Raw genomic sequence first — 60,948 nt, forward strand, 5'->3', positions numbered from 1 at the left:
AATCCCCAGTGGAAATACCAATTGAAACTGTACTTGGCCGGTTTCTTGATCAAAACCCACATGAAGCAAGGATAAGCAAACGTGACCGGAAGGGTGAGTCCACCGAGCAAACCAGCGAGACTAGACAGGAAAGGGAGTGCAACGCCGATGAAAAAGGAGACAAAGCCAAAAAAGACTCTAAAACCTGATCTGACCCAGATTGAACATGGCTTGTTGGTTCGGCTTGTGTAGCCAGCCTCAAAGCTGTCAAAGGCGGGCATAGAGTATATCTGAAAGCTGCTCAGGCAGCTGAAGACTACTAGGAGAAATGCCGTCGCCAATAAACCTCGAGGAATGTCGTGAATGTGGAATTCATAAAGAGCAGCGAGCATACCTCCAGAAGGCATCTGTAAGACCAAGAAAACTATAAATAAAGCTTATCCTTACGATAATTGTGCTGAAGAAATAAAAGCCAAACCAGTTTCAATATTTGATACACCAAAATGAAAACGATCCAAAACTGAATCTACATTAAAAAAAAAAAAAGAAAAGAAAAGAATCTAACACCAAACTAGAGAAGACTTATACCAAGGATATAATAGTAAATGGAACTTACAAGGTTCCCATAAGCCCAAAAACCTCCGATGGAGATTGGAAAGATACACAGAGCAATGAAGAAGTAAGAAACTTTGGCTCCTCTCCACATTGGTACATGAGCTGGATGCTTAAACGTCGATGGCATCGTCGACTACAAAGATTTTCACTACTTATAGTACAAGTCCAGTATTGCATTAAATATAAACAGAAACATTTTGCGTTTTCTTTACCTGAATTTCAAGAACCAAGTTGTGACCTCTGAAGGCAAAAGCTACAATACCAAGAGCATTCAACACAGAAAAAACCGAACCAGAAAGCGAAGGCATAGAAAGTGGCTCGTAGGAAATAGTGGCTGGTCTTGGTTGACTAACAGAGAGAACCCAAACCATTGTAGAGTAAGTTATCGCAGTCACTGCTCCTATTAAGGAGAGTCCCGCGATGGAATTGAGGTTTGGAAGTTGAGACAGAACGATGCATAGAGAAGTAAACACCAGATACCATTCAACTGTTGTTAAAGGGTTCGAGGCGCATAATGGACCACAGACTATTTGGAAGAAGAGTTTCATTGTCTCTCCACCGATCAAAATCAGAGCTGTCGCGGTTCCTGCTGATAAGTAAACCGTAGGAAACAATGCAAGCCAAACTCCCAATCTTTCTCCTGTTCCAAATCAAGAATCCCCCGATATCAGTAATTGGTGAGAGAAAAAGTTAGTATTGGCAAAAATGTAGATTTCAGTTACCAAACGCAGCTTGTGCAAGCTCAACATATCGATTATAACGTTTCCCCGGGACGGCTTCGTGTAACTGAACTAGAATCCACAGTGTGTAGAGTTGCCAAATATAGGCTATTGTCAGTGATAGAATTCCCCAACTCCTAAACAACATAAGTCGACAGAAAATGGTTTATTCCTAACTAGCCAAATATTCAATCTATAAGCATAACAAGTTATAAATGATTCAAATGTTTGAACTTGTAAAATTATAGTGTATCTTTTATTTTTCCATATAAAATTTATTTTATCTACAAACATAAATGTGAACAAATACTCAAAAAAAAACCCATCCTTTTCACAACAAATACATGTACTATTAAGAAAAACAAATATTTGCGGGATAACAAGAAACAAAATAGACGATAAAGATTCTGTCTTAATCTACATTAAAGCGAAAAGTATGTCCGAGAGTGGCCACATGTGTAATGATGGAAGCATGAGAATGAAAAAAAATACCTACGGCCAATTTGAACTGTTTTCAAAGTTCAAAAAGTAAATTAGTCACTAGTATATTATTATTTATTATTTCCAATGATGAAATTTTCTTTTAAAAAAAAAAAACTGAAAGTGGATCTGAACGATAGAGAGATTGGACACAAACATCTAGAAATTTTGAAACACAAGAAAAAGATGTTGGAAATGAAAAATGAATTGCGCACAACGCACCAGCCAAGAAACGCAAACGCGACGGGGAGAACGAGAGCTTGAAACCCAACACCAGCGTTTAGGTTATGAAACGCGGCATAGTGAGCGTTTCCGTTACGAGACTCAGTGATAGGAAGCCAAGCGTCTTGTGGGTTGAGCTTAGTGAGATGACCCACTTCCTCTAGATATCCTTTCATGTTGACAAGAAGACGTTTCATAGGAGTTCCAATGGGACTCAAGAACCTCGGCGATATGAAGGAAGTAGGAGTCCATGCCGCCGAGGAGGATTTAGTGGCGGGACGAGGAGATCTTTGACCGGACGGAGTTAGAATCTCTGGAGTGGAGACACGCGGCGTTGCAGGTATTGATATTAGCTCTGTCTCGGGTCTCTCGTCCATTGTTCTCTTTCTCTATCTGAGCAGGTGGACAAAGATGGTGTTTGTTTTGCCTTTTTCTCAGTATCACACTCTCTCTTTCACTCTAGTTTCTGGTCTCCATAGGGGTTGAGGATTTATTATGAGGTTTTTGTCCTTTTATTTTAATTACTTTTGTATTTTTAGAATTCCGACAGAAAAAGAATACAAATAGGGCTCCTTTATTGGTCTTGAAGAAACTTCTTATTTAATAAAGTAAATGACATATTAACTAACACAAGATTTCAACAAATGAATACAGAAGCTCAATCAAGAAAACATGGCATATTTCAAGCTTGTTTTACTTGTCCTTGCTACTAAGTACTAACATTGTGGCATGTTACATGATGTGAAAAACAACTTGCAAAAACATAACAACAGTGACTGGAGATATTTTTTGGGGGGGAATTTATAAGAAATACCAAGAGACATACATACTCGAAGTCTTGGAATCAAATTTTTTTTTTTTGACAACAATAACTAAACTATGATAAGAAACCTACCGGTTCGGAAAACCAAACCGGTGGGGTAAAATCAACATAAAACACAGCTGAAGAGGAACTCCGAGCACCTCGTGCAAGCTTGTCCGCCACTAGATTAGTTGCTCTTGGAATCAAGTTTTTAAAACCTGATACATTGCAAAGGTAATTAATGCGTATTATAAAAATTTATTCCTCATTATCGCCTAAACTACCAAAGAACCAACATGGAATCATTACTTGTACAAAGAAAGTATAGCAGACCTGATTGAACAACCTTTTATGGACTGAAAACATGAAGTGAGACAAACACAATCATGGAAGATTATATTTAATGGATTACTATGATCCGCCCACAAGAAATGCATTAAAAATCATTCACTTTTGGGTGTTCAATAAGAATGATTTTTATTCCTTGTTCAGTATTTTTGAGTCCAGACGCTCCAACAGGATATTTTGTAACCAATACAACAATTGACAATGTAAGCCCATGGTCAATAAAATAATATGAACGCCTCTCGATTTATTTATTTATCTTTTTTCACTGTTCTAAAAATTAATTGTAAGATAAAATTGATTAAAATTTATATTCAATTAATTTAATCTTAATATATACCAATAAATTAGAAAATTACTGGAAATGAAACTAAAGTTAAAAAAATCAACAAGAATGATTTAATCACTAATTTATGAAAGAATTATACTATATGATATTTTGTATTCTTAATCATGCTATTGATTGAGAACATGCTTATGTGGAAACGTTATAATTTCATTAGATGACTAGCTTGCTATTGTGATTCAACAAAATTTATGACTCACTATTAATTTTCTCTAAACTTGTTGACATGACTAATGCATGTTATATCATTCAAATTATCCTAATAAGTGACTTTACTGTTTCAAATAAAAGGTTCAATTGCATTACTTAAGGATCGTATCCACGAAGAACTAAGGCACACAATAGATCTAAAGCAGATGTGATTAAGCTAGGCAAATAATTTAAAAGCAATAAACAATGAAACAGAGTAAACAAGTAATTGTTTAGTTGATTAATTGAGGTTGTTAACAGTGAAGAGAAAGCAGATCAGGTTTTGTAGTGACTTTTTGAAGAAGACAACAAATGTCCAAGAGAAAGTAGATAGAAACATAGAGTATGAGAACAATTCTATCTTAGAAGGTCGTCCAATATCCATAGGCATAAGGACTCTCTTGCTGGGACCGCGTTTTGAGAGAAAGGCGATTTTGTGGCGATCTTGAGTGCGACTGTGACCTAGATTTCGACGATGGATTTGGCGAATCCGCCGGGGGTTCTAAACCCTCCGGAGGTACAATCGGTGGGTCTGGGTGAGGTAAAAAGTGATTCTACGGTGGCGAAGGCAAGGAGTTGGATTTCGGCGGTGAAGGATAAGAAAAGTCTGCAGAAGTATGAGGTTGAGGTACTAACGAAGGATGGGAAGAACAAGGTCGAGATTCCGAGTGAGATTCTTGTGGATTCTACGCTGTTGTGGGATGATTTTGTGGTGGGGAAGTTTCTCGATCTTGCTCCTCATTTGGCGAAGGTGCACATGGTGGTGAATAAGATCTGGAGCTACGGTGAGCTAGCTTCTAAGGTGGAGGTCTATGTGGTTAACGCAACGACGATGCGTTTCAGGATCTCAAATTCTAAAGCGCGTGATAAGGTTCTCAAGAGAGGGATGTGGAATATTGCTGGAGTTCCTATGGTGGTGACCAAATGGTCTCCACAAACAGAGGCGGAGAAACAGGAGGAGAGTGCTATACCAATGTGGGTTCATCTTAGGAGGGTTCCCTTACACATGTACTCTTGGGAGGGACTCAGCTTCATGACTAGCACAGTGGGTTCCCCTGATAGGTTACATCCAGAGACTCTGGCGTGTACTAATCTGGAGGAGGCAAAGGTGTTCGTTAATGTAGATGTCTCGAAGTCGCTACCAAAAGAAATTGAGTTCTCAAAAGAGGGTAAGGAGTTCACTGTTGAGTTACATTATCCTTGGCTGCCAGCAAGGTGCAATTTGTGTGAGAAATGGGGTCATACTGAACGAGTTTGTGTGAAGCGTGGTAAAGCCAAAAACAAGAGTGATGATCTGATCAGAAGCGGTGAGAAATCAAAGGAGGATGGTAAAGAACAAGAGTTGGGTTTGGAGGTTCCAAGTGAAGTTTTTGAAGGTAAGGGTATGGAGGAAAATCAAGCAGATAGTAATGGGATTCAGGAGAAGAGTTCAGTATCAAGTTGGAAGTTGGTTTCACCAGAGAAAGTAGGGAGATCGCCTGTGGGAAATGTCGCTGAAGTGCTGATCTCTGCATCTAAGTTTGCGGTGTTAAATATGGATGACGTAGAAGAGGTAGAGGAAGGAGAAATAGAGGAGGACAAGCTAGAGAGTTATTTGGAGGACAACTTGGAGGATATGGATAAATTAAGAGAGATAGAAGGAGATCTTTTAGAGGATGACATACTGGAGCAACAGAGTAGAGGCAAGGATAAAGCTGTGACAAAAAAAGGGTTGAAAAGGGGGCCAAAGGCGAAAGCTCAGGACGCGAATCCAGCTAAGAGCACAAGGCTTTCTCGGAAAAAAAACTAATATGTCGTGCTTCTTCTGGAATGTGAGAGGTTTCAACAAATATTTAAAGCATTCAGCAGTCAAGGAGTGGATAAGGGATAAAGAAATGAAGTTTGGTTGTGTTTTGGAAACAAGGGTGAAAGAGAGAAAGGTTGAAAGGATAATAAGGGAAAGTTTTAAGTGAGTGGTCAGTGATGACAAATTATGATTGTAGTCCTGGAGGAAGAATTTGGGTCTTTTGGAGGGAATCTGTTTGTGTTACCCCAGTGTACAAGTCTGATCAACTGATCACTTGTTCAGTGAGGTTAGAGGATGAGGGGGAGTTTCTCTGTACGTTTGTTTATGCAAAAAATCAGAGTGAGGAGAGGAAGGTGTTATGGGATGATCTCTGCCATCACCATGACTCAGCTATGTTCAAGAATAAAGAGTGGATTATTATCGGAGATTTTAACGAGATATTGGATGGGGAAGAAAACTCAAGATTCTCGAGTTTGGGAAGAGTTCCTGGTGGGATGAGAGATTTTCAGAGGGCGGTACTTCACTGTCGTCTGTCGGATTTGGGTTATCAAGGTCCTCTGTTTACTTGGAGCAACAAACAGGATGAAGGAATTATTTGCAAGAAGCTTGATAGGGTTTTGATGAATGATGCAGCTCTTCAACGGTTCTCAAGCGCTTACTCTGTATTTGAGGCAGGTGGATGCTCCGACCGTATGCGCTGTCGAATTCAGCTGAAGCCAGCTCAGGAGAAAATCAGAAGACCTTTCAAGTTTGTAAATGCTATTGGTACACTTCCAGGATTCCTCCCTATGATTCAGAATTATTGGGATAGTACTGGGATTCTTTTTCACTCTACTTCAGCTCTATATAGATTTTCAAAGAAGCTCAAGAATCTGAAGCCGTTGATAAGGGGTTGGGAAGAGAAGGTATTGGTAATCTTACTAAGCGAACAAAAGAAGCTCATGAGTTGTTGTGTGAAAAGCAGAAGCAAACGCTTCTACACCCGAATGAGATAGCAGCTCAGGAGGAAGCGGAAGCATATGAGAAATGGCTACACGTAGCCACTCTTGAAGAAAATTTCCTCAAGCAACGATCAAAATTGCACTGGTTAGATGTTGGTGATCAGAACAACAAAACCTTCTACAACGCCATCAGAACCCGGCAGGCTCATAATATGATTAGAGAGGTGCGAAAAGATGATGGTACTACTGTTACTGATCAGCAGGAGATCAAACGGGAGGCAGAAAGGTTCTTCTCGAATCTGTTGAATATTAGTCCAGAAGAGTATAGAGGAACTACTGTGGACGAGTTGAGTGATCTTATGGGATACAGATGTAGTTTGGATGAGTGCAGAGATCTTGAGGCTGAAGTAACAGAGGAGGAAATTCGGAAAGTTCTCTTTGCTATGAAAAGCAATAAGTCTCCGGGTCCGGATGGGTTCCCATGTGAGTTCTACAAGCTCACTTGGCCAGTGCTTGGGCGTGTTTTTGTTGTGGCCATTCAGTCGGTGTTTAAATTTGGGTTTCTTCCCAAAGGAGTGAACTCTACTATCTTGGCGCTAGTTCCTAAGAAGACTGATTCAATGGAAATGAAGGACTATAGGCCCATTGCGTGTTGTAATGTCCTATATAAGGTAGTGTCCAAGATTTTAGCAAACAGACTGAAGAAGCTTCTGCCAAATATCATCAGCGAAAATCAATCAGCATTTATTAAGGAACGGTTGCTTATGGAAAATGTCTTGCTAGCCTCTGAGATGGTGAAGGACTATCACAGAGAGTCTGTCTCTCCACGGTGTGTTATGAAGATAGACATCTCGAAGGCTTTTGACTCGGTTCAGTGGGAGTTTGTTCTGAGGGGGTTGGAAGTTATGGGGTTTCCAGAAAGATTTATACATTGGATCAGATTATGCATTACAAGTCCGTCCTTTTCTGTCCAAGTCAATGGAGAGCTTGCGGGTTATTTTCAGAGCTCGAGAGGTCTCCGCCAGGGTTGCTCTCTCTCTCCGTATCTATTTGTTCTTTGTATGGACATCCTGTCGAGGAAAATAGATAAAGCTGTGGTTGCGAAACAATTCAAACTTCACCCAGGTTGCAACTCTATTTCCCTCACTCATCTGTGCTTTGCAGATGATTTGATGGTGTTTGTAGAGGGCTCTAAGGTATCGATTGAGGGAGCTCTTGCAGTGTTTGATGAATTTGCAGTTTGGTCGGGTCTGAAGATAAGTATTGAGAAGTCTACAATATATATGGCAGGAGTATCTGCGGAAGAGAAGAGCAGAATTTTGTTGAACTTTCCCCTAGCGGAGGGTACACTTCCTGTTAGGTATCTGGGTCTTCCTTTGATGACCCAGGGGATGAAGAAGCAAGATTACCAGCCTCTAGTGGAGAAAATAAGATGCAGAATCAATACCTGGACGAGCAGATTCTTGTCTTATGCCGGAAGATTGCAATTGATCCAAGCGGTGGTAATGAGTATTGTTAACTTCTGGTCGGCTGCATTCCGTCTACCGAGTCAATGCACTAAAGAAGTTGAGCAATTATGCTCTGCGTTTCTCTGGTCCGGTCCTGTACTTAGGTCCACAGGCGCTAAGGTGGCTTGGAGAGATGTCTGCAGAGAAAAAGCTGAAGGTGGTCTTGGTATAAGGGTACTTAAAGAAGTGAACTTAGTATGTGGTTTGAAGCTCATATGGAGGTGGTTGGCAGGGAAATCTTTATGGAGTAAATGGATAAAGGCAAATCTGCTGAGAAAGAGAAGCTTTTGGGAAGTAAATATAAAAACTCAAACTGGTTCTTGGATGTGGAGGAAGATGTTAAAACTCAGAGAGATAGCAAAAAGTTTCTACAGGAAGGAAATAGGCAATGGGCGTCATACTTCTTTCTGGTTTGAGAAATGGAGTGATCGGGGAGTTATGTATGATCTGTTGGGCGCTAGGGGATTCATTGATCTGGGTTTACGCAAAGAAGCTACGGTGGAAGAAGCGGTCTTTAAGTTAAGGCGCAGAAGAAGACATCGTTTGGAGATTCTAAATGATATTGAAATGGAGCTGTCTAATTTGCGAACAACGCTCAGTGAGGAGTTAGAAGATGTGAGTTTGTGGAGAAGGGAGTCGGGATATCATTCTTTCTTCTTGACCTCTGAGACCTGGAAGCTTACACGGGCAATAAAGGAAAAATGTGTATGGTCCTGTGGAGTTTGGTTTCCTCACGCCACTCCGAAGTTTGCTTTCATTGTGTGGTTGGCAAGTTTGAATAGATTGGCCACGATGGACAGAATAGCCCGCTGGAATCCGGGAGTTGTTGAGACTTGTGTTCTCTATAACAATGCAGGAGAAAACAGAGACCACCTGTTTTTTGAATGTTCCTATTCAAGTCAGATTTGGGAGAGTCTTTTTAAAGGAATCATGGGGAATACTTTCTCAAAATCGTGGGTTGAGGTCATAAGGTTGATCACAGGGAGAAGCAATATGGGGAAGATGAAGCTATTCTGTCTCAAATATGCGTTTCATGCTGCGTTATATGCAACATGGCGTGAGAGGAACAGAGTTAAACATGGTGAGAAGCTGATTCCGGTAAATGTTTTGAAGAGACTGATTGATAAGGGAGTGAGGAATAAGCTCAGTCTGTTACAAATGAAGAGAGTAAAAGGAATGGATGGTGCTCTGCAGTTTTGGTTTGGCACTAGAGTAGTGTGAATATTGGGATAGTTTTTTTCCTTATGGGGTTTATTATAGAGTAAGAAGTAAAGGAATAGATCAAGGGATGCATACATTGTAAAAAGGTTTTTTTTGAGGAATAAAATTTAACATTCTTTCAAAAAAAAAAAAAGAAGAGAAAGCATTATATCTAGGGTTTCAGGTAATCAGGATTATATTGATATAAAATACTTAGGTTGTCAATTTAAGAACTCAAATTCTTATGCAAAAGTATTCCAGCTTCCACTGCGAATCAATCCTATTGACTAAGTCCAATATCTTAGTTTTCTCTTGTTGATATGGATCGAGCGTTGATTGATGCTATTGACTTAGCATCGATCGATGCTTTCTTAGGCAAGCGTCAGAGACTTATTCGACATGTTCACTAATCTTAACTAAATCAGCTATCGCATGTTTCTAGAAATCTTAGTTCAAGAGAATCTATTCTGGTGCAGAACCTACCGTCATAGTTGTCCACAATCCCAATATCAGGGTTCTAGTTAGCTAATCTAGAACACAAGCATTACAAGCAATTCTTTGAAGGATATTTATCACCTTAGCAAATCTATATTTGGGGTTATCCTTCATAAACCTAATTAAACCCTAAATCTAACAAGTGAATTACTCAAACATAGCAAAACGAGACATAGCAATAATCTGAATAAACTGTATAGAAAAGAATAAGGTAGAAAAATGGAGTTCCAATACAAAACTCTTCAGAGTTTTGGATCTTCTCTACAAACTACTAATAACCCTAAACTTTGTGGTATGAAAATATGAAAGTGTAGAAAAGTGTGTGGTACCCAAAATAATGACAAAGCACATAAATATTAGGTTAAAGTCTACCAGGGGTGGTTCTGTAAATATATGGAATCTTGGGCTTCAAGTCAGTCATGACATGCGGCCCGCTTCTCGCGCCTTGCTGTCAATCGACGAAAAGTGATGTTTGTAGATTGATGTTTGACTCTGAATGTCCTATGAGCAGCTACGAGTTTCTCCTATCTTTATCTCCAATATGCTCCAAAATTACAACTTTGTTCCAAAACATGTTTGAACCTGTAAATACTCTAAAAAAACTTCAAAACATAATTTATAAATCCTAAAACACTTATATAACATCGCTAAAAACTGGTGAAATCCATGGTATATCAACTCCCCAGACTTACCCTTTTGCTTGTCATCAAGCAAAACAAGAGGTCCTAATAAAAGATGGTTTGAAAACAGTAGGGACTCACATAATTTGAAATCACAACTCTCACTTCGGCAAATATGAATGGTGAGAATGAATCATTACTAACCGCAGAGATGATTCAATGTGCTACACTCTAGATTAGTCACCATACCATACATCACATAACTCCACTGACAGTGCCTGACATACCCATCTACTGACTTTATTTCTGTATAAAATAGATGTGTAGTCTACATCTTGGGAGTATCGATCAAGTGACACATGGAATCAAATGAAGCAAGTATCTGGACCTACATGTAAACATTTGGTTCTTTCCCTCTCTCTTCTCTGAATCTTTTTATTTTCTTTTCTTTTTCTTTTGTCGATCTTTTTTGGCAAAGTGTAGGCGAATAGTGGGGTCATCGGTAATGTACCTACCCCTTTCTTTCCAACAATGTGTGATCATTCTATTAGAGTAGAATAATGATGCAAGAAATCGCAAGAAATCATTTCAATCTTTCATAGTATATAGATGCTGAAGAGAGGTGACAGGGAAACCAGAGACACTAAGTCTAATATCTTCCAGACTCACAGGAGGACTCCACTCCAATGTATACCAAGCCTCAAAATAAGCGAGTAGAGTAAATTAAGGTTAGAAGTCCACTATGGTTTCTCCAGACATTCTCAGTAGGTGTGGATGTGAGTAACACGTGATACAATACAGTGTTTCCATCTAATACATCCTTCAATTAATAAATCTAGATGGTGCTAGAGAGTGGTTAGAGTAGTAACTAAATTGTAATAAGATCATTATCCCTTTTTTAAATCAATAAAATTTGGTAAAAGGTTAATAAATAAAACTCAAATGGAACACAATATCAGTAAACCTCCCCCCCCCAGACTTAAATTACATTGTCCTTAGTGTTATTCAGTCAAAGTTTGGTAGGTAAATAAATCAAAAGTACTCAATATAACAAGGAAGAACAATATACCTGCTTGTTGGATGTCAGTGTCGATCGACACAATTAAGTTGCAATCGGTCACTGTTGATGATGAACTGTCGATCGATACCGGCCGGTCCTATCGGTCGATGCTCAGTGTAATTGCTGATACTTTTTTGGAAACAAGTATCAACATCTTTTTTGCTCATCTTGAACCAAGTGCAAATGAAGATATTGATTGCTTCTTCACCTTTAGTTACTTCTAGTTGCTGCATGTGGATGCTCTTGTGTGCTAAGTCTACCTTCAACTTAAGTTCCTTCATCCGACTTTCTAATCCTGCAATAGGGTAAACAAAAGGAAAATAAACATCATCTATCTTTTCATAAAACTCATCAAACATTTTCCTCCTTGATATAGAGATGTCATTCAGGAGTTCTTCTATGTTGTCTTTGTTGTATGAACTAGGTGGCGGGTAGTGTATTGGGTGAAGAATTCTAGGCAGATGGAAACATCTTTCATATTGTGGTAGACTCAAATACTTCCCTCCTGCGCTATCTGCCATCTCCAGTATTGCTTATATATCCTCCTTAGAAACATTGATGATCCTTACATCCAGTGTATGTGCATTGCCATCCTCATCTATGTATACTCCATACTCATCATGCTGCAGTATGAGGATCGCTATATTTCTCACCGGGAAAGATCCAGGAATGGTGCCTATGAGGATCGCTATATTTATCATCACAAAGGGGTGTGAGAAGAGAGAGGAGCCCCAAAGATAATTTTCTTTATCGTGAAAGGAGCACGGCACGACGTTCTGATACTAGGAATGAGGGATCAGGGGAGGCCAGAGAATCTAAACCTACGGATCAGCAAGAGAAGGAGGTGCTGATGGTGGCGCATATAGCAGAGTTCTCTCAGAAAAAAGAGGATACCGTGGAGCTAGTGCAAGTCGATGAGGGCTTGGATCTGGCTAACGAGGTTCTAGAAGCTATGAATATCATCGAGGAAGAAGAAGATATGTGATCTGATATTGGGCTCATATATGAAGTTACGAGCATGGAAGACTTGGCCCATGATGTTAGTTAATATGTCCAGCCCATTTTTATCAAGTTACAAGCCAAAAAGATTCATAAACAAGTGGTTTCTTTGCTGTCCAAGAGGAATGACGAAAATTAGGTGATTAATTGCATTGAAGCTTTCTCTCTCTTGCATGCAAGAAATGCTTGTTTCAAGAACATTATCTCTCCTCCATGCACTAGTTTTATCATTTCCAATGTAATAAATATCTAGTTTTGTGGGCAAGTTTAGTTTCCTATAAAGAAGTTGTAATCTAAAATTTGAGAGATTATTTTTGGAACCTTGAGAGTGATTCTCACTTTTCTTTCAATGGTGTGTAATATCCATTGATGTTTTTGATCCGTCTTGGCGCGTCATATCCAAGGGATCAAACCGATTCATCCTGGTGCGTCATATCCAGGGAATCATCCTCATTGTTGTCTAGGTGTGTCATATCCTAGGGCATTGAGTTGGAATATCGGAGGCTTTCCGCATCCTTCGTGCGACCATTCAACCCACATCCCTTGTCTTTGAAGCTTTACAGTTTCATAGCAGCAAGGCTTATCCCCTTTACCAACTTAGAGTGCCGACTCCTAGAGAGGTTTTCATCAATATGGATATGGATGAGAACCTTGTGCCTGAGGTTGAGATAGGGAACGATAATGGTGTAGGTGAAGATTTTCAGGATCTTTCCGATGAGGAAAGTGAGGTCAAAGGTGAAATTTCTTATGATCCTGCTGCAGATGGAGATGCAGTAAGAGATGGGGAGAACAAGGAGGAAGGTGAGATTGCGAAAAGCGCTGTTGAGAGCGAGACGGTGAAGAAACGTGGAGCAAAGAAGAAACTTTTTAAGAACATGGGGATTGGAGCAGGGGGTACCACAAAGAAGAGATTGGTACAAGGCTTTGTATGTTCACGCAAGCGTACACATGCTAAGAATGGATCTCGCCAAGGAGAGGGTATCAAGCAGGTGGATGATAAGGGTTCCTTAAACCCCAAGTCAAGTACCCCCAAAGAACTAAGAGTATATGAATGATCAAGTACGACGAAGCTGAGTTGGGATCTTCATTGTTTGTTTCTGGTCTTTTTCATTTCTTTTTTCTAATAAGCTTGTTAAGCAGTCCACGGGTCAGTCTGGTTATGTTTGTTTGGTTTTTTTATTTGATTATCTCATTGTATCACTAGTAAAAATCTACCGCATAGCCACGAAAGTGCCACTACAAAACCGTGGCTGTATACAAAAAACCACGACCACACCACGTTACAGCCACGAAAGAAACATAGCCACGGAAAACGCGAAAACTGGCCACGAACTAGTCACGATATAGTTTTCGTGGCTAGAAAAGCCACGGTATAGCAACGAAATTTGCGTGGCCAAGCCATAGCCACGAATTTACCACTATATTTTTCGTGGCTACGTTTTGTTTTATTCTGCCGACATCAAAAAGCAAATAAATGTACGTAGCCACGCTTTTATCATGGCTAAACCGTGGCTACTATTAGCTTTTACAGTTCGAAGTAGAGAAAGGTTCGTGTGTCAGAGATATTTTTAACTAGCCACGAAGATGTCGTGGCTATAGCGTGGCTATTTGGTAAAATATATTCACTTCCCGTGAGACATTAATAACTTTTGTTCTTCAACCAAATTTTCTAAACAAAACTATGTCTTTCTACTTTGATTCAAGGGAATGGATGGATCAAAGGATTGATCCTGAGAGTAATTCTGTTTCAGAAGTGTTTCTTGGAGGCATTAACGCATTTCTTCAATTTGCGTGTAATCAAGCGGATTACATAGAGCGGCAAACGTTATTGTGTCCGTGTGCTCGATGCAAAAATGTGAAGCAACGAGATGCAAAAGTTGTTTCAAGACATCTATTCTTATATGGTTTTAAGGGAAATTACTACGTTTGGACAAGTCATGGAGAAAAATTCTACACCGTTGGTGAGAGTTCTGGAGCGAATCATTCAACGGGCGAAGAAGAAATGTGGGAGAATCCTACTTGGAATGCTCATGAAAATCACTACCAGAGTAATCCGGAAGTACCAGCGGAACCTATAGAAGAGACGGAGGTAGCAGAGCCATATCGTGATAGTGTTTTTGAAGCATTTGAAGCAGCCAGTCAACCTCTCTACGAAGGATGTGCAGACGGAATAACTCAGTTGTCTCTTGCTTCTCGGATGATGAAAGTGAAGACGGATTATAATTTGGCGGAAGCTTGTGTTGATGAGATTTCTGAAGTTTTTAAGAAAATGCTTCCGCAGCCGAATAATGCTCCAGCAACATATTACGAGACAAAGAAACTGACACGAGGGCTTGGGTTACCCCTACATAAGATTGATGTTTGCGTGAAGAATTGTATGCTATTTTGGAAGGAAGATGCGAATTTGGTTAGTTGTAAGTTTTGTAGAGAAGATCGCTACTATCCGAACAATGGAAAAGGAAAAAACAAGCCAAAGCAGAGAATGTTTTACTTGCCTATTGCAGATCGTCTGAAACGTCTGTACCAACTCGAGGCGACAGCTTCCAATATGCGGTGGCATAAGGAGCATGTGACTCCGGAAGGCGAAATGCATCACCCATCTGATGCCATAGCGTGGAAACACTTTAATGAGGTATATCCTGGATTTGCTGCTGAAAGCCGGAATATTTATCTATGTTTATCAACAGATGGGTTTAATCCGATTGGTATGAATGGAGAAGCACATTCCCTTTGGCCCGTTATTGTAACTCCATACAATTTGCCTCCGGGAATGTGTATGAAAAGAGAATTCCTTTACCTTTCGGTGCTAGTTCCGGGGCCCAAACATCCAAGAAAAAGCCTAGATATTTACCTTCAGCCATTGATTGAAGAATTACAGATGTTATGGGAGGATGGTGTGGAGGCATATGATATCTCAATGAAAGAAATATTCAAAATGCGAGCAGTTTTGATGTGGACGATAAGCGATTTTCCAGCTTATGGGATGCTTTCAGGTTGGACGACTCATGGTCGGTTGTCCTGCCCATATTGTCAAGATGAGACTGGTGCATTCTGGTTAACTAACGGAAGGAAACATAGTTGGTTTGATTGCCACAGAAGATTTTTAGATGCGGATCATCCTTACAGAAAAAACACTCAAGCATTTAGACGGGGAAAAACAGTTTTAGATCCTCCTCCTCCGTGGTTGACCGGAGAAGAAATATTCCGTGAAAGGATAAACAATATAGAAGGGTTATCAAAATCTGTTGATTGTGGAGGGAATGGACATGATAATCCATCCAAGAAAATATCCGGATATGGAGTTACTCACAATTGGGTAAAAAAGAGTATCTTCTGGGAGTTACCGTATTGGGAAAATCATCTACTTCGGCATAGCCTTGATTTCATGCATATTGAGAAAAACTTCTTCGATAACCTGACGAACACGGTGTTAAATGCTCCTGGAAAGACGAAAGACAATATCAAAAGCAGATTGGATCTTCCAGCATTATGCAAAAGGCGAGATTTAGAGATGAAAGAGGATGGAACGATGCCCATCCCAATATTCAGGCTGCCAAATGCGGGAAAAAGAGCATTCCTTCTATGGTTGAAAAATGACATAAAATTTCCCGATGGATACTCCTCCAAATTTAGTCGATGTATTGACGAAAGCAATTTAAAGCTACATGGACTGAAAAGTCACGATTGTCATGTCATAATGGAACGACTATATCCATTTGCGTTCGCTGAACTCCTTCCAAAACATGTTCACACAGCGATTAGAGGTATTTATTCATTTGTATCATTTTATAATTTACTATAATTTATGCTATAATTAATTTTATTTTTTTGTTTACAGATATTGCCCTCTTCTTCCGAGATATCTCTTCGAAGATTTTGAAAGAGTCAGATGTTGGCCTTTTAAAGGCAAATATCGGTGTGAAGCTATGTAACTTGGAAAAGATATTTCCTCCATCGTTCTTCGATGTTATGCAACATCTTCTTGTGCACCTTCCAGATGAGGTAGCCTTAGGTGGTCCCGTCCATTTTAGATGGATGTATGTATTTGAAAGATACATGTACCATTTGAAGAAGATGGTCAAAAATAAAGCACACATCGCTGGTTCGATAGTTGCACAATGGATAAACGAGGAGATTTCAAATGCTTCCTCTACCTTTTTTGGACATCCTGAAATCATGAGCATTCCAGAAGGTCCGAGTGATATTCGCTTTTCATACAATTATCCGGATATACCATCCTTGTTTTACCATGAAGGGCGAATCAGTGGTCAATGCTCAACTGGTTGGTTGAATGATGAAGATAACACTGTTCTCCAGACATTTATGATGCTCAACTGTGAAACGTTTGCTCCATATGAAAGGTAGTTCATTATTATACAAAATTTAATATAAATACATATTTATTCATATTTTTAGTTACATAATTAAGATTTAAATGTGTCCAGGATGTTTGAAGAATATATGACTCTAAGTGTTCCTGATATTACTCCGGCTGCAATGCAAAAAGCAAAAGACACCAAATTCGCTGAGTGGTGCAAAGACTATGTGAGTTATTGTTTTGTATTATTAAGTTCCAGAACTCATTTAATTAAATTTGTTATTTATAACAATGTTATTGTATTGCAGATTAATGATGCGACTCAGTTTTACACATTTCCTATGTGGATGTTGGATTTTGTACAAGGTCCTAGGCGTAGTTATAGGTCTTGGCCAATATATCACACACGTGGATACACTTTCCACACTCATAACCACGGTCAAAATAAGAAAACTCAACATTATGGTGTATGTGTACCTGGAACCAATGAGACAGACTACTATGGTCTCATACAAGAGATTATGATGGTGGAGTATCATGGTGATGTTGGCTTGAAAGTTATGGTTTTTAAATGTTCGTGGTTTGACCCGACGGAAAATCGCGGTATGAGAATACATCCATTTGGTCTTGTTGATGTCTCACCACGAAGACAATATGCAAAATATGATCCTTTCGTATTACCAGGTAAGTAAAAAAAAATTTATTTTTTTGAGATTTGATATTGATGAAAAGCCATGATTGGAAACTATGATATTTTGTAACAGGTAACTGTGATCAAGCATGTTTTATTCCTTATCCACGGGTACGTCGACAATCAGTCGATGACTGGTGGGCTTGTGCCAAAATTTTTCCCCGAGGAATCCGAGAAACGTCCGAAATTGCTTTAACGGCATGGCAAGATGATAGACGTGATCAGGTTGCTGAAAGTTCATTGTTACGGGTGGAAACACATGTTGTTGATGATGTGTCCGATTATGATATTACTCCAGTGAATCCTCCGGACGATGAATATGTATCAGATGGTGATGTAGAAGCAGACCGTGATTCAGACGATGGTTCAGAATAGACAAAAATATATTCTAAGAGTGTAAAATATGTAAAATATGTTGTAAGGTTGAATGTATTAAGAAAACAAGTTGTGAGGATGAGAAATAAGTTATAAGATTGTAAAATATATGGTAAGGATGAAAAATAATTTGTAAGGTTGTAAAATATATTGTAAGGATGAAAAATAATTTGGTAGGTTGTATAATATTTTTGTAAGATTATGGAATATGTTGTTGAGATATGTTGTTGTTGTAGGAGGAGAGGTTGATGGGTAAGAGTTTTGGGGTTATAGTTTAGGGGTTAGAGGTTTGGTGTTTTGCGAAGTGATTTAAACAAGGCCACGCTAACTTTCGTGGCTACACAGTGGCTATGATAAATCCAATCGGTTTGGCTCCAATTTATTTGGTTTTGGCTCCACAATTGTTTTTAATTTCGCGGTTGATATTAAACCAAAGCCACTGTAATTTCGTGGGCTTTTCGTGGCTATGACGAAATTTGGCAAAACCATTCGGTTTGGCTCTAATTTTTTTGGTTTTGCCTCCAATTGTTTTACAATTCGCGGGTATTATTAAAACCGAGCCACGGTTTACTACGGTTTGATCGTGGCTATGCTGAAAGGGTTTTAATCCTTTCCTCTTTCTTCTAAACACTTAGAAAAAAATATACTCTCTCCCGAGTCGCCCCCGACGAAAGCAAGTGTCCTCTCCGATTCGAAGACTCGTCGTCTCTGATTCCAACCCGCGACGTCTCTCGTTCCAAGCCGCGACGTCTTTCGTTCCCTTCTACTCTCAAGGTAGCCCTCTATTTCTTCTTCGAGAATCGTCTCGATCTAGGGTCGTCGTCTCTGATTCAGTCTCTGTCACTTGAATGTTCTTGTTGCATGTTTGGTTTTTGTTTCTGATTTAGGGTTTCAGTTTTTTTCTGTTGTTACTGTCGATTTGTTTCTTAGGGTTTTGCTTTCTCTCGATTGTCTCTGTCTTAGAATTGTCTCTGTTTCTTAGAGTTTCAGTTTCTTTCGGTTTTGTCTCTGTCGATAGAGTTGTTCGATTAAGCGATTAAGGTTTGTTTCTGTGATAGAGTTGTTCGTTGTCTCTGATTCAGTCTCTGTCTCTTAATTTTGTTGGACACTCTTATGTGTCTTTATTGTTTTAATTTCTCTTTGTCTCTGTGGGTTTTTGATTAAACTTTTTCTTCTGTTAACTGCAGATGGCCTCAAGAAGAGGACAAGGGACATCTCCTCCTATGCCTCCTGGTGCCACGGGAGTGGCTGCAACCGGACAAGCTTCATCCTCCCGTTCAAATAGCTATCCGCAAATGTCTCTCAATGCCATGTTCAATGCTCCTGCTAGGATATCCCAGCCACACCTCCATCCTGATAAGATCAATGGAGCGTTATGGTAAGCTTTCTCTCTTAGTGTTTAACTGTCATTAGATTGTTTAGGCTACTCTCTGATGTCTCTGATGTTTGTGGTCTTTTTAGGTTTTCTATTGACCCATCAGTGAATGCTTTCATCCGTGCAACATGGCAAGCATACTACATGGGACCTTGGAAGAGTTGGAGGTCTGTCCCTGACGAAAGGAGGGATTCATGGTGGCAGACGTTTGTGGTAAGTGATTTACCAACTTAAATTAACCTGTAAATTTATTCTTTGATAACACTAACTGTATTGTGTTTCAAAAAAAAAAAATTACACTAACTGTATTGTTTTTCTTTTGTAGCAAAATTTCTACTGGGAGCAACAGTTTAATGACTTGGTCTATGCTCTCTGGAAGAAGGAAACATGGACTTCGATTGGTGAACGGATTAGCACCAAGAAGAGGAAAAACAAGCAGCCAAAGTACATCAATGAGAATGACTGGACGACCCTTATGGAGTATTGGGCGACAGAACCAGCCAAGAAGAAGAGCAAGAAAGCTGCTAAAAGCCGCAAGTCTGATCCTCTGGGTAAAGGGGTATACAAGCACAATGCAGGACCGGTTGGTTTTGCAAGAATTGAATACAACATGGTAATTTCCCTTGTCTTTATTTCTTACACTTTTGCCTAAATAATTTTTTTTTCCTTTTTTTTGGCAGACTGTGGAGACTGGTGAACCTCCATCCTACACAGACCTTGTCAGGAGGACACACACGAAAAAGGATGGGACGTTTGTGGACTATCGTGCAGAAGAACTGGTAACTCAAGCTGAGATGGAAGCTACTCAGGTCTCTAACACTAACAGTGATGGATCACCTCAAAGTCCATCAGCAACCTCAGCTCCTTCTCGCATCCTGTTAAACCAAGCTTATCTGAAGGTATGTTTTCAGACTCTTGTCATGTGTTTTGGAGTTGGAGTTGCAATTATGATTTTTGCTGTCTGTTGAGTTGGAATTAGGAGTTTTGTTGTCTGTGGAGTTGGAATTAGGTGTTGTCTGAGTCTGGTTCCTCTATAGACTCATCTTGTTATATGTGGAGTTGTTTTTGACTGTATATGCTTTGTGTTTGCTCTCAGAATGCTAAAGGTAAGAGGGGGCATATCTACGGACTTGGCAGTGCCCAGTATAGGGAACATGCGCCATCTGCAAGAGTCCCTGCTTCTCTGGCCCGCAACTTGGAGCTGGAGTTGCGAGTGAGTGGACTAGAGACAAGCTTCCAAAGTGTGATTGATGATGTAAGTGCAGTGAAGGCTGATGTAGGTGCTGTGAAGGAGGATGTGGCAACAATGAAGGAGGACTTCGCAGCAACAAGGGCTGCAATCGCTGAGCTCATCCAATCACTTCGACCCCAAGCTAACCCTCAGCAACAACCCCCTTCTACTCAGTCTCAAGACCCTTCGACTCAGGCTTAGAGGCATGTTTAGCATCTTTCTATCTAATCTTAAAACTCTCTTTTGGCTTTTAGATGCATGTGTAGCATCTTTTGATCTCTTATGTACTATCCTTTTGTTCTTAAGACTCAATGCACTTGTTTAATATCTAATCTTCTTATGTTTAGCTTTTGTAAACCAACTTTCTTATGATTATAATTTCATGTTTAATTTCAATTGTGTTTTATGGTTAAAATTAGAAATAGAAATTGAAATAGAAATTGAAATAGAAATTCAAATAGAAATTGAATTAGAACCAGAATTATAAAAAAAAACACGGTTAACCTTAGCCACGACAAAGCCGTGGGTACATAACCACGATACTAACAAGAAAAATTCGTGGCTAAGATTTCCCACGAAAACATAGTGGCAAATTCGTGGCTAAGATTTCCCACGAAAATATAGTGACAAATTCGTGGCTAATATTTCCCACGAAAACATAGTGGCAAATTCGTGGCTAAAATTTCCCACGAAAAGATAGTGGTAATCTTCGTGGCTAGACGTAGCCACGTTCCAGACAGGGTAGAACAGTGGTTATAAAAGCCACGAAACAATCGTGGTGAAACCGTGGCTAATAAGCCACGCTAAGCCACGGTTTTTCGTAGTCACGAAGCTATAGCCACGGTAGTTTCTCGACATAGAATCGTGGCTGGTAATGAGATAGCCACGGTTTTTGGCTTATGTACCCACGATTTGTTAGTGACCTTTTCGTGGCTATACGGTGTATTTTTACTAGTGTATGCTTATCTCTCTCGATATGAGACTTTATTGTGGATTAAAAATGGTTTCTATGGTTTCTCACGGTCTCGGCATGACTCTGTTTTACTAGAGTATATACCAAGAATCTTGTTATCGTGGTTATGGACGACGTTAATTATGCTTTTACAGGGACTCATTCATCATTTGGCATTGGTATTAGATGGCATTATGAGGAGAGATTTTGGTCAATGTCTTAACATGAATTCTTCACACCTTTTGAAGATATTGGATTCTCTTAATTGTCGAAGAATGATTCATTAAGAATTGCAAGATACGACTGGTATAGAAAAGAAAATAAATATTGTGGTATTGTTAGGAATGCCAATTGTGGAAGGTAGCATCACTTATGGCTTTGTATAAAGTATCATTCATCAGGTCAACAACTTTTCATCATGCACAGTTTTGGAGAGTTCCTTTTACGTGGTTTTCGAAAAGAAATTATGTATAGAAGTCTCAAGCAAATAATATGGTTTATTTTTGCTGTGGAAATTGGTAAGACAATATGGAACATATATACAAAAGTTGGGTGCAACAACATGGGCTTAATTCTTGTTCGGGAAGGAAGGGATATGACACGTTTATGGAGTTTGCATGATGGTAAATTAAGTGAGAAAAGAGGCATGTTAGGAACAAAATGTTCTGATATTTGTCTCCGGAATTGGGCTGGTGGCGGTGGTAGCATGGTACCAGATGCCGAGGTATATGGTTAATGATTCGAATTTTTCAAAAGCTTTAATCATACCGAAGTTAAAAGTTGGAATTGAAATCATACCGAAGTTAACAGTTGAAGTTAAAATCATAGATCTGATTTTATGAGAGTCCTCAGCTGGAATTGTAGAGGTATGTGTAGCCAATGGACCATCATTTACCTTAGGGAAATATGGTATAAGCATAAGCCGGACATTTTATTTTTATCGGACACGAAAAAAGATTTTGATTTCGTTCAAGGGTTCCAATCTCATTTTGGATATGACAAGTTGATTACATTGGACCCAATTGGGAGGAGCTGAGGTTTAGCTCTCTATTACAATATTGACTACCAAGTCAATATTTTATACACGAGTATTCAAATGATTGATGTGGAAGCAGTGATTTTGGGAAAAAAGATTTTCATGACCTTTGTCTATGGAGAACCAGTACAAAAATTACAGGAGCAGGTTTTGGAAAGGTTAACATGGTACGGAATTTTGATGTCTGAGCCATGGTTTATTATTGGCGCTTTAAATGAGATCACGGGGAATCATGAGAAGCAAGGGGGTGCCCTTCGACATGCGGAATCTTTCTTGATTTTTAATAATATGATCAGGAATTGTGGGTTATTGTAATTCCCAGCACGGGGGAATCAAATGTCTTGGCAAGGAAGAAGAGGAAAAGGAAAAGGAAAAGGACAGGTAACAATACGATGCCGGTTAGACCAGGCTCTGAGGAATGAAGATTGGCATACATTATTCCCCTGCTCGTACACAGAATACCTTGGAATGGTGGGATCTGACCACCGTCCCATTGTAGCGTTTCTTGAGGAAAGGATGCCTAAAAGGCGAGGACAATTTAGGTTTGATAAAAGATGGATAGGCCAGGAAGGTTTAATGGATTCTATTGGTAAATGATGGGAGGAAACAAGTGGGAACAACCATTTGGATTTTTTCACAAAGATAACTAACTGCCGACACGAAATTGCAAGGTGGAGGAAGAATAACCCTCCATATGGGAAGGAAAAGATTAGTGAACTTCAAAGAGCTTTGGAAGAATTTCAATCAGATGATACTAAAACTCAGGAGGACATAGTCGATGTTTCAAGGAAATTACAAAAAGCGTATAAAGATGAAGATGATTATTGGCAGCAGAAGAGTCAGAATATGTGGCATACTTCAGAGAACATTAATACCAAATTTTATCATGCCTTAACAAAACAAAGGAGAACTAGGAACAGAATAGTGGGTCTACACGACGAAGACGGACAATGGATAATAGAGGAAACATGTGTCGAGAAAGTTGCAGTGAATTATTTTAATAACTTATTTAGCTCCACCTCACCATCAGATTTTGAAGGTTTCCTGGATGAGATACAATCAAGCATTCCCATCAAATGAATCAATGGTTGCTTAGACCTGCGACAGACAATGAGGTTAGGATTGCCCTTTTTATAATGCATCCAGAGAAAGCACCGGGACCAGATGGGATGACAGCATTATTTTTCCAACACTCTTGGTCCATCATTAAAAAAGAAGTTTTAGATTTGGTAAATATTTTTTTACAAACAGGGAAACTGAATGCTAGGCTAAACATTACCAACATTTGTTTGATCCCAAAAACAGAAAGACATACAAGAATGACTGAGCTGAAGTCGATACAAGTCATTGCAATGTAGGATACAAAATCATTTCCAAGGTTCTATGTCAGCTACTCAAAGGATGTCTTCCTTCTCTTATTTAGGAAATTCAATCGGCTTTTGTACCAGGACGTTAGATATCAGATACTTTCTTATTGCTCAAGAATTGTTCCATGGATTGAGAACCAATAAATCTTGCCAGAGCAAATTTATGGCAATTAAGACGGATATGAGTAAAGCGTATGATAGGATGGAGTGGGCCTTTATTCAAGCACTGCTCAAGAAGATGGGTTTTGATACTAAATGGATTAAATTGATGGTGGAATGTATATCTTCGGTACAGTACAAAGTCTTATTGAACGGTCATCTAAGGGGACTCATATGCCACAAAGAGGACTACACCAGAGTGACCCACTTTCTCCTTATTTATTCATCATGTGTACGGAAGCTTTAATAGCGAATATTAAGAAAGCGGAAATGGCGAAGCAACTAACATGCCTAAAGGTTGCAAGGGCATGCCCGTCAATTTCTCATATTCTTTTCGCGGACGATAGTCTTTTTCTGTAAGGCACAAAATGAAGAGTGTCAAAAAATCTTCAAAATTTTAAAGGATTACGAGGTAGTTTCTTGTCAGCTGATAAATTTCCAAAAATCTTCTCTGCAGTTTGGGCATAAAGTGGAGGAATCCACTAGACAGGAACTAAAGGACATACTAGGGATACAAAATATGGGAGGCATGGGAACATATTTGGGAATGCCAGAGGGTATGGGAGGGTCAAAGACCCAAACATAATAGGATTATTTGGATGGACTTTTAAATTTTTCATGAAGGGAGGAAAAGAGGTAATTATAAAATTGGTGGTTACGGCTTTTCAAACCATGTCATGTCTTGTTACCGGATACCAAAATCGGTGAGAAAAAATTGAAAAGTGCGGTGGCAAGATTTTGGTGGAGTTCAGGAAGAAATAGTAGAGGCATGCATTGGCAATTTTGGGATAAATTGTACAGGACAAGGATGATGGAGGTCTGAGGTTTAAGGATTTGACAGACTTTAACACGGAAATGTTAGGAAAACAACTCTGGCGTTTAATAGAGAAACCACATTCATTATTTTCTTGAATTTTCAAATGATGGTATTTCAGGAATGCATCACCCATGGAGCCTATTAGATCGTACTCACCATCTTATGGCTGGCGAATTATAATATCAGCTAGATCTCTGTTTAGCAAAGGACTAATTAAACGGGTGGGAACATGATCATACATTTCAGTATGGAATCACCCCTAGATCCCAACCACTCGCCCGAGACCAGCAAATAGTAATCAACAAATTCTTAATCCTCATCTTACAGTGGACTCTCTCATCAATACCACTTCACATAAATGGAACTCTCAAGTGATTCGGGATTTGGTGGTCTCGGAGGATGCACAAAATTATAAAAAGTATACCTTTGAGTCATCATAATACCATCGATAGAGACGGTTGGCACTTCCCCAAAAATTAGAAATATACGGTTAAATCTGGTTCTCATGTGGAGAGAGTGTACCCAGATTTAGAGAAGACGCTTCCGATTTACGATACAGATGTGACTACTCTTAAGGCCTTTTGTTGGAAAATAAAGTGTCCACCTAAAATTAAACATTTTTTGTGGCAAATAGTATCATGATATATCTCAGTAAAGGACAATCTTCGGGATAGAGGGATTCAATGGGATACACAATGTTCACGATGTGGCGCAGAAGTAGAATCAATAAATCACGTATTCTTTGAATGCCCCCCCCCCCCGGCAGTCCAAGTTTGAGCTCTATCACAAATTCCATCGAAAATAACTGTTTTTCCTACACAATCGATTTTTGTGAATATGGAGCATCTGTTTTAGAGGGTGTCCCCGACAGAGGCTAGTCATCAGTTTGCTTGGATTCTATGGTACATTTGGAAAGATCGAAATAATATGGTTTTCAGCAATATCAATACTGATCCCAGAGATATCCTGCAATTCACAAAAACTGAATCAAGGATTTGGATAGAGGCTCAAACAACTCTTTCACAACGGGTAACCCAATACAGGAAAGGAAACTCAGATATTTTAGCTAACATTTCGGGTCGATGGTGATTTACGTATGGATCTTGGAAAGACAATTATCCTTTCTCAGGGAATGGGTTGTACAGTACTTTAGAAGGTTTCGACGGGCTGATGGGAGCAAGGAATACGAGAGCCAGTCTCTCTCCTCTTCATTCAGAGCTGGAAGCTCTTATCTGGGCAATAGAAAGTATGAAGAATTTAAGACAGTTTCATGTGACGTTTGCCACAGATTGTTCTCAATTGGTAAAGATGGTTTCGGAACCAGCAGAATGGCCTGCATTTGCAACTTACCTAGAAAATATTCAACATTTGAAGGAAAGTTTTAATCACTCGGAGATCATCCATATATCAAAAACGTATAATATAAGAGCGGACAATCTGACATGCAGTGCGAGGAAACAACCGTTTTTCGTCGTTCACATGGATTTTGAATTAACAGTGTGGTTTGCAGAGTCTTAATTGAGTCCGTTTGTTGATGATTAAAAAAAAACGGATATACACTAACCTTTTTATTTGTCAACGTGTATATACACCAATCTTAGGTGATCGCAACTTATGTGATGCTTTTTATTTGTCAACGGATATACACCAATCTGAAGTGATCGCAATTGATGTGAACAAAATCAGACTTACTGCGTAATTAAATAAAATTTATTTGGATGATAGAAAACAAAAGAAAAAACTAAAATTAATTTAATTATTAACAGTACTCGACAGTTATAACAAATGCCAAAGTATATTCAAATGTTTTGTCGACAAAAAAAAGAATCGAATGTTTTATAGTTGATTGTCGACCGATCATCAGTTAGACGGAATGATGTTTGAGATTGGCGTTTCACTTTTTGGTCTGCGAGACTACGACTATTGTGTTCGATTTGGAACAATAGTAGAAGTCTAGGCGGTGTTAAAATTCAATTGAATTTGAAAGAATTAAAATTATTAAAAAGTCTGGTGGTTTCTAATTATGTATTTCATCAGTTTTTCAAATACATTTATTACTCCCTCCGTTTTTAATATAAGTCGTTTTAAAGCTATGCACATAGATTAAAAAAATCATTAATTTTTTATATTTTCGAAACAAAAACATTATTAATTATTTACCTAACCACAATTCAACCAATAGAAAAATAGAAGATATATTATCATTGGTCAGACAACATTAATTATTAATAAATATTACTTAAAAAAACCGAAAACGACATATAATTTGGAACAAATTTTTTTTTCTAAAACGACTTATATTGAAAAACGGAGGGACTATTAGATTAAAGATTTTTAATCTTTCTTCTAAAATACATTAAATTTTACGCTATTTAATTTAGCAATTTTAAATGCTGTTAAACATTTTTGTTATTCAATTTTGATGCATTTTCTGATAATGATATTTTAATGAACATATAAAATGAAATAAGGTTGAACTTTGAAGATTATTCTTTATATTGTTTATTTTATTAGATATGTATTATTATCAATGTAATACGATCAATTTGGAATGTGATTTTTATTAGGGGAATTTGCCGAAAATGATCTTTGATTTTAAATGCAAAAATATATCCTAAATTCGGTCAAATGCAAAAGTAATCATTTTTACGATTATAATTCTAAGAATTTTTTGAGGTTAGTGAAGTCTTCTCTAGAAGTCTTCTCATGTATTTAATCTAAAAAATAATATAAAAAATATTTTGATGGAAAATAAATTGAAATGATAAACAATATTAGATGATAAAAATTTAGGAAAAATTGCCTAAACTACCACGTTCCTAATACCATTTTCATGTTTATCTTAACAACTTTTACCCTCGTTTTTAAAGAGGTAAAAAACAATTATAACACTCGAGTTTAGAGTAATCTAGATTTAGGTTTAGAGTTGAGGAGTATGGTAGGGTTTTGGAATGTAGAGTTTATGATTCTAATATATATATATATATATATATATATATATATAAAAATAAATAGTTAAAAATAATTTATAAAAAGAATTTCAAAATTTTTTTTGAAGAATATCAAAAAAAAAATTGTACAAAAAATATTTATAAAAAGTTCAAATTTAAAAGCGTATAATTTGAAAACTATAAAAAAGTATTGTTTATTATTTTTTAATTAAATAATTATTTATGTATTTATATAAAAAAATGGTATAAAAGTCTTTTGCTTCTTTAATTATGAAGGTATTTGTGAAAATATATTTTTAGTGAAGGTAAAGATGAATAATGGTACCAACAATACGGTAAACAACAATATATCGATGAGTAAATATAGGTTGTAAGTCATGATTTTCCTTGGTTTAGGGTTTGATAACATATGTTAAAATATTGTTTGTATTTTAGGGTTAGATTTTCGAATCCTTATTTTTTTTATAAAAATAAATATTTGAAATATATGTGTTTAGTTTTGTATATATTAAACATTTTAAAAGTTGATCTTATGTTTAATGAAGTGTTTGTCGGTACTTGGTTAGTTATTTGGTTTTACGTATGATGCATTACAAAACTTCTTGGACAAATAGGGTTTAGAAGGCTTCCCAAGAAATCTTTCGAACCAAATATATTTAACTTAATTAGATTTTTTGTTTCTTTATATAAATAAAAATTATATATTTTTACTCTTCCTCTTAAATGGCGGTAACAAAAATGTAATGTTTGTCACTCTATAAAACTTTCAAATCTCTCTCTAATTTCTTTGAACTTGAAAACATCAAACTTCATATATATTTCTCATTTGTGTCTCATGTCTTTCTCACTAATTTATCTTATTTTGCAGGTTTTTCATTTCATGATTTTCGTCTTTCACTCTTTTAAAAGTAAATCTATTAATTTGGATATGTATTTTATCTATTTTAAATGTTAGATTCGAAAAAAAGTTATAGATTTAACCTAATGGGAGTGTTTTATTTATTATTTAAACATAATTGTTTTCGAGACTTTCTCTATTTTGAAGCCATAATAACGTTTTTGGATATACTGGTTTTTCATATCTAAGTTAAACTTCATACTTCGTTAGCAACCAGTTTCAGAAGACTTCTCTAGAAGTCAAGATTTTGGAGAAATTTTCTTAGTGACTCTTCTGAAACGAATAGTAAATTTAGGGTTTAGAAAACTTTTCTAGTGCATCTTATGTTAGAAGATTTCCCACAAAACTCTTGTGAAACGAAAATATTTTACCTAATTGGAATTTTGTCTCCTTCTATAAAAAAATATTTACATATTCTCTCTCTCTTCCTCTCAAATGGCTGAAACAAAAGTGTAAAGTTTCTCATAGTAAAACTCTCTAACCTCTCTCTAATCTCTTTAAACTTGAAGACACCGAATTTTATATCAATTTTTCATATTTTCATCTCATGTGTTTCATACAACTTTATCTTGTTTTTGTAGGTTTTATATTTAATGGTTTTCACCATCCACTTTTTGAAAGGTAGATCTATAAATTTTGGATATGTATTTTGTGTTTTTATATTTTAGATTCAAAAAGCTATAGATTCAACCTAATGTGATTGTTTTATTTAATACTTAAGCTAAAAATATTTATTTTTGAAGTTTTCTATGTTTTAAAGACATTTTAACGTTTGGAATATGAAGGTTTTTCAGATCTAAGGACAATATCGGACTTCAGACTTTATTAGCAAACTTTTCCAGAAGACTTCAAATTTCATTCTTCTGGAAAATTCGGTTATGGAAACAAAAAAAAACTTGGTAAGATTTTATTTTCAGAAATTATTTTTTTTTGTCTTTTTGTATGCTAAATTTAAATAAAATTATAGATTTAACTTAATGTGATTATTTTCTTATTATTTTAGCTTAAAATTGTATTTTTGGTCTATATTTCTTTCAAAAAAGTAAGATATCTTTCTTTATGTTAATTGTTTCTTATTTAAGTTTAAAGTGTTATTTAAATAAAAAACTTTCTTTGGTTGTAATCATTTTTAACATTTTGAGATATGCATTTTTTTTTCAAATCTGAAGACTATATAGCAGACTTCTCGCCAGACTTCACGAGCAGCATTCTCACAAGACTTCCCAAGCAGCTTTCTCAAAAGACATTACGCGAATTAAGCGGAAAATTAAAATTTTAGCAGAAAAATTAAATTAAGTGAATTTTAACCTCGAATTAGAAGACCGTTAAAGAAGTCTTCTAATTAACCGTCAAATTTGACAAAAAGCATTGTAACTTATGTTGCAATTGATGGAATAACTCCACATATTGTATTCTATCCTGAATTTACTCTAAAGTAAGTAACCAAAATGATTTTTTGATTGAAAAATAGTTTTTTTAACAACGAAAGGTTATTTTATTACTTAAACTTGAGGTGATCTAGATAACCAGACATGAATAGAACAACCAATAAAGTAGAATTTCCATGAAAAGACCTTGCAGTTTTAGCTAAAGAATCAAAAATTCCTTTTTGCGCTCACGGAGTATAAGAGATATTGAAAGCCGAAAAGCATAGCTGGAGATTTTTAATCGCATCCAGTTCTGTTTCAAAACTTGGCCATGCATGAGGCTCTTTTATCCTTGTGATCAATTTTTTACAGTCCAAAAGTTCTGACTTGTCGAATGTTGGATCATACTCTCCATAGCCCATCGTTGCTTCTAATTATGTATGTAAAGCAGCCTATCGAAGTCTTAAGTTTCACATCTCCATAAGTTAAATCTTCCCCATGCTGTCCATCCAAACCCTAATTGAGCTGTAGAGATCTAAGAGCCATCCACCATACAGATGTTACCCAAGTTTAAGGCTTGTGGTTCTTCATTAAAATGTTCTTGTGGAAATGAATGCATCGTTTCATTTGCATTAAACTAAACTTGACATTTGCTTTCTGCATATTTGACTAGTTCCAGAGGATTTTTATCTACGCCCCTAAATATCTTATCTTTCCGAGCTTTCGTTGATATACTAGATTATTTAGGGATAAGGATTTCTGTAAAATTCTGGTACTTCATTGAATATAAATTATTTTAGCGTAGATGCTCGGGCCGAAAAATATTCGGGCTAAATGATGTTGCTGATAAAGATTATGTCTGTAAAATTGATGGACATTCGAAAATAGCATGAATAATAATTTCATCAGCTTCCACATCTTTGACAATAATTATCGCATCACATATGGCCGCATGTCAAGTTTTTTTGTTACCGCTAGGTGTCCTATTAACAGTTAGCAAATAAGATGATGTTTATTCTGAAAGACCTTTTCCAAGCTCGATACATTAAAATCATCATCCAACCTCAATATTCACCCTTGGTTTTTCTCCTCCCTCGTTATCATCTTCTACTTGTGATTCTTAAAAAAATAAAGAAAAAAAATTGAAACACACAAATTTAAGTCTCCGTTTTAAGAAAGAAAAAGAAAACATTCGGTCTGAGGTGGTTCACACAGTTAGTGCCGAGTCTCACTTCTCTGCACCGTTGCGCCTAATGGTTTTCTCTGGTAAGTTTTACATTCTCCAGAAATTTTTCTCTCTTATATATTCTTTTCCGCCAATACATTATCTGGTTAATGTAAATGTTCCGGTTTTGATTTTCTCAAAATTCATAGCGCCTTCTCCTTCTCGGAATAGTAGCAAGAGCAGTGCCGTGCCAATCCTCTCAAGGACCCGAGGCAAATACGATGACTTAGCATTAGATTTTCACTATAAAAATTATTTATAATCAAAATATGAATTATATTGTAATATAATATAAAATACTATAGAAAAATAAAATAAAATAACATTAAAATGATTATGGTATTTAAATGATTTCACTTTTCATTTTTTATAAAGCATTTTCTTTTTCTTTTTTTTAGATATGTTCAAATTATAAGGAAAAAAAAAACAAAAAGCATTCTAATTTATATATGTTAAAATAGGATAAAGTATGCTGACCATCAACATTCACACCACTAAATTTAACAAATAAATTATTTTAAATAGAAATACAATTTTTTGGTAGAAACAAATTTGAGAAAACAAAATTAACTAAAAAACTTGAACTTGAGCAAATAAAAGGTTATTTTCTTTTATATAATCTTAACAAAAAACTATTCTTTTGTAATTTTTGGTTTTGAGTTAAGTAGAAAACATAAGTTTAAACAATTTTTAAAGATTTTCTTAAAAAATTAGGGTCCTAATTTTTGTAAATTATGTGGGGGCCTAAGGCTAATGCCTTTTTGCTAACACTATAGGCACGCCTCTGAGCAAGAGCTTAGTATTTCTTTGCTCTCCTTAAAGCTCTGTTTTTCCTACAGATCGGGAACACTAAACCCTAGCAAAGACAGTACATCTATTTCTAAATTGACAGTGCAAAATGGGTCAGTTTTGTTTTGAAATAACTTTTCAAGATTAATACTACACTTTTCAAGATTTGCTTTTTTGGGGAATGAATGCAGTTTCAAACTTAGTGTTGTAGTTTTGATTAGATCTTATGCGGATAGAGAAAGTGTATGAATTAAGATTGAGAATTATATTGAGCTATTACTGTTTTAAGTATAAGTTTCATGATATACAACTGTTCATCTTAATTGGAGTCATTTGAGTTTTCTTTTGTTAGTAAGTTAAAAGTTAGTTGGAATGAGTTGTCGAAAGTTTGACGTGTCTCCTAAGCCCTTTACTAAATCTATCTGTATCATCTTCTCCTGTCTATTCTCCTTAATTTAATGCAAAACCACCAACATCTTTCGTCTTCATGATTGCAAGTACTGACATGATAGCAACTCTTTAAGAGCGCGGCTTTATATTATACCACTCATCTTTGCTCACTTTTCCTCTTTGATCTTGCATATTTGGAAAGTAGCATGGAAAATTTGGACTTGAAGGGTTTAACAACACTTTTTCTAGGCTACCAAATCTTTCTAGTATTACAAAACGTATCTTCAGAATGACCCAGTCATGTTTATATTAAGATGGAAAGATGTGACCACAGTCTTGTTTATTTAAATTTTAAAGGTGCATGCTCTATTATTATATTTATACTCAAGTCTTGTATAACTGATTTGAGCCGGCCAAAAGAGATCTGTGTTGACTTTTAAATGAGCTGTTGTTGTGTTTCAGCCAACTAGCAAAGATTATAAAAAAAGTTCTGTTTTTTTTTAATATCAGTCTCTTAAGTTCTGTTAAAAACAGAATTGTGGCACAGAGCTCTTTGCTTGTGCACCTTTCAGAAAATTTCATTGATTGATGCATACGTACAGGATAACCTCTACTGAGGCATCCAATGTTGAAGGGAGAGGCAGAGCCTAAGCAGAAGAGAGGTAACCATTTTCACTAAAAGTTTTGTCTGATTAATCAAAATGTTTTCTACTTCAGTTTTGTGTCCCCTTTTCTGTCTTAATATGACTCAGTTATTGAGTCTAATATCTGAACATGAATTGCTCAATGAGCAGGTTGGTCAGAGTCGCTGCTAGAGTTTCGGTCAGGGTGAGGGGAAAAGATGAAAACTGAGCCAAAGAAACGTTGGAAATCTCTTGCACCGCTTCATCTGAAAAGCAAATCAGTTGCGCGGTTTTGCTTCTTTTCGAAAATCAAGTTGAACAACTATGGTCCAGGCCGTGCACCAGTCTATCTCAATGTTTATGACTTGACTCCTATTAATGGATATATCTATTGGGCAGGGCTCGGTATATTTCACTCCGGTGTAGAAGGTAAGCTTTTGTGTTTTCTTGTTGATATTGTGGTCTTATAGTTACTGCTAGCTAACTCTGAAGATTTGATGTTGAATGCACAGTTCATGGAGTAGAATATGCTTTCGGTGCACATGATTATGCAAACAGTGGTGTTTTTGAGGTTGAACCAAGGCAATGCCCAGGCTTCAAATTTAAGAAGTCGATATTCATTGGAACCACGAACTTAAACCCGGGACAAGTTAGAGAGTTCATGGAGAACATGGCTTGCAGTTACTATGGGAACATGTATCACTTGATCGTTAAGAACTGCAACCACTTCTGCCAGGACGCTTGCTACAAGCTTACAGGCAAGAAGATCCCGAAATGGGTGAACCGGCTTGCGGAAATAGGTAAACAGAGGTCCGCTGCATTTGCAAATCGTTTGAAGAACTCTGTTAGATGATTGATTTGTCTTGAACACAAACTCTGCTTTTCCTGCAGGTTCTGTGTGTAGTTGCATACTTCCCGAGTCACTCAAGATTACAGCGGTTTGCCATGATCCAGACGAGCAAATTCCCGAAGAAGAAAACGAAAAGAGAAGTCTTACGAGCTCATTCAGTTGCTTGTCTTCCATCTCCATGAGACAAAAACAGCTTTCGACGTCATCCTTATTCCTACAGTCACCTCTCAGAGGCTGCTTACCTCCATTTCAACTAAAACGATCAAAATCTAACAGCAGTTCCTTAAAAGAAATGTAGACGACCACATTTGTCTTTGTAATGGTGTTCGAAAAAATGTTACTTTTAACAATTCTTCAATCTGTTTGTATCGCTTCCAAAGCTGGGAACCATTTCATCTTTCCATGTATTGATTGCCTCAACTCTGTTTATATATCTAAACTGGCTGTCTTAGTTGAGAACCCATTTCTACTTGAATTTGAAAGAGACATTGTATCAAAACATCAGTGTTGTAATAAGCAGACAAGAAAAAAAAATGAAACCTTTATTCAAGAACAAGAGTTAAAAGCATGTTTTTATTGCTTCCAAAGCTTGGAATTATTTCATCTTTACTGATTTAAATCATGTATTTCTTCAACTCTGTTTATATATCTGATAAACATTGAATTTGAGAGGAACACTGAAACAAAACATCAGTGATGTAATAAAGCAGACAAGAACCAAAAAATGAAACTATTTATTGAGTATATGGATTACGGAAACGAATGATCAACAAGAAACCCAGTTCTTGTGAGTACTGATAATGGCTGAGAACAAACCTGCTGAAGAAATCACACTCGGAGCTGATAACACTCCCTTACCATCCCTAAGATCTGCGATCGTCATCAACCCATCAGCAAGATCTTGCAAGATGGACAACACTTTCAATGTCTTCTTCTCCTTAAGCTTCTTCATCTTCTCCTCTTCTCCTCCATTAGACATCTCAATCTCGTCCTTGATCTTCCTCAAATCCCTAATCTTCAACGAAACGCTCCCGACATACCCCACGAGCTCCGCCCATGCGCTGATCTTCTGCAACCATTTCGCGTGTTTCGCATCGATCAATCCCGATTTCGCTAACCAGATGAACTGCTCGACGAAGTAGTACAACCCTTCGCCCCCGTACGCGATTACCAGAAGGAGGAGGTCGCGGCTCGAGTCACGTGGCGAGGCTCTGAGGGCGTTGATGTCTTGTACGAATTTTCCGAGACGGAAGGCTTTGCGGCTGACTCCGACGCTTGATTCAAAGCTCTTGAGGCGGTGAGTTAGGGAGCCCGATTCTGGGAGAAGGGATGATGCGAGGATGATCTTGGTTGTGTAACGAGAGATCTTCAGGAGCTTGTCTACGCCGTCTCTTTTGGCCAGGTATGTTTCGAGGTGGTTTAGGAAATCTCTGTTTTTAGGATCCATGGGGACGAGGTTTTGGCAAAGCGAAGAAGAAGGGGATGATTGATGTGAAAGGATCCCAAGGCTGAATTATTGGTTAGCGTGCCCGGCAAATGTGGAACCCAAGTCGTTTTTTTAAAGAAAATTTTACTTAAACAGCACACAAATTAAGTAATATTACCAAAAGTATATAATTTCTTTTTTTTTTAACTACAAAAATGTCACTACTTGTTAATAAATATCAGAAAAGAAATTTTGGCGCCAAACAAAAAAAATGCTGATATGTATTAATGAACTCAGTTGTAAAGCGTTACAACGGTTAGACGATTGAGTTAATATATATTGCGGTAGATTTGAACAACATGACTGATTTATACGTATAAATAAATCCAACAATACGGTTTGAGTTACAAGAACATGGCTGATTTATGAACTATAGGCTAACTTACGAACATAAACAAGCCTTAAGTGATGGATGATTTACATAAACCTTGCTAATTTTTGAGCTAACAGCTGACTTACGAACACAAGTCTTTTTTTAAGAAAACTTTTCTTAAACAACACACAAATTAAGCAATATTACCAGATGTATATAAAAAATTATGTTCTGACAAATAACTCAACTACAAAATCACTTGTTAATGCACATGAAATTTGCGTTTATGCTCAATAAACAACCCATCGTATATGTGGACTAGTATTTCAGTTGTAAGGAATTTATTGCTTTTGGGGACTAGACGAAAAATCCATTATAGATATGCAGTCAATGTTTGGGAGGATCCTTGGGTTCCCACCATAGCACTCAAGCCGACTTAACCTTTTGCCCCAATGTTGAATACAAAAATGCCAGCCAGCGATCTAATCAACAGTCAATCAAAAGAATGGGATGTAGATATGCAGTCAATGTTTGAGAGGATCCTTGGGTTCCCACCATAGCATTCATGTTGATTTGAACAACATGACTGAAGATATGTCATCTTATGTGGCAATTGGTAACATGAGATGTAGCAGTAACAAGAAATCTGACACGTCGACATATTTGATGCGATAATTATTGCCCTAGATGTGGGGAACCATAAGAAACTGTTACTCATGCCATCTTCAAATGCGCCCCAGCTTTACAAGTATGGTCTCTATCTGCAACACCAACTAACCCTAACATCTTCCCGTTATCAAGCATATACGCCAAATGGATTATCTGTTCTAGAGAAAGAATAACATTGCTGAACCAAAATTAGATATGGATCATTATCTTTGGATAATATGGCATATCTAAAAGGCTCTGAATGTAAACGTTTTAGGGGGATAGATAAGGAACAACTGGAGGTAGTCTGATATTGGGAAAATGAATGTCAAGCATGGTTTAGTGGTTGCGTTTGGGTTTGGAAGGATAGGTTTGGGAAAACTCAGCTGTTGGGGACATGGAATTTAAGTTGCCGAGAGACCGCTTTACATTCAGAAATGGGATATGGAGAGCATGCTTCAGTTTTCGACATGTAAGAGCTTTGGAACAAATTGCAAGGATTTGATTGCGATGATACATGACTCTCAAGCATGGTTGAGTTTTGCAACAAAATTGGAAGTGAGAAAGACGATGCATATCCGGATTTCAAGATCTCTCATATCACAAGAGCGCTGAATGGAATTTCAGATTCTTTAGCTAGGACTGCACAATCATTTTACAACAATCTTTATTTCATTGGTTATTCTATTCCGGTCTGGTTATCTGGACGATCTCAAGTTTGAGTAATAGAATAGCCGTTTGTTGTCATACAGAAATATCTGGCACCACAGGAATTTGTTGACGTGTTTTAGTGAACTCAGCCGTAAAGCGTTAAGACGGTATTGACAACTGAGTTAATATACATTTCGACTGATTAAACAACTTGGCTGATTTACACATATAAATAAGTCCAACGATATGGTTGATACAAAAACATGGCTGATTTATGAGCTCAAGCTGACTTACGAACATAAACAAGCCTTAAGTGACAGTTGATTTACAGAAACTTGCTGATTTTTGAGCTTACGAACACAAGTTACAATTGATTTATGCATCGGCTGGTTGATTTGTTGAAAAATTGCATGAGTTGTAGATTGGACACGAATGAGTTTTGTTTCTCCTGCTCATGTAATGATCATCGGCTGGCTGAGTTATAAAATTGATGGGTTAGTTATGGGAGATAGTTACGCATGATTTACGTATAACCAGCGTAAATCAGTTGTAATGAGATGGATTAACGGTAACTCCGCCTAATTATGTCTGATTTACTAGAAAAGATTAATTATTAAAATAGCATCATTTGACGGTTGATCTTTTTTACGATACAACTGACTTAATATTTACGTTTTCGTTTGGTGGCCTATTTTCGCACCCAATTTTTTGTTGTTTAATTATTAAAATAGTATTCACGTTGCGACTTGCTTACATTTGTACTTGATTGCTGATTTACGTGTTTGTTTGGTGTCTTACTTGTCATATAAGAAAAAAAAAATGACATCAGATCAGATTTACCATGTCATCAGCTACTATTTCATGTCATTATTTACATTACAGACAATCTCAAATTAATTAGGGTTTGTGTTGCGACACCTTATCTTCTTCTTCCTTCTTCTTCTACCTTCTTCATCTGATACCCATATACAACATTTCAAGGGTCTAGAGTTATGCATTTAAATAAGAAAAAAACACACGACGAATTTGCGAAGTCGATACTCGATGATTACGGAGTGAGTCGAGCCATCAGATTCAGCTGTGCTACTTGTTCTCGAATAAAGCTTTGAAAACTATGGTGCACAATACTATACCATTTTACGTCTCTAATACTCGACAATTGAAAAGTTTTCTAAGCCTATGGAAAATCGAACAATACGTCTTTGTGTGGAGATTACGGGAAAAGGATAGCGAAATTTGTCGGATTTACTAGTACGATGCAGCTGACTTAATAATCAGCTACATGCCCATCCTCAGCTTCATCCCCCTCCTCAGATTCATGCCCCTCTTTATCTTCATCCCTCACATCAGCTTCATCCCCCTCCTCACCTTAATCCCCCTCCTCAGCGTCATCCCTGTCATGTCCCCGATCCGAGATAGGATCGTTGGGACGCGCCATGGTGCGGGGAGACGCACCAGTCAGGTCATTAGACCGGTAGACAAGCGTATCATGGCTCAGACATAGGGTTAAGGGCATCAAAGTGTTGAGACTTAACCAGGGTGAAGAAAGAATGGGTTTAATGGAGCTGGACGGGACAGCGGCCGAGTTTGGGCAGCTCAGGGAAGCTCAATGGGAGCTCAGTTAGTCTGCATCAGCTCGTGGAGCTGGAAGGACTAGCTCACTAAGCTGGGACCAGCTAGCAATCAGCTCAACTCAGCTGGGCCGAGTGTTCATGTCCAGGACGGTTGGGGCGGTTACAAGGGCGGTTATGGTGGTTCGGTTAGATGGTGAGGCCACGGCATGGACGGTCAGTTAAAGGGCTTGGCCTTGGCATCAGGATAGAGAACGAAAGGGACAGGAGCAGTTGGAGGCAGTTGAGGACCGGTTGGGGGCAGTTATTGCCGAACGGTTGCAAGGGAGAGAGACACACCTTTTCGGTTACAACTCCCACCCCTTCGGCCCATGGCAGTTCCGACTCCCTCTCTCTATAAATACAGAGCCCTGGATCCAGATTTACACACAGAATTCTTGAGAGGAACCTTTGCCAAAATAGTGAGAGACAAACCCCAAAAGGAAAAGAGAGAACCGACGATCCAAGGAGTAAACCGGGGAGAGGCTTGGTTGTTCCAGGAGAGACCGGATCGTGGGAAGCAAGGCCTGAAGAGATGGATACCAGACAGAGAGGGACAAGGAGAAGGAGATGGCGCATGGGGAGAGAACGCCTAATGTTAGTGGTGTGGACGGCAAGCGATCGGCCCTAGTCGGCTGATGATCCGATCGGGCTTGTGGCCGGTTTGCTATGGGCCTACATCTACTCTCTCTATATCTTTAGAATTGCTTGTTCTATCAGATTATTGTGGTTGTTGCTCTGTTCATACAGGGAACACTGAACCAAGGCCTTGGCCGGTTCAGCATCCAAGTCCTTGGCCTTTAGCCGGACTGTTCTTGGTCGGATTTGGATATTCTAGTGTGTTGAGTGGAAATCTGTTAATGGGAATCTCTGAGTTGGGATTTATCAGGGATTATCAGGAATTTTAATTAGTTTTTGGGAATTTATTTGAGTATGTTGGTTTTGGACAGGTTATAGATTCTAAGTAACCGAACCATGCTTATGTAGACTTGATGTTAGGATATCGGCCTTATGAGTGTGTAATGTGTCTTGTGTGGTTTCAGGATCGGACATGGACCGTGGTAAGGGAAAAGCAACGTGAAGTCTCAGGCCATGGGAAGATGTGTGCTGAATGGGTTATTGTAGATAGATGTGAAGTATTGATAGCCTATTGTGTAACTTGTGAACTTATGTTAGATTAAGTGTGTATGACTTATTAGGACGAACCTAAGGATGATGTATGGATCTCAGTTTATATTTATACAATTGATTTGCCTCTTATGTTCTTGTTTGACTGATTGTCTTAAACCTCATTTGAATTGAACTTAGAAAGATAAGACTTAGAAATCAGATTACTCGGACTTAGATTGAATGGTTAAGGCCGCGGATCAGTTTGGGCTTAAGAGCCGGGATCGGGTCTTACAAGTTGGCATCAGAGCATGCTTGATTCTAGGATTGGTTTGGGTTATGTGTTCACCACACGTCCGGCCGTTGAGTCTCACGGGTTGTTGTGTTTGGGTTGATGTTGTTTTGCTTAGTTCTGACCATGAGATGAGGTTTATACGTTTGGACTAACACTAAGTGTTTTTGCGTAAGGGAACTAAGCGGACTAAGTCCCGGAAGCGGCTGGTGGTTCTGGACCGGTCGTAGGAGATGGGACCAACCCCACTTAAGTGTTACCAACCCAGACGGGGCTGGTTAATGAGGAGACCGGAGAACCCTTAGCGACGTTCCTGCCTACTGAGGTTCAGGTTGATAACCTGCGCGAGCAAAAAGAAGTGGGACGTGAGGAGGAAGGTGATTCCTCCCATGCAGGAGATGAGACCGGACCTGGAGATGGGGCGGAGGAGATGGCCGAGCCATCTACGCGCAAGGTGATGGACGTGGTTAAGGCCATGGGCACTCAGATGTTGGCTTTCACGCAGGCATTTACCCCTTTAGTGAGCTCATCGGTTGGCCAAATCACCCCAGCTCAGGCACAGCTCAAGCAACTCAGAGAGCAGCTAGGACAGCTAGGACAGCAGCTGGTGTAGCTCGTGCAGCTGCACAAGTAGCTCGAACAGCTGCCAGGACAGTCAAAGACCGAGCTACGGTCGAAGCTGATGTAATGGAGATCGATCCACCAGCTCGTCCAGTTAGGAGAGTGGATTACTTGAGCCTGCTAGCTCACATCTCCAAGCTGGGTACGAAGCAGTTTGCTGGTAGTTCTGATCCCATTGAGGCAGACGAGTGGAGGAGCAGATTGGCTCGGAATTTTAGCTCAACTCGTTGCCCAGAGGAGTACAAGAAGGACATTGCGGTTCACTTCCTGGAAGGTGACGCACATAACTGGTGGTTAGCTCTGGACAAACGCACCAATGGGACAATTGAGCGGTTCTCAGATTTCGAAGTGGAGTTCAACCACAAATACTTTCTAGCTGAAGCTTGGGACCGTCTGGAGTCTCAGTTCCAAGACTTGACTCAGGGACGCATGTCAGTACGTGAGTACGAAGAGAAGTTCAACCGGCTCAGATGATATGTGGGTAAGGAGCTGGAGGAGGAGACGGTACATATACGTATGTTTGTTCGAGGCCTAAGGGTCGAACTTCGAACCTATTGCTCCGTTGGTCACTTCCAGACAGTGTCTGAACTGGTGGAACGCATGGCTATGGTGGAGACTAACTTGGCCGAAGAGGCCAAGCTGAAGTCTAGGGGCCACACGGCTTCTAGTGGATCCGGAAGCGACCGGAAGAGAAAGAGGGACACAGCCGAAGGGGGCAAGGCCTCAAGTGATAGGCCAGAGTGTCCTTCATGCGGAAGGCATCACGGAGGAGAGTGCTGGAAGGCAAAGGGAGCATGCACCCGTTGTGGCAAGATGGGCCACTTTGCTCGGGACTGTCCTGGACGGTCAGAGAACCGTGGGCAGGGCTCGGGAAGTGACCCCAGAAGCTGTCATTACTGCGGCCAGACGGGACATCCACGCTGGGAATGTCCCATGATGCAAGCTGAGGCTAAAGGACGTGGGAAGGCCAGCAAGCCAAGCCAGAACCGAGGTCAGACCTCAGTACCACGTGTGTACGAACTGTTCAAGGACGCAGCCGAGGCTGGACCATTCCTAGCGATCACTGGTAACATTCTAAATCTATTCTTTTTCAATTCAGTAGAATGACATGGTACGGAACTTAGAATGAATTAGATGATTAGAAAAGGGGGGTCTTATGTAGGGACCTTATATATTGGTGGTGTGGAAACACACGTACTGTTTGATACTGGAGCTACACACAGCTTTGTGAGCCCAGACATGATCGGAAAAGGGTTGTTCCAGATGGGAACGTAGGATGATCCTTGCATAGTGAATGCGGCCGGTGGGCAAGTAATGCATTCATTAGGGTGAGTAAAGGACATCCCAATTGTGATCCAGGATAGAGTTATGCCTATGGATCTGGTTGTGGTCCGCTTTAAGAATCACAAGGTGATATTAGGCATGGATTGGCTTGGAAAGAACCGGGCCACTCTGGACTGTCACAGAGGAAGGGTGCAGTTTGAGAGTGGGTGTGGACCCCTGATCAGGTTCCAAGGTATTCGTCCGACCTCTGGATGCTTAGTGATATCAGCAGTCCAAGTGGAACGGATGCCTGAGAAGGGTTGTGAAGCCTTTTTGGTCACGATCGCCACTAAGGAGGTTGTAGGGGCTGGTGACCCGGACGGGATTTCGCTGGTTGAAGAGTTTGAGGATGTGTTTCGGGCACTACAGGACATCCCCCCTGATAGGGCTGACCCGTTCATAATAGAACTAGAACCAAGGACGGCCCCAATGTCCAAAAGTTCATACCGTATGGCTCCGGCCGAGATGGCCGAGCTAAAGAAGCAACTGGAAGAGTTTCTGGACAAAGGGTTCATACGACCAAGTGTCTCGCCTTGGGGAGCACTAGTTCTTTTTGTGAAGAAAAAGGATGGTAGCTTCAGGCTGTGTATTGATTACCGAGGGTTAAATAGGGTTACTGTGAAGAACAAGTACCCATTACCCAGAATTAATGAGCTGTTGGATCAGCTCAAGGGGGCCAAATGATTTTCCAAGATTGATTTAGCCTCAGGGTATCATCAGATCCCAATTGAGCCTAATGATATCAGGAAGACGGTGTTCCGGACCAGGTATGGCCACTATGAGTTTGTGGTCATGCCATTTGGTCTAACCAATGCACCAGCTGCATTCATGAAGATGATGAATGGTATCTTCCGAGATTTCTTGGATGAATTTGTAATCATCTTCATAGATGACATACTTGTATATTCGAGAACCAAGGAAGACCATGAAAGGCATTTCAGGGCCGTACTAGGACGGTTGAGGGAACATAAACTCTTTGCCAAACTAAGCAAGTGTAGTTTCTGGCAGAGGAGCATTGGGTTCCTCGGACACATTGTGTCTGATCAGGGCGTATCAGTAGATCCGGAGAAGGTTCAGACTATACGAGATTGGCCCGCAGCCTAGGAATGCTACTGAGGTTAGGAGTTTCCTAGGGCTGGCCGGCTACTACAGAAAATATGTAAAGGGGTTTGCAAGTTTGGCTCAACCCATGACACGGCTTACAGGCAAGGATGTGAAGTTTGCCTGGAGTAAAGGGTGTGAGAAGTGTTTCTCAGCCTTAAAGGATATGCTGACCAATGCACCAATATTGGTATTGCTGGAGGCATATCAACCTTATGTGGTCTGCGTTCATCACTGGGTTGGGGTGCGTCCTAACTCAACATGGGAAGGTGATTGCTTATGCTTTGAGACAGTTAAGAAATCATGAAGGGAATTATCCGACCCATGATCTAGAGATGGCGGCTGTGGTGTTTGCTTTGAAGATATGGAGATCGTATCTGTACAGAGCCAAAGTCCAGATCCTTACGGATCATAAGAGCTTGAAGTAAATTTTCACTCAGCCTGGGTTGAATTTGAGGCAAAGAAGATGGATGGAGTTTGTTGCTGATTATGATCTGGACATAGCATACCACCCAGGCAAAGCTAACCTGGTGGCTGATGCCTTAAGCTGGAGACGAGCAGAGGTCTCGGCCGAGAGAGAGGCGGATGAACTGGAGGGGATGGTTCGGTCACTGCGTTTAAACACCTTGGTTGGACGTGATGAGCCATTGGGATTAGAAGCAGCGGATCAGGCCGATCTACTTACCAGGATACATCAGGCCCAGAGTCTGGATGAAAACCTGCAGAAAGTGGCTCTTAACGACAAGACGGAATATCAGGTCACAAGCAACGGGACAATCTTGGTAAATGGCCGAGTAAGTGTTCCCAACAACAAAGAGCTTAAAGAGGAGATTATGAGTCAGGCTCATAAGTCAAAGTTCTCAGTCCACCCCGAGCTGAACAAGATGTACATGGATTTAAAGAGATACTACCACTGGGTAAGGATGAAAACGGATGTGGCCGAGTGGGTGGCGAGGTGTCCTACTTGCCAGCTTGTGAAGGCTGAACATCAAGTGCCCAGTGGAATGCTTCAGAACCTCCCTATACCAGAGTGGAAGTGGGATCACATCACCATGGATTTTGTGACCGGTTTTCCCACGACCAGGAATAGGAAGGATGCGGTTTGGGTGGTGGTTGACAGACTAACCAAGTCGGCCCACTTCTTACCAGTACAGAAAGGAGACGGGGTGGAACAGATCGTGTGGATTTACTTGGACGAGATAGTATGTCTGCATGGAGTGCCGGCTAATATTGTCTCGGACAGAGACCCTAGGTTCACCTCTTACTTCTGGCAGGCTTTTCAAAAAGCCTTAGGAACAAGAGTGAACATGAGCACAGCCTATCATCCTCAAACGGATGGGCAGTCAGAGAGGACGATCCAGACATTGGAGGACATGTTAAGGGCCGTGGTGTTGGATTGGGGCGATTCATGGGAAAAACATCTACCCTTGGTCGAGTTTGCCTACAACAACAGTTTCCATACTAGCATTGGTATGTCACCTTATGAAGCACTGTATGGGCGGCCTTGTAGGACACCATTATGCTGGACCCAAGTGGGGGAGAGGAGCATGGTGGGTCCTGAGATTGTGGAAGAAACCACTGAGAAGATAAGGTTCTTAAAGGAGAAAATGAAAGAGGCACAAGATCGTCAAAAGAGTTATGCAGATAGACAGAGGAAACATCTTGAGTTTGAAGTTGAAGACTTGGTCTATCTCAAGATGATCACGTTCAAAGGGAGGGCTAAAGTTTCTGGCAGAAGAAAACTAGACCCTAGGTACTTGGGTCCGTTCAGAATCATAGAAAGAGTTGGGGCTGTGGCTTATAAATTGGACCTGCCACCAGCCATGGATGCGTTCCACAACGTATTTCATGTGTCCCAACTCTGAAAATATTTGTCTGATCAGGACATAGTACTACCCGAGATCCCTACTGATTTGGGTAAGAATCTGACTCTAGAGACAAGGCCGGTTCGCATAGTGGATCGAACAGAAAAGACAACAAGGAAGAAGATCATTCCCATGATCAAGGTCGTGTGGGAATATAATGGCAAAGATGTAATCACTTGGGAAACAGAGGCAAGGATGAAGGCCGAGTATTCTGAGTGGTATGATCAGGTAGTCCGCGAGGAAACACATGATGAGGATTCGAGGACGAATCCATCCCAAGTGGGGGAGACTTGTCATGTCCCCGATCCGAGATAGCATTGTTGGGGCGGCCATGGTGCGGGGAGACGCACCAGTCAGGTCATTAGACCAGTAGACAAGCGTATCATGGCTCAGACATAAGGTTAAGGGCATCAAAGTGTTGAGACTTAACCAGGGTGAAGAAAGAATGGGTTTAATGGAGCTGGACGAGTGATGTGGGCGCTGGACGGGACAGCGGCCGAGTTTTGGCAGCTCAGGGAAGCTCAATGGGAGCTCAGTTAGTATGCATCAGCTCGTGGAGCTGGAAGGACTAGCTCACTCAGCTGGGACCAGCTAGCAATCAGCTCAACTCAGCTGGGCCGAGTGTTCATGTCGGGGACGGTTGGGGCGGTTACAAGGGCGGTTATGGTGGTTCGGTTAGATGGTGAGGCCACGGCATGGACGGTCAGTTAAAGGGCTTGGCCTTGGCATCAGGATAGAGAACCGACAGGGACAGGAGCAGTTGGAGGCAGTTGAGGACCGGTTGGGGGCAGTTATTGCCGAACGGTTGCAAGGGAGAGAGAGACACCTTTTCGGTTACAACTCACACCCCTTCGGCCCATGGCAGTTCTGACTCCCTCCCTCTATAAATACAGAGCCCTGGATCCAGATTTTCACACAGAATTCTTGAGGGGAACCTCTGCCAAAATCGTGAGAGACAAATCCCAAAAGGAAAAGAGAGAACAGACGATCCAAGGAGAGAACCGGCGAGAGGCTTTCCTGTTCCAGGAGAGACCGGATCGTGGGAAGCAAAGTCTGAAGAGATGGATACCAGACAGAGAGACAGAGAGAAGGACAAGGAGAAGGATATGACGCCTGGGGAGAGAACACCTAATGTTAGTGGTGTGGACGGCAAGCGATCGGCCCTAGTCTGCTGATGATCCGATCGGGCTTGTAGCCGGTTCGCAATGTGCCTACATCTACTCTCTCTATCTCTTTAGAATTGCTTGTTCTATCAGATTATTGTCTTGGTTGCTCTGTTCATACAGGGAACACTGAACCAAGGCCTTGTCCGGTTCAGCATCCAAGTCCTAGGCCTTTGGCGGGACTGTTCTTGGTCGGATTTGGATATTCTAGTGTGCTGAGTGGGAATCTGTTTATGGGAATCTCTTAGTTGGGATTAATCAGAGATTATCAGGAATTTTAATTAGTTTTTGGGAATTTATTTGAGTATGTTGGTTTTGGACAGGTTATATATTCTAAGTAACCGAACCATGCTTAGCTAGACTTGATGTTAGGATATCGGCCTTATGAGTGTGTAATGTGTCTTATGTGGTTTCAGGATCGGACATGGACCGTGGTAAGGGAAAAGCACCGTGAAGACTCAGGCCATGGGAAGATGTGTGGTGAATGGGTTATTGTAGATAGATGTGAAGTACTGATAGCCTATTGTGTAACTTGTGAACTTATTTTAGATTAAGTGTGTATGACTTATTAGGACGGACCTAAGGATGATGTATGGATCTCAGTTTATATTTATACAATTTATTTGCCCCTTATGTTTTTGTTAGACTGATTGTCTTAAACCTCATTTGAATTGAACTTAGAAAGATAAGACTTAGAAATCGGATTACTCGGACTTAGATTGAATGGTTAAGGCCGCGGATCAGTTTGGGCTTAAGAGCCGGGATCGGGTCTTACAATCCCATTCCTCAGCCTCATCTCCCACATGATCTTCATCCCTTTCCTCTGAAACCGTTCTCATCTTGCTAAAGCTTCATACACAAAGACGTACTTCATGCGTTTTAGTTATCTCGAGCAAGTTCCGAACTTGTCTATCAGTTGTAACATGAATAGGAGGAAGGTCTGGAGCCATCTGTTGTAATGAGTAGGTTAACTCCACAGACTATGTGTTAATGTCCAGGTTATAATCTTCTTGAGCCATTGCAACAAGATCAGCATGTGTCGAACCTTCACTCGAAAATAACATTCTCGCTCCTTTGAAATGATCAACCACAAAATTCCAACATCTATGTTTCAACAACCATTCTCCATACACTACATGTAACTGACGCATCATCTGAAAAAGTCAAAATAAAACACATTAGCAAACTTAGAACAAAGAAAACAAAAGTTTATTAAAGATCAAAGTGGACAACTTCAATCTAAGTCCTCCTGATGACTAAAATATACTTCATCTTGTCAACGTAGAGGTTATTTTTGCAATTGACTTTGAAATCTGTTATTTCAGACGACTGAAAAATAAGTTGTCTACTTTTGTTTGGTTAAAAAAAATCCAAAAAAGCTAGATGACTTACATTTCAGTCGTCATAGGTTAGTTTTGCATTTGACTCGATTATTTCAGAAGTTTGACTTTCCGGGACGACTTACATTTTAGTCGTCTCATGAAAATTAAAATAATAATATTTTTTTAAAACTAAACGACTTACAATTAAGTTGTCATAGGTTAGTTTTGCAACTGAAAAAAAATTTCAATATTTAATTATATATAGACGACTTACAATTCAGTCGTTCATCAAACGACTTACATGTAAGCCGTCCAGGATTTACGAGGTTTGACCAGAATCTCGGAATAAAATCCTGGACAACTTACAAGTAAGTCGTCGGGCGGATGACTGAATTGTAAGTCGTCTGGGTATAATTAAATATTGAAGTTTTTTTTTCAATTGCAAAACTTACCTATGACGACTTAATTGTAAGTCGTCTAGTGTTAATAAAATATTGATATTTCAATTTTCACCAGACGACTGAAATGTAAGTCGTCCGGGAAAGTCAAACTTCTGAAATAATCCAGTTAAATGCAAAACTCTTTGGAGATTTTTTTTGTAACCAAACAAAATCAGACGACTTAACTTTCAGTCGTCTCAGAAAACAGATTTCAAAGTCAATTGCAAAAATAACCTATGCGTTGACCAGACGACTTCCAGGTAAGTCGTCTACAGCCAGACGACTTCCCATGTAAGTCGTCTAACGAACATATCTGGAAAAAAAACTTGATTTCATACCTTAAATTGGTGAGATAACTTCCTTAGCACACATAAGGCTTCTCCAAGAACACAAAATCTAAAACTAAAGTGACCCACCCAGAATCGTTAGCTTCTATGACTCTATGAACCATAAAAAATGTGGAATCAAAATCTTGGGTTTTTAGCTCAATGTGGAGAGAAAATGAGAGATATGTTGTGTTTAGTTCACAAGAATGGAAAAAGAAGAAGGGTAATTCGATTTTGGGAGCATTAAAATCTTCAAATTAGTTGTTCATGGTGGTTGGGGTATTGATGACAATGGAAATCTTGTGAACTATATGAACTTCTGGGGTGAATAGGGCAAAACCAATTTCCCTATTGATGGCATTTTCGTGAATTATAAGATGATGAGGGTGAGAGAGTAAAAATGTCATTTTTGAAAAGAAAAAAATTGATGGCATTTTCGTGAATTATATGAACTTCTGGGGTGAATAGGGCAAAACCAATTTCCAAAAATAGGGGAGGTTAGTTTTGTTTTTGACTTTAAGTTGTAGGTTAATTTTGCAAGAAGCCCATAAATTTATGTGGATGATTTGATCAATTTGTGGGACAATGGTGAATCGATTCAGAGGTTTAAAAAGTATCTTGGTGACTGCTTTCATATGAAAAACTATATCATTGGAATACCATCTTTCATATGAATACCATCTACATTCATCCTCTGAATCAATACACATAATTAAGTTATTTATTTATCATATCTGAGAATTTACCTGAATCAAGCTAATTTCCAACTGTTAACAACCTCAAATCAAACAAATTGAGCAACTGCCTTGCTCACCAATTCATTTACTGCTTTAAAACCTATTAATCTAGCTTTATTTCGAAGACTATAAATCTATTGTGTAATACTAGAGTTTTTGTGGATTCGATCCTTAAGTACTATATTTGAACATCTTATTTGAGAGAGTAAATCACTCCTTAGGGTAATTTGAGTGATATCAGGCACCAATATAATTTTTGAATCTCTGAATATTAATCATGTAATTAGTTGGAGATAACTCTTACAGTTAAGTCGGTATAATAGGTATTAGTGTTATCGGCAATCTCTTGTAATGTATATATGAGTACGTTCATCCGCTGAATCAATACACATAAATATTCACCTAGACCTTGTTTACACATGCAATACACGAGAGATAAAAACAAATTGATAAGTCGAAACTAGTCAGATGTAACACTGGGCATAACGGGAAATGGATCCAAATCATAGTCGAAACTAGCTAAAAAAAGACATGTATGTGACCGACAGTGATAATCCGCCGGCCACCAAATTACGATGTGAAGTTTGGAGCTTCTAGTTACATGTTATAAAATTTAGAGAGAGAGAGAGAGAGAGAGAGAGACTTACAGCAACACTTACCAAAGTATGGTTCAATCAGTCGTATTGTTTTACTCATTGTTCATATTCTCACGAAATGAAATGGAGAGGGAAATGGATCCAAATCATAGTCGAAACTAGCTATAAAAAAAAAAGACATTATGTGACCGACGGTGATAATCTGCCGGCCACCAAATTACGATGTGAAGTTTGGAGCTTCTAGTTAAATGTTATAAAATTTAGAGAGAGAGAGAGAGAGAGAGAGAGAGAGAGAGAGAGAGAGAGAGAGAGAGAGAGAGAGAGAGAGAGAGCAACCGTTTTGTTACTTATTAAATTGTTTAATGCGAAAATTCATCCCTCGTATCATTTATTACATAAATACGAAAATTATTTTGCTCAAGTCCCTAAAAAACCCAAAAGCCTAACAACTACAAAGGAAATTAAACTCCAGCTAAAGCTAAACCTCATTTCCAACAACACCATTATTAATCTAAATAAGATTTAGCAATTTCTCCATCAGCTCCTTTAGGGTAAAATCCACCGGGGACACTCTCATTTCCACTTCCATACACAATCCGTAGAATTTCCTCCGGAGTGCGATCAAACGCAAGCGACATCTTATCACCAACCAATACATTCCCAGCCACATTTTCCTCAGCACCCATGGCTTTATGCACAACCAACCCCTCGTCTTTCACACCCCTTTTTCCCAATTTGTTCCTTAGATCAGATATCCTATCCGTGAAAGCTGCAACCGAGACACCATAAGGATGGACTATGTGTTTAGCCCTTGCATATAACATTGTTCTTATCACCGCGTCCTGGCCTGATTCTACTCCCAAAAGTCCGGCTACTAACTGTACAATGTTTGAGTAATTAACATTTAATATATACATATATATATATATATATATATATATATAATGCGAAAGTTTTCAAAATTTTCATCTGAAAATAATTGATAAAATAAAAAACTCATCACTACTTGTAACCATGGTGCTCATTTCTTTCCAATTGAAGATTTTGAATATATAAAATATTATAAAAAAAAAATCATTTCATGAGACTTTAGACATCAATGAAATTTTACGAGCTTTATGCTTTGTCAAAAAGACTTTACCAGCGTTATTATCTACACAAATTAATGAAATTCAAAACTATCTATATTGATGTGATGAAACGTAATGCATGATGTTAGAAACTGAAATTTCATCTTTTCGCAATAAAAAAAAATTTACATAGAAACCCTAAATTTCTGGTTAGAAGATGAGATTATATTTACCGCTAGAAGAGAGTAGTTTAGTTTTGTTACCTTCCTTGACGCGGGACAATGCAGTTTCGGGTTTGCGCCAACGTAGCCGGTGAGACCAACATAAGGGACCAAATATGAAGCAATGAGGTAATTGTAAGAATTGGCATAAGGATCAAATGGTGGCACAAATTTTCGTCCGAATGCATCATCCATAACTTTCGCAAATGATTTTTTACTTAAATCAAGAAGCGGCCTTGCAAATCCTTTCACCGTTTTCTTGATGGCCCTGTGATTTTTTAATTTTTACTTATATATATTATTAGAAGAAAAAAAAACATTTTACCTGCCTAATACCTATAATTAGTTAAATATTGATTGACAAGAATCACACATGATCACAACACCAAAGTCTATACACACTATGAAGCCAAATAAACATTTTACCTCAAGTGGCCAACCTCTTGCCAAGCAAATTGCAAAACAATATCTCTTGTCAAACGATCGAGATTAGCTATCTGAGCTCCAATAGGACTTGGCCCTCCCATCGTTAAACTTGGTGCGACCGTATCTAGACCAAACCCTAATGCTCCGAACAAGAAAAACTCAGCTTCAAGATACTCCAAATTCAACGGAAACTCTAATAATTTTCTGTCTTGATCTGTACAGTTCGTCGTTTGCATGGGGCAACTCATAACCTGAAGATGGCAAGTGTTGAAGAAGAACAACACCATCACTATTGGAACCAATAAGCTTCTTCTCTCTTCAATGATTCTCATTTCTATAAGAAAAAATCGTTTTCTTTTATTCGTTTCTGATTTATGTGTTTCTGGTTTGGATGTGATTTCTTTATTTATAGGGCTTAAGATATGACTGAAGAGCAGAAAAAGTCTACTGTTTTGGCGGTACTCCGGAGAGGATTTCGCTGATACTCCCCCGTTGCGTTTTATCTGCTGGAGGAGTGCCACGTGGAGTTTTGACATCTTCAGTTACTATTTTGAGGACACATGATGTCAAACAGGGTTTACCCGTATCGTGGCGAGTTACAGCGGACCTGTTCCCCGCAGACTACGGTTTTCAAAATGCCGGTCCAAACCCGTACCGCAAAATATATAGGTCTTCGCGGGCCATCCCAGGAGACGCCTCTTTATCAAACTGTCTGCTACAGCTTCTTTCATGAATGTTCAAGTAGAATAGTTGTATAAGAGAGTTGAAGAGACCTTATAAAGCTATATTAAATCCTTATCAAAATCAATGCCACAAAGCTCCGTTTGTTCTTACGTTCTTGAGTTAAAAACCTTCTTTTGTTATCAGCATAAGCTTTTGTTGAGTTTGAATCTGATTGAGTTGTTATCTTTGTAATAAATTGGCTTAAATGTTGTATTTCTTCATCAAATCATCTTTCTTTTTAATTATTTGGATTGCAAAAAAATTCGTGAATCACTTTGCCAAATTATATAACTGACGTGATATACAACTAACTTTTCTCCTACACAACACCACTGTAACCAAATTTATTTAAGAAAAACACTAATTCACAGTAATGAAAACAAAACCAATCAACTTAAACAAAAAATACTACATTGTAATAAAGCAATTCATAGTTGTGTATAATAAAAAATTAAAACCAAATTAAAACAACACCAGAGTTCGAATCGTCATCGCTGGAGCTGGAGTCGTCATCGCCGGAGCTCCAATCATCATCACCGGAGCTCGAATCATCATTGCGGAACTCCTTATGTTTTATGGGCGAAAAGTCACAAGAATCACTTTCTTCTCGCTATATTTCTCGTTTTTTCCTTTAAAATAAGAAATGGAAAAAAATGTGGGTCCATATAATTCCGCATGACCCGTTTCGGCCCATCCCGCAAAAGATCCAGTCCCGCAAAAACCCGTTCCACAAGGCCCGCAAATTTACAGACCTAGAAAACATTGTCCCAATACGGTACCGCGACAGTTCTTTACGGACCAGGTCCGCGGTCTAGATCCATGATTGCTATCTCCAAATACATATATGGAGAAGTTTTTGCCCTTTTGAGTTTAGATAAGGGTTAGGTTCATTTTTTTTTTTTTTTGGCAGAGAGAGTACCCGCCTCGCTACTCGCAACATATATAAAACATAATTTTCCAATTTTATTCTATAGATTGTTACTACATCGAAAGTTCTACTATAAATCCTTGATCTTTTAAGACTGATTTCACAATTTTATATTTGATTTACATTTTGATTTCACCACCTCAATTAAATGGGTTGACTGTGGGATAACGTAATAGATGGGGTGATGTCAGTACTCCCCCTGTGGGATAAAGTAATAGATGCCTTCACCATAGAATCTTTCAACAACATTAGGACCAGATACCTTATCAGGTGTAGCCACAGAGAAAGGGAACTCATCTTCTCAAAATACAATCACGTGACACGAAAAAAATTGTTTGTTTCCGAATCATATAACTTCATACCTTCTTCCCATAAAGGTACCCAACAAACGTGATATCACTCAAATTACCTTAAAAGTGACTTTTACTCTATGAAATAAAATGTTCAGTTGTAGTACATAAAGGTCGAATCGATAATGAGTTAGGGCACACAATAGATTTAAAGCAGTTGTGATTAAGCTAGGCAAACAACTTAAAAGCAGTAAATAATGTAAACATGATGAACAAGCAATTGTTCAGTTGATTGCTTTTGAGGTTGTAAACAATACGAGAAAGAAATAGATCTAGGGTTTCACGTAATCATGATTATAGTGATATAAAACACTTAGGTGGTCAATCCTAGAATTCAAGTCTAATGCACAAGGTATCCAACTTCCGCAGTGAATCAATTCTACTGATTAAGTCCAATATCTCAGTTTTCGTTTGTTGCACTACAAGAAATATGTGTATTGGTAGTAGTTCACGGTAGCACGAATTCACGAAGTGTTTCTAAAAGTTGTTAAATCTGAAACCCGACTTTTTCGTAGCGTTATTTATTTGCTAGTAAAAAATTTCATTAACCCGGGAAATAAAATGAATAAAAATACATTAATAGCGGTAAAGTGTAAAGGACTTTGTTTATTTTTGGTCTTTTCCTCCTCTCCTTCTCATCGATACCATCTCTCCGAAATTTCCAAAAGTTGGAAGCCTCCATCTCTCCAAAATTTCACGAAGATCTTCCTGCCGGTGCTGTTGCCGTCGCCGGCGGTCAGATTGCAGGCGAAACCAAGTTTCGATTTTGTCTGTATTAACCCTAGATTCATTTTTTCGATTTCTCTAATTTCTGAGATTAATTTCTTTGATTGCTTTCAGCTGTTACAATTTCGATTTCTCTGATTAGTATTTGAGACACGAAGATTAGGAGGAGACAAGTCAGGTTAGAAATAATCAAATCTGTTTCCGATTGATATCGTGACGACTGAAGTTTGATTTTTTGGGGGCTTGTACGATTTGATTTGTGGTTCTTGTTTGTTCTCTTTTGATTTGCAGGTTTGAGCTTTTGATTGTTCATTTTTGGAGTGAAGTCGAGTTGAAATCTGAAGAATCTTATTGAGGTGATTCTTTTTCGACCATTTTTATATTGTGTGTTGATTGTGTGAGTTTTAGTATCTGATTGTTTGACGATTGAATAGTTGATTGTTTATTGGTTCTTATGTGAATGACAATGTGTGTGTTTGGTGTTTGACATACTCTTATGGATTTTTTTTTATTTTGTTGGTTATCAGTTAGAAACTTAGAACATAAAAATGGTCGAAAAGTCATCGGTTCATCTAAACAGGTAAGGAAATACAATATATATTATAGTTACTGTTTTTTGTGTTTTTTGTGTGATTAAAAAGGTCTAAATTATGCTTTCATGTGTCTTAACCAAAGAGCTGATCTTCATTATGAGAGAGGTGCGTGGGAGTTTGTGAGGTGTGTTGGTGCAGATTTAGCAGAGTCTGAGTTGATCATTTGCCCATGCATAGACTGTCGCAATGTAGATCATCACTCAGCCAATGTTGTTGTTGATTACCTAGTAACTAGGGGAATGGATTTGAGTTACAAGCTGCGGGAGGATCGGTATCATCATGGAGAAGTAATATCAGGGGCTGACTGTAGAAACAATGCAAGTGAGAGGAACAAAGAGATTTTAGGGTTATACCAAGCATCTGACACTACAAGAAATATTGGCTTTGATAGCAGTAGAGGATAGCGTTTTTTGTCTTTCTGCTATAGTTGACATACCCATTAGTTTTAGATAGCGTTTGTATATTTTGAAACGCTATGATAGAGTAGTATATTTGGAAACGTTATGATATCGGATGTTTAATAGCAAAATAATTAAAATGCTATGTTTGGTTTATCTAATCCCTAAACCCTAAACAAGTTTTAAATCCTAAACTCCAAGTATAAACCTTAAAAATCTTATATTCTCATACTATAACTTCAAATCTTGAATTTTAACTCAAATTTATTCTTTTTAATTTAATATATAACTTCCAAACACACAAACCTTAATTCCTCAATCAAACTCTATACCCTAAATCCTAACATGAAACATATATAAACCATACATCCAATACATATAAATTTCAAATCTAAAATTTTATTAATCTAACAAATTTTAAATCTAAATCTTAATCACAAATCCTTATATAGTAACTATAACCCTTGTACTTTCAAAAATATTAACCCTAAAATCATAACATAAAGGACAGTGGAGGAGGCACAGGAGATTGATGAAAAACAGGAGATTATAGCAGTGGTGGGTCGTGAGCAGAGCCGGCTTGAATGTTGAAGACGAAGAAGCTCGGTGAGGAGGCGGCAGGCGGCGGAGAATATACATTAGGTTTAGATTAGGGTTAGGTATATTTTAATTTGGTTTAGTATGCTAAACCGATTTTATTTCTCAATAGTTTGATAAATCGTTTTAAATTTGTAAGCCAATTTGATATATAAAATATAATTTTCTAATATTTTTTTATTTCGTAAATTAATATTGAATATTTTGCAATTTATTTTTTTTAATTTTTTTTTAATTTTTTTTTTAAAATAGATACGTTTTAGCAACGTTCATCTCCGTAGCAAAATAGTTACGAAATCGTCGTTGCAAAAACGTAGCATCTTGCTTCGACTTTGCTACGAATTTTTTTTTGCTACGATGCTATAGCTACGATCCAATTTTCGTAGCATTTCGTAGCAAATCGGTCATATAGCTACGAAAATCAGTCCATAGCTACGAAAACCGACCGTAGCTATAGCGACTTTTTTTACTAGTGACGGCACCGGTTTGAGTTTGTCGCTGTCGTCACCGGTCTCGAACTCGGAGGGAGCATGGTGGTGCTTAGTAGCGAGGGTGATTTCTGAAACGGCAGCGGAGAGAGGAGGCGTGAAGAGTTTGAGGTGGTGATGAAGTTTTGTCAAAGCAAAGCCCTCGCATCATCGCAGTGCTCATCCTCTTGTCCGGTTACGTTTTAAAACTCCTGAAGCAGGTTCGATTGTTGTGACTCTCTCTCTCATCATCTGTGTTTTCTTAATTTCGGGTATTGATTTTTAGGGTTTTCAGATCTGTTTATCCATGTCAATTATGATTCCTTTTTTTTTTTGGAAAGCCAATGTCAGGATTACCCAGGTGAAGTTTGGATTGTTCTTTTAAGATGTATCCTCGGATTTGATTAGTGAATCACGTGTTCTGTTCTGAGACTTTCATTTGATTCTTAAGATGGCAAAGGAAGCTAGCGGTGGTGGTGGAGGTGAAGCCGAGCAAGAAGAAGAAGAGAGGTGGAGAAAGAGAGATGACAAAGACACAAAAGGAAGAAGAGGGTGCGGCGAGGTGGATGGGAGAAGACAACACATGCGGCTGAGAAGATTAGATTTAGGTTTATTTTTTAATTTGGGTTTAGGCTTCTTTTTAATTTTGGGTTTCGTTTTTGTAATACAATTTTAATTAATAAATTAATTTTAATTATAAATCAAAATTAATTTATAAATTGCTATTTCGATATATATTTTTAAAATTTTTATTTATTGTTTAATAAGATAATAATAATAACGAAAAAGAAACGTTATAAAAAATATTTAATTGCATACACAAAAACGCTATAATATATAACAATAAGATAGCAGTGCAAAAAACCGCTATCTAATGTGTCTGACCTACTATGACAGGCGATGATACAGCGCTTCATAAACCGCTATCATATCGTTAGATAACGTTTTTCATCCGCTAATAAAAGTCTTTTTTCTTGTAGTGTGAGTTTCTTGATGAAGATTTATTAGGCAGTGTGATCTAAGTGAGGTTGCTGAAGGTGAAGATAAGGAAGAAGATGAGTTTCTTGCAAAGCTAGCAGATGCAGACACATCTATGTATCCAAGTTGTGCTAACCACAGCAAGCTGTCGGCGATAGTTTCACTCTTTAGGATAAAGACACATAGTGGTTGGTCTGATAGAAGTTTGATCTTTTGCTGGAGATTTTGCCACATATGCTACCCGAGGAGAATGTCTGGCACACATCCTTCTACGAAGTGAAAAGGTTTCTGAAATCTTTTGACATGGGCTATTAGAAGATACACGCTTGTGTAAACAACTGCTGTCTGTTCAGAAAGGAGTTTGAGAAGCTAGACAACTGTCCGAAATGCAATGCTTCAAGATGGAAGATTAACATGCGCACATGTGATGTGAAGAAAGGTATTCCACAGAAAGTTCTGAGATATTTTCCGATAATTCCACATCTGAAGAGGATGTTCAGGTCAGAGGAAATTACGAAGGACTTAAGGTTGCATTTTAGTAACAAGAGCACTTATGGAAAAAGCAGACATCGAGTAGATTCTGTTACTTTGCATCAAATGAATGACAAATACCCGTTATTTGCTGCTGAAGAAAGGAATCTTAGGCTTGGACTGTCCACTGATGGGTTCAATCCTTTTAACATGAAGAATGTGAACTACAGTGCTTGGCCGGTTTTGCTAGTGAATTACAACATGTCACCTGAGAAGTGTATGAAGGAGGAGAACATCATGTTGTCATTGCTGATTTCTGGTCCAACCCAACCTAGAAAAAATATTGATGTGTACTTAGAACCACTTATAGAGGAGCTAAACCATCTGTGGGAGCAAGGAGAGGTCACGTATGATGCATTCAGTCACACCACTTTCAAGTTAAGAGCAATGCTTCTCTGGACCATTCAGGATTTTCCTGCGTATGGAAATCTTGCAGGGTGTAAGGTAACGGGCAAAATGGGATGTCCTGTGTGTGGGAAAAACAAAGATAGTATGTGGCTAACTAATTGCAGGAAGCACATATATATGTCCCATTGGAAAGGTCTACCTCTGAGACATGCTTGTCGTGGAAAGAAATCATGGTTTGATGGGAAAGACGAGCATGGAAAAAGGGTAGGATTCTGAGTGGTCATAACATAAGCCAAATACTCAGAAATTACAAGAATGATTTTGGAAATGTGAAAGTAACTGGAAGCAAGAGGAAGATTATAGAGCCTGTTGGATCAGAGTCGGATGATGAATCCAGTGAATCAGTGGAAGAGGAAGAAGAAGTAGATGAGGAGGAGCTATCTAGATGGACGAAGCGGTCAATCTTTTTCAAGTTGCCTTATTGGGAGGTATGTTTCTTATATAGTTATCTGTCAACTTTTTCCATAAATGTTCTATCTCTAGCTTTCGGTGACACTCTTATGTGTGTTTTTTTGTATAGGAACTCCCGGGTAAACACAATTTAGACGTGATGCATGTCGAAAGAAATATTGCTGCAAGCCTTATCGCAACGTTGCTGCATTGTGGAAAATCAAAAGATGGACTTAACGCTCGAAAAGATCTTGAACTGCTTGGCATTAGGAAGGATTTACATCCTCAACCCCGTGGGAAAAGAACTTACCTTCTTTCAGCGCCTTGGTCTTTGTCTAGCAAAGAGAAGAAAATATTCTGCAAGCGTCTATCTGAATTTCGTTGTCCGGATGGTTACTGCTCAAATATATCAAGGTGTGTGAAGATGGAGGAATGTAAGATATCAGGAATGAAATCACATGATTACCATGTGTTGATGCAATAGCTTCTTCCGGTTGCGATTAGAGGTATCAACTGATGCTCTTTTAACTTTGTATTTGTCCAGAAGTAGATCTCTTCAGTCTGATCTCCAATGGTTCTTTATTACATGGCTATTACCTAAAGGTGTTAGGATAGCCATGGGACGCATGTGTGCTTTCTTCCATCACCTTTGTCAGCGAATTATTGATAGAGAGAAAATTGAGATTATGGAAACAGAAATTGTGGAAATTCTATGCACGTTTGAGAGGTTTATTCCTCCAAGTTTCTTCGATATAATGGTGCATTTGGTAGTTCATCTAGGCAGGGAAGCTCGGTTATGTGGACCTGTCCTTTTCCATTGGTGATATCACTCAAATTACCCTAAGGAGTGATTTATACTCTGTCAAATAAGAGGTCGAGTTGTAGTACTTAGGGATCGAATTCACAGGGAGTTAGGGAACCAATTAAATCTAATCAGTTTGATTAAGCTAGGCTAATAGGTTTAAAGCAGTAAATAGAGATATGCAAAGAAGTAAAAAGGAAACAAGTTGAACAAGACATTGTTCAGATTGGCAAAGAGTTGTTTGATGGAAGGATGGTTACTAGACTTAGGGTTTCATTCAGGTTATTAGAACTCTAAATTATAGATGCTAAGTATTGATTCTAGAACTCGATATCTAATGCAAAATACAACCATCTCTCGCTGCGAGTCTAATCTATTGACTAAGTTCAGTGTTTCAGCTCTTGCATGTTAACACTGATCGAGCGTCGATCGGTGCTATGGATTGAGTGTCGATCGATGCTACGGATTGAGTGTCGATCGATGCTATGGTTTAAGCGTCGATGGACAATGCCTTAGGCAAGCGTTATCGATCTGATCGATTATGTTCAACTAGATTCCTAGACCAACTCTCGTATGCGCCTAGGTATCTAATCCAGCAGGATTCGGGTTCCGTTAATTGATTGCACTCTCGTGCCTCTCAATTGTCCTATGATTCTAGGTTCAAAAAATTAGTCACACCCTCATGGTTATCCAACTACTCTAGATCCTAGTATTACAAGCTATCCTGATGTAGAGATCTTTATGTACCTTAACAATCATATAATTCAGAAATTCATTCAAAACCCTAGAAATCCTAAACCTAGCAGGTGGATCTACTCATGCATGATGTTTCTCACAGAAATCATAAATGAATATATGAATAACATAAAATATAAATAAAACCAAAACAATAGAGTTCCAAGAGGACTCTGAAGGAGTTCCTCCGTTCTCTCATAACCTAGAACTATGAATAAAATAAAGCTTAGCCATCAATAATGGCTTAGAAACACACATAAATAGGATTTCTGGTCGTCCAAGGGTATTCTGGTAATTTATGGTTGCTGCTGGGCTTCAGTCAGTCATAGAATATGTTTTGCCCGCATTCTGGCATCCATATCGATCGATATCATGACTTCTGCATCGATCGACATACGTTTCTCTTCTCAACAGCTTCCTCTCGCGAATGACAACTCTTCAGTAAAACATACATAACATCTGCTACAGGATTCTGATTGACCTCAAACTGGTGGCATTGGAAAGCTAACTCAAAGCCCCATATTTTGCCAAACGATGGGATCAATCTAACGGTAGGAAGGTCTCCATCCATAGCTAGACATCTGACACGTCTGCGCAGTTCTGCACCTCAAAAGATTTCAAAATTACCATATTTCTCCAGAACGTACATGAACCTATAAATATTCTAAATAGACTATATATAGTAGTAGATATATATTAAAACACTTATAGACCATGGCTAAAAGTGGGTAAAACAAACATGCAGTCTCTTTGAAAGAGGTTTGAAAACAGCAAGTACTCACATGATTTAAAACTTAGAATCATCACCTCTACAATATTGCAATCCACATCTAAGAAGTCCTAATCACAAAAGCACATTATATTGAATCGAACCTTGATGATTGCCGCCACCAAGTCCCGTTCGAATTCTTTTTGTTGGAATCCTTATGAAGCAAGCCTTAATGGTTGTAGCCACCAAGTCCTGTTCAGATTCCACCTAACTAGATCCTAAGTCCTATTTAAATGATAAATTTCAATTTTTTTTAGATAACTATGTTTAGATAAAGCCTACATAAGGCTTTATGTAAAGCTACTCTAGGGTCAAAATAGAAAGAGAAAATTGTGATAAATAAATCTACATAAGGCTTTACCTTCCAGATAAAGCCTTATGTAAAGCTACTCTAGGGTCGAAATAGAGAGAGAAAATTGTGATAAATAAATCTACATAAGGCTTTACTTTCCAGATTTGTTTGAAGAATCCGATTCCATGTATACCAAGCCCCAAGACAAGCAGTAGTGTCAGGT

The 60,948-nt window shown here is 38.6% G+C and overlaps 5 protein-coding genes and 1 long non-coding RNA gene across 7 annotated transcripts in view; 3 read left to right on the forward strand and 3 right to left on the reverse strand.

The window, feature by feature from the left end:
• Positions 1-2,485, reverse strand: part of LOC125609545 (lysine histidine transporter-like 8) — a 2,766-nt gene extending 281 nt beyond the window's left edge. The window contains exons 1-5 of the mRNA XM_048781024.1: positions 2,016-2,485; positions 1,317-1,450; positions 807-1,234; positions 596-727; positions 1-386 (exon numbers count right to left, since the gene is read on the reverse strand). The exon at positions 1-386 is cut by the window's left edge and continues 281 nt beyond it. Of these exons, the coding sequence (XP_048636981.1) occupies positions 1-386; positions 596-727; positions 807-1,234; positions 1,317-1,450; positions 2,016-2,392 (1,457 nt within the window). The 5' untranslated portion in view covers positions 2,393-2,485. The remainder of the gene's footprint in view (positions 387-595; positions 728-806; positions 1,235-1,316; positions 1,451-2,015) is intronic.
• An 11,502-nt stretch (positions 2,486-13,987) lies between these two features.
• On the forward strand, positions 13,988-17,690 carry LOC125608584. Its single transcript, XM_048778999.1, has 5 exons — positions 13,988-16,070; positions 16,145-16,667; positions 16,752-16,851; positions 16,933-17,308; positions 17,389-17,690. Exons 1-5 carry the CDS (start codon positions 13,988-13,990, stop codon positions 17,688-17,690), a joined length of 3,384 nt encoding a protein of 1,127 aa, XP_048634956.1.
• A 13,179-nt stretch (positions 17,691-30,869) lies between these two features.
• On the forward strand, positions 30,870-34,181 carry LOC106368136 (deSI-like protein At4g17486). Of its 2 annotated transcripts, none has more exons than XM_013808033.3 (5): positions 30,870-31,109; positions 32,850-32,909; positions 33,042-33,299; positions 33,383-33,670; positions 33,762-34,181. In XM_013808033.3, exons 3-5 carry the CDS (start codon positions 33,089-33,091, stop codon positions 34,016-34,018), a joined length of 756 nt encoding a protein of 251 aa, XP_013663487.1. In that variant the 5' UTR covers positions 30,870-31,109; positions 32,850-32,909; positions 33,042-33,088; the 3' UTR covers positions 34,019-34,181. The 2 variants fall into 2 exon arrangements, with proteins under 2 accessions (XP_013663487.1, XP_048636974.1); XM_048781017.1 differs by lacking the exon at positions 30,870-31,109 and adding an exon at positions 31,906-31,970.
• A 64-nt stretch (positions 34,182-34,245) lies between these two features.
• LOC106426408 (peroxisomal membrane protein 11A-like) lies at positions 34,246-35,261 on the reverse strand. The gene has a single exon (XM_048781018.1). The coding sequence runs from the start codon at positions 35,165-35,167 to the stop codon at positions 34,487-34,489; it is 681 nt and encodes a 226-aa protein (XP_048636975.1). The 5' UTR covers positions 35,168-35,261; the 3' UTR covers positions 34,246-34,486.
• Positions 35,262-49,652: 14,391 nt separating this feature from the next.
• On the reverse strand, positions 49,653-51,425 carry LOC106364960 (desiccation-related protein PCC13-62-like). The gene is made up of 3 exons (XM_013804432.3): positions 51,039-51,425; positions 50,655-50,880; positions 49,653-50,199 (listed from the first exon to the last, which is right to left on the reverse strand). The coding sequence occupies exons 1-3, from the start codon at positions 51,368-51,370 to the stop codon at positions 49,828-49,830; spliced, it is 930 nt and encodes a 309-aa protein (XP_013659886.1). The 5' UTR covers positions 51,371-51,425; the 3' UTR covers positions 49,653-49,827.
• A 4,432-nt stretch (positions 51,426-55,857) lies between these two features.
• On the forward strand, positions 55,858-56,521 carry LOC125609609. The gene is made up of 2 exons (XR_007339788.1): positions 55,858-56,041; positions 56,272-56,521. It is a non-coding gene; the product is annotated as an uncharacterized LOC125609609 (long non-coding RNA).
• Positions 56,522-60,948: the final 4,427 nt, after the last annotated feature.

This window comes from Brassica napus, chromosome A5 (assembly GCF_020379485.1).
Source record: "Brassica napus cultivar Da-Ae chromosome A5, Da-Ae, whole genome shotgun sequence".
Lineage (NCBI taxonomy): Eukaryota > Viridiplantae > Streptophyta > Magnoliopsida > Brassicales > Brassicaceae > Brassica > Brassica napus.

Coding starts and splice junctions, on each gene's coding strand:
- LOC125608584 (XM_048778999.1), top strand. CDS start 13,988: ATGTCTTTCTACTTTGATTCAAGGGAATGGATGGATCAAAGGATTGAT. Junction 16,071..16,144: donor TGTTCACACAGCGATTAGAG/GTATTTATTCAT, acceptor TTTTGTTTACAG/ATATTGCCCTCTTCTTCCGA. Junction 17,309..17,388: donor TGATCCTTTCGTATTACCAG/GTAAGTAAAAAA, acceptor ATTTTGTAACAG/GTAACTGTGATCAAGCATGT.
- LOC106368136 (XM_013808033.3), top strand. CDS start 33,089: ATGAAAACTGAGCCAAAGAAACGTTGGAAATCTCTTGCACCGCTTCAT. Junction 33,300..33,382: donor ATTTCACTCCGGTGTAGAAG/GTAAGCTTTTGT, acceptor TTGAATGCACAG/TTCATGGAGTAGAATATGCT. Junction 33,671..33,761: donor GAACCGGCTTGCGGAAATAG/GTAAACAGAGGT, acceptor CTTTTCCTGCAG/GTTCTGTGTGTAGTTGCATA.
- LOC106426408 (XM_048781018.1), bottom strand. CDS start 35,167: ATGGATCCTAAAAACAGAGATTTCCTAAACCACCTCGAAACATACCTG.
- LOC106364960 (XM_013804432.3), bottom strand. CDS start 51,370: ATGAGAATCATTGAAGAGAGAAGAAGCTTATTGGTTCCAATAGTGATG. Junction 50,881..51,038: donor CAAGAGGTTGGCCACTTGAG/GTAAAATGTTTA, acceptor AAAAAATCACAG/GGCCATCAAGAAAACGGTGA. Junction 50,200..50,654: donor ATTGTCCCGCGTCAAGGAAG/GTAACAAAACTA, acceptor AACATTGTACAG/TTAGTAGCCGGACTTTTGGG.